Source organism: Zingiber officinale, chromosome 1A (genome assembly GCF_018446385.1).
Source record: "Zingiber officinale cultivar Zhangliang chromosome 1A, Zo_v1.1, whole genome shotgun sequence".
NCBI classification, from domain to species: Eukaryota; Viridiplantae; Streptophyta; class Magnoliopsida; order Zingiberales; family Zingiberaceae; genus Zingiber; species Zingiber officinale.
The window spans coordinates 191,336,446-191,407,226 of record NC_055987.1 but is presented as its reverse complement, the minus strand read 5'-3'; the positions used below and the strand labels follow the sequence as shown (position 1 = coordinate 191,407,226).

Sequence of the window (70,781 nt, the reverse complement as noted above, 5' to 3'; positions counted from 1 at the left end):
GCGTGCAGGTCGGGACGTACAAGCCATGGATAGCAGTAAACAGTAAAAAGGTCGGGACACATACCTGTCTTGCAGGTAGCGAAGTGCCAACCATGGATAACAGTAGCTAGAAGCAGGTCTGGACACAGACCTAGTTTGCAGATCGGGATGTATAGACCGGGGATAGCATATGACAAAGGCGGGTCGGGATACAAGCTTAACACAGAGCAGGACAAACAAGTCGGATAATAGTATATAAAAGCAGGGCGAGTACGGATCTCGGAAGGCAGACTCGTCGTTCAGACACTATAGGATAAACAAGCTAAGGAATCGTAATCGCTTGTCAGAGAATATCAGAGAACAATCAGGGTGTCAGGGAATATGCTAACAGTTGGATCGCGCCAGGCCTTCGGTTTTGGCGCAAGCCTATCAGGAAGAGCCATGTGTCAATCACCGCCAGACAAAGTCTGACAGCCGACATTCCCTAACACTTGTCAGGTCCCAGAGGCAACCGTTGCAGTATAAAAAGGGAGGCTTTGTCCCTTATGCAGGTACGCTCACTCGTCATTTCTCACTAGTCTTTACTTTTCGTCCTTTCTCTGCGATTTCTGGGGAAAAAGTACCTGACTTGAGCGTCGGAGGGCCTGACCCGGGGATTTTTTTTTCCCTAGTTTCTGGTCTCTAATGACTCGGGGACTCGTCTGAGTGTGCCCAGAGCAACATCGTCATTGACCTTATCATCTATCCTCGTCAGCCGCCCGTGCGAAGTTTTCCAGGGGGTACCCGGTAGATCCAACTCTTCAGCGACTTTCCATCAACTTTCAGTACAACATGTTGGACCCCGTGGTAGTTTTGATGTGATCAACCAAGTTGGTTAGATCTTGCTTTGTGTTTGATCCCTGTGTCTAAGTGTGCAGGAACTTAGGAGCGCAGGAAGTCGAGCGGAAGATGCAGCTAGCGAGAAGGACGGCACGGGAAGGGAGCCGACGGGCTCGGTGCGTCCGAAGGACGAGAGAACTGCGGAAGAGTACTCTGGTGGGCGTGAAGAACGTGTGCGGTGTTCGAGGGATGTTAAGCCAGGATGGAAGGCTACTCGAGGAGAAGGCCGGGAATTGGGTTCGGGTGAGCCCTATTCCGGTTGGCCGCAATCACCCAAAAGATCGGAGCGACGGAAGTCAAAGCAAAGTAAAGAAACAAGCTGGAATTTCGAGCTGCCAGCTTGGAGGCGCCTCCATCAGGTGAAGGCTGAAGGCGTCTTCATCTGCCTTTGAGGCGCCTTCAGTCTTGATGAAGGCGCCTCCGACTGGTCAAAAGTGACCGTTTGCGCTGCGGATAAAGTTTTATCCACCTACTTGATGGAGGCGCCTTGGACCCCTGTTGGAGGCGCCTTTGACCCTCGAGATCAAATTTCCAGAGGCTATTTAAAGGCCCCTGGAGCTAGGGATTCAAGAACAACTCAAGCAATTAATTGTGTAGTCATTCCTAGCAATAGTTCTAAGCTTCCAAAGTGTAAAAGGCTTCTCCGCCTTCAGTAAAGGAGATTCTTTTTAGTGCACTTCTCATTGCCCTGGATTAACAACCTCCTTGGTTGTAACCAGGTTAAATTCCTATTTCTTTTCTGTTTATTGCTTTATTACTTTACTGCTTTATTTACTATTGCACTAATTGAGTTGAAAGCACGAGGAGGGTATAGCTTATTTTTGTTTTCAACAATTCACCCCCCCTCTTGCCGGCCTCCGCTGCACCTATAATTGGTATCAGAGCCTGATCGTCTCAGAAAGACTAACCACCAACTGAAGCACTACGATCAAGACGATGGGCAGAGCGAACATCCATCCCCCGAAGTTCGACGGAGACTTCGCTACATGGAAAAGCAAAATGGAGGTATTTTTTAAAATTGAATTTGACATTCTTTTAATAAAGAAATATGGCTATGCAGTTCCGAAAGATAAGGAGGAAAACACCTAGACGAAAAAGGAGCAAGCAGATTTCGTCGCCAACGGAAAGGCTGAGTTCCACCTACTTAGCATTTTGCCGCCTCAGGAGGTAAATCGGATCGGAAGCTACGACTCCACGAAAGATCTCTGGGAAAAATTTCTGGAGCTTCACGAAGGTACCTCCGAAGCAAAGCTAGCGACGCGCAACATCCTCCAGACCCAGTTGACGAACCTCCGGATGAATCAAGGCGAGAAAGTAGCGCAACTCCAAGCGAGGATCAAAGAGCTGATAACTCAACTCAACAACCTTGGAGAAGAAGTAACGAACCGGGACTCGATCCGGTACGCGCTCAACGCTTTCCCAAGAACTCCCGATTGGACCCCCTTAGTAGATGTGTACTACATCTCTAAGGACTTCGAGGTAAGTACTTTAGAACAATTGTTTTCTACTTTTGAACTTCACGAATCTTGAGTTGCAGAGCCCAATGGAGTGGAGAAGACCAGTCAGAACATTGCCTTAAAGGCAAAAATAAACGGTTCTGACTCAGAAGCCTCAGTCGATGAATCAGAAGCGGCACTACTGGTAAGACGCTTCAATAAATTTTTTAATACTAATAAGTTTAGATCGCAGAGGCATCAACGAAAGAAAAGGACGATTCGTTGCTACAATTGCAACGAAGAAGGGCACATCAAGGAGGACTGCCCAAAATTGAAGAGCAAATAGAAGGATAAGGAAAGGAGTAAGAATCCAGCTCGATCCAAACACAACCTAAAGGCCACGTGGGATGATTCGTCGTCCTCCGAATCAGAAGTCGAAGAATTCTCGGGAATAGCACTGATGGCCAACTATCAGCTAGAAGAAACGTCTAGCTCAGAGATGAGCATCGATGAAGGGGGAGGAACATCAGAAGAAGAGAGCAGCAGTGAAGGGGGAGCGTCACCAGATCAGGTAAGTAAGGTACGCAATCTAACCCCGACTCAGTCTTTTAAATTTATCAAGTCTCTATCCAAAGAATTAGATCAATTAGAAAAAGAAAATACTAAATTGAAATTGATCCTTGCAAAAGCATGCCCAGTAGAAAAGTATGATAATTTAAAGTTAGAAAATGAAAAATTAAAAGTTGAAATTGAGAAATTGAAATATCATGTTGCATGCTTAAATAAATTTCCTAAATCAAAATTAAGAATTTATGGAAAATTAAATTGGTACATTAGAAAACACCAGGGTCAACTTAGAAAAGTGCCCAAAAATCATGTACCCCCTAAGTTCTTGACCAACCCTGTAGGAAGGAACCTTTATTGGGTTCCAAAATCTTTGCTAGTCTCCTTTAGTTAAAAAGCTTACAGTGAGAAAATTAAATATTGAAATTCTTTATGGAAATTTTGTCTAAGGAAGTGGTTGTTACTCCAATAATCAAGAAGGCCTAGTGCCTCGCCATGACCTGGAAGCTAAAATATTGAAAGAAAATGTTTTAATTAACTTTATGAAAAAGCATTAAATAAGAATTAAATAATGCTTTGAAAAGTTTTTCAAATATTTTTGAAATTTTTTTTTTTAAAAAAATCGATTTTGACTTAGAAATTATTGTGAAAAAGTCATAGATTTTTTTTTCTTAGAATTTTCTTAAAATCTCAGTTATTTTTACTAAGAATTATTTTTAAAAATTAATTTTTCCTTGGAAAATTTTTGGAAAATTCAAAAATTCATTTGACTTGAAATTTTTTTAAAAAATTCAAAAATTTATTTGACTTAGAAAATTTTTTCAAAAACCTCATTCTTACTTAGATATTTTTTTTTTTTGAAAAATTCAATTTTCTAAGATATCATTTTTATTAAATAGAAATTTTATCTAAAGTTAAAAATTTTTCTAAAATATTTTTTTAGTTATCACCCCGTTTTTGCTGTGATCAAAGGGGGAGAGAAAGGTTACAAGTCAAGGGGGAGTTAGAAAGTTTAAAATTTTAATATTTTTCTAAACTGTGTTGCAATTTTATTTATTGCAAAACTTATGCTTAACATGCTAGTTTAGTAATTTTTCTTTAAAATTACTTTTTGTATATGTTTTTACCCTAACTTGAACTTGGGTTGATGCATATAAAAAAGGGGGAGCTTGTTGGACCTCGTCGTAGTTTTGATGTGATCAACCAAGTTAGTTAGGTCCTGCTTTGTGTTTGATCTCTGTGTCTAAGTGTGCAGGAGCTTAGGAGCGCAGGAAGTCGAGCGGAAGACATGGCTAGCGAGAAGGACAACACGGGAAGGGAGCCGACGGGCTCGGTGCATCCGAAAGATGAGAGAGCTGCGGAAGAGTACTCTGGTGGGCGTGAAGAACGTGCACGGCATTCGAGGGACGTTAAGCCAGGACGGAAGGCTGCTCGAGGAGAAGGCCGGGAATTAGGTTCGGGTGAGCCCTATTCCGGTTGGCCGCAATCACCCAAAAGATCGGAGCGATGGAAGTCAAAGCGAAGCAAAGAAACAAGCTGGAATTTCGAGCTGCCAGCTTGGATGCGCCTCCATCAGGCTTAGAGGTGCCTCCAACTTGAAGGCGCCTTCAGCCTTGATGAAGGCGCCTCCAGCTTGAAGGCGCCTTCAGCCTTGATGAAGGCGCCTTCATCTGCCTTTGAGGCGCCTTCAGTCTTGATGAAGGCGCCTCCGACTGGTCAAAAGTGACCGTTTGCGTTGCGGATAAAGTTTTATTCGCCTACTCGATGGAGGCGCCTTGGACCCCTGTTAGAGGCGCCTTGGACCCTCGAGATCATATTTCCAGAGGCTATTTAAAGGCCCCTGGAGCTAGGAATTCAAGAACAATTCAAGCAATCAATTGTGTAGTCATTCCTAGCAATAGTTCTAAGCTTCCAAAGTGTAAAAGACTTCTCCGCCTTCAGTAAAGGAGATTCTTTTTAGTGCGCTTCTCATTACCCTGGATTAACAACCTCCTTGGTTGTAACCAGGTTAAATTCCTATTTCTTTTCTGTTTACTGCTTTATTTACTATTGCACTAATTGAGTTGAAAGCACGAGGAGGGTATAGTTTATTTTTATTTTCAGCAATTCACTCCCCTCTTGCCGGCCTCCGCTGCACCCACACAACAAGACCCGCCTTCATCCGACTCAGCTTCTGGATGGGATCAAATTTGGCGCCATCTGTGGGAACACAACAGCCTGTTCTGGAACGTGAAGATGGAGGAGTCTGGCCGCATCAATGTTACTATGACCGCCGGAGAGTATAAACTTTTCAAGGAGACCAAAAGGCGAGCGGCTTCCGAGAAGCAAGCGACCGTCTCGCGACCGCGACAAGTTCCTGCTGAAGCTTCCAAGGAGCCCCTCCCTGTCTCAAATCGGGGCTCTGAAAGAAAGCAGCCTGAGGTATTTCCTCAAATTCCTTATTGTGAGCCTGGTGTGGGGTATTATCAACCAGAGCCCCAGGGTCACAACCTCAAGAAAGAGCAGCCACAAGCCTCCATGGCTGAAAGCTCCTTGCCCAGAGACTCCAAGAAGGGGAAGGCTCTCATAATACCCGAAGTATTCCCGGAAGATCCAGACGAGAAAGTACCTTTCTCGGCCAGGATTTTAAATGAAAGACTGCCCAAGGGTTATAGAGCCCCGTCGATCGGAGAGTATGACGGAAGCAAAGACCCGGAAGAGCATTTACGAAAATTTAAAAATACAGCCCTGCTACATCAATACAGAATGCTATCAAGTGTAGAGTCTTCTTAAATACTCTAGCTGGCTCGGCGTTAAAGTGGTTTGATGGGCTACCTCAAGGGTCCATCACCTGTTTTCTGGACTTCAAGACGGTCTTTCTGCGTCAATTCGCTAGTAGTAAGAAATATCAGAAGACAGATCACTATCTCTTCGCTCTGAAGCAAGGGTCGACCGAGTCCTTAAGAAGTTATATCAATCGCTTCAATCAAGTGGCCCAGGATGTTCCCACCGCCACTTCGGAGATTTTGATGAGCGCATTTTCTCATGGATTTGGAGAAGGAGAATTCTTCAGAGATATCATTAAAAATCCCGCTCGGAATTTTGATGAGATGGTGGAAAAAGTCGCCTGTTACATTAAGGTAGAAGAGGCACAAGCGGCTCGAAGGAAAGCCGAAAGACCACATCCCTCTACCAACAAGCCGGAGAGAAGAGTGTCTCAACCACCTCCTCAACCTCTACCGCGCGCTCGAGAAGCCAGACCTACTTTCCAGCCTGGGCCGGAAATCAGACCCGCGCCTCGAGTTGCAGCTATGCATGCTCCCCGACCAGGACCATGGAACAATCGGTATTGCACTTATCATCGGTCTTACACTCATGATACTAATCACTGTTTTCAGTTTGCTCGGGACTCCAAACGGGCTGCCGAGATGGGCTTACCGTCGCCCGAGCTAGCCCCTCAGTTAATCAAGATGATGGAAGAGCAACGAGTTGCAACAGGACAAGCCGGGAAATCCCGTCCTGACCTAGCAGGGCCTAGTACTCATCAACTCGGTCAGGGGAAGGAGCCGGAAGGATCACGGGAGGCCGAGAACAGAGGTAATGTTGCCGTCAGGGAGATTGACATGATCTATGGTGGGCCAACTGATGGAGATTCAGGGAGAGCATGCAAGTCACATGTGCGTCGGTTGGAGGTGCATACTCTCGGATGCAGTCAAGAGCAGGCTGCTGGCCTTGTTATCAGCTTCAGGCCTGCAGACCTGGAAGGTCTGGAGTTACCTCATGATGATGCCCTCATCATCAAAGCCATCATTGCCAATAGCCGAGTGGCTCGGGTTTTTGTTGACACCGGGAGCTCGGTCAACATTATATTCAGGACCACATTCGAGGAGATGCAGATTGATGCTACTAAACTCCAGCCGGTGGCCACATCTCTATATGGATTTACAGGCAATGAGGTGAAGCCAATGGGTCAGATTAAGCTGGCCATATCTTTGGGCATCGAGCCTTTGGTGCGCACGAGGAGGAGCACTTTTATAGTGGTGGACTCTCCTTCTTCTTATAATGTTATTTTGGGAAGGCCTGCCCTGCATGAATTTAGGGCTGTTGTGTCAACTTTCCATCAAAAAATCAAATTCCCCGTGGGCGAGCAGGTCGGGGAAGTTAAAGAAGAACAAAGGATCTCTTGCCGATGTTATATCGATATGGTCCGGGTGGAGGCCCGGAAAAATCAAAGGATGCAAGACGGAGATGTCCATGTTGTTCAAGAAGAGCCTTCGCTTATGGCTGAAGAGCCTATCCCTTGGGAAGATGTACAACTACACGCCGAGCGACCCGAAAGTCTAACCCGTGTAGCAAGCGACCTTCCTTCTCCCCTCAAGGAAAAATTAATTCAATGCTTGATTCGTAACCGGGACGTCTTCGCCTGGTCTACAGAGGAGTTACCTGGGGTCAGGTCGGAGGTAGCCGAGCATAAATTACATCTACTACCATATTCTAGACCTGTCAAGCAAAAGAAAAGGAACTTCTCGGCTGACCAGAACAAAATAATCAGAGCCGAAGTAGACCAGCTCAGAAAGGCAGGCCATGTTTAAGAAGTGCAGTTCCCGTCCTGGCTCTCGAATGTGGTTTTAGTGAAGAAGCCCAACAATAAATGGAGGGTGTGTATAGATTTCCGAGTCCTCAACCGAGCTAGTCCCAAAGACTGCTATCCTCTGCCCTGGATTGATCAAATGGTGGACTCCATGGCCGGCTGCGAGAGGATATGCATGCTGGATGCATATCAAGGGTATCATCAGATACCTTTAGCGGTGGAGGACCAAGAAAAGGTTAGCTTCATTACGGCTGACGGTATTTTCTGTTATTCGGTCATGCCGTTTGGTCTCAGGAACGCCGGAGCCACATACCAAAGAATGATGGACAAAATCTTCCGGGAGCAGATCGGACATAATGTGGAGGTTTATGTAGATGATATACTTATCATGTCCCCTTTAGCCGCTGTAGCGACCCACCTTTCTACACTACTACTATTCTCTAAAGGTGGACGCTACTGACTACTAACTCTACTTAACCGGTATGATTAAAATCTTTAGGAAAACCCTACCGAAAAATTTCGACAGAGTCTCCCCCGTACCGGTGACCCCAAACTGGGATACATAACATGTATACTCAGCCACAGGCGGCTGGAACAGATATTTTCACAACCACGCAGTATAATAGCACAATAAAAATATGAAACTACTCTAGCAATGGCAAACAACCATATCACTCCAACAATAGGAGGTATCAAACTACAAATGCGGAAATAAACTCAATTACAATCTCAACTTCATCATAGCATTAAGGAGAAAAGAAAATGAAACATAACAAATCTTAAACTAAGTGAGTTCTTTAGCTAAGTCTCAAGGATCTCCATAGTCCACACATCACACACCGTCACAGCATCTCCTTGTCGCCTTCTTCCTTATATTTTAGCTTTTCCTTTATCTGCAGTAGGAGGAAATGCAGTCTATAAGCATAAAGCTTAGTGAGCGCTATCTACTCACAAAACTCGATATGCATGTATATAAATAAAAACATGCTAAAACTGAATACTAACATGTAAAGCTACTCATGCTCATAAATAGCAAAGAAATCAACTAACTGAAAAGCTAACATGTAGAGCTACTCATGCTCATATATAGCAAAGGAATCATGCTAACTGAAATACTAAACATGTATAACTAATTATGCTCATAAATCAATAAAGGAATCATACTAACTGAAATACTAAACATGTACAACTAATCATGCTCATAATAGCGAAGAAACTAACTGAAAAGCTAACATGTAAAGCTAATCATAGAACTATCATGTGTATCAATAAGAAACTGAATTGATACCTAAGCTAAACTAATTAATGCTAAACTGAGTCTAACTTGTATTCACATAACTAATTTGTGAAGTTTTGAAAACTATTTACATAATAGATTAAAATAATAATCATGCTGCTGATGGGCCCGGCAACTGTACTTGCTGTGCGCGCATCCCTAACTAAACCCGGGATTGCAAGTTCCGAGTCTAGTAGGGTTTACTAGGTTATCTAAACCTAGGGACGACTGTGGGAGCCCAACCCAATGGATATCTAATCCAGTACAGTGCCATTGCTGAAAATAAAATACTGATTTCATAGCTAATTTTCTTATCTTGCTTTAACTAGGTTATCTGAACCTAGAACTAGGTTATCTGAACCTAGAGGCGACTGTGGGAGCCCACCCATTGGACCGTAGTCCCATATAAGCTGAAGCAAGACTAAATAAGTGATTTTAAATGCTTCTACTGCATTAACTAAGCTATTAAAATGCCTACTGTAGCATTATATTGAGCTAAGCATTTTATCAAGCACTTGGTGTGCACTAGAACACACCCTACGTACTGGAAATTCTGTATACAAGCTTAAACTAAATGTAAAACTGTAAATAACTAAAGGCTGAAAACTAAATCTGCATGCTTAAAATAGAACTGCTCATGTTATTCCAATAGCAATTAGGAAACTAGAACAACTTAAGCATGCTGTGAGAGTAAAACAAATTCAACTACTAGGCATGCAATAGAATCTAGAAAATAAAGGAATCGTTGCTGCATGGAATTAACAGAATATCATGCTTCATCAGGAAATACTAAACAGCAATGAAAGGAACTCAAACTAAGTTCTGCATTTACTAATAAAAGCATGCTTATTCATATCCAGCAAATAGCACAAAACAAAACTAATACATGCTGGAATTAAAACCTTTATAATGCTTGTTTCAATGATATAAATGAAATATCAATCTGCACATGTACAAGACTAAATTCAGGACATGCATGCTATAACAGAACACAAGCATCAAGCAAATGAATACCTTTAAGCATGCTATAACAGAACATAAGCATCAAGCAAATAGGTCCCTAGCTACCCTATTCTGTAAAGCATGATCTGGAAGCCATAGGAAAAATCCGAATACAAAGGAAGGAATTAAAACTCAACCTTAAGCTTAAAACTGTTCATGCTCGAAACATTAGTTAGGGCATCCAAAAACTAAACTTAATCATGCATATTCTTCCTTTAAGACTCACGGCAGAAACTAAAAGAACCAACAGATTAAACTAACTCATAATACTCAATGTGCATATATATGTATATACATCAAAACTGAAGCTAAAATGCTTAATAAACACATGCTGGTCCAGTGAGCTATAAAGGAAATCAAATTGGCATGTCTAATTAAGCTACAAAAGAATAGGTCTACTAAGGAACATAAACAAATAAAACAATTTGTTCCAAAATCTGAAAGCATCACTAAGGAACATAAACAACCTTAAAGCTACCGGAAATCACAATACTAGGCTTACAGGAGCTAACTACAGATTTAACAAGAGCTAACTACAGAATTAACACAACCTTAAAGCTAAATTATGGATCCTACTGCTAAATCCTACTGAGGAATCCAATTTCTGCATCAGAAACCAAACCAGCTACTACCTAATACCCTCAAAACCGAATCCGAACTACAATGGAAGCAAAGAAAGCAAATCGAAGCTCGAAACTACTCCTACTGCAGGTGAGAAGCAACTCACCGCGTGTTCTTGGATTCAAACCGAGGAAAAGGGGTTCTAGGGTTCGGAGACGGTGAAGATCTCGGCAGCTTCTTGGTGTTTCCGAGCTCCCCTCGTCGAGGTGGTCATGCACGGGTGGAGACCGGCCGGAAAAACCCTTCGCCGGCACCGGAGATCGAGCCCTACCGCCTGTTTCTTCGTTTCCGCCGCGAGAGAAAAACGCCGTCGCGAGAGGAGGAGAGGAGAAGATTTTCTCACGGGGAAAACCTAAGTTCTCTTCTTATAACTTTAATATTCTGTTAACTAACTATTGCTTAAATACAACTTGATTCGGGTTTTATTAACAAACCCGCGGCTGGTCTGTTGGTGGGCTGCGTTCTGCTTAAAGCCCAACACGAGGGATCGAATCCCAGCTGCAACCATTTTATTTCCTATTATTTTACTGTTCCTAACTATTACTTAAATATATATCGCTCCATATATAATTAACAAAATGAGCGTAGCTCAGCTGGTTGGGCCGGTTTTGCTTGGGTCAGTCCGACCCGAGGTCGTGGGTTCGAATCTCACCTTCAACGTTTTTTATCAAAACTTTTTTCTTTTTGTAACCCTATTAAACGACCTCCAAAAATTACATAAAAATACTCTAAAAATTCCTAAAAATCTCTAGAATATTTTAAAAGTATTTCCAAATATTTTTATGGACATTTGGAACTTGAAATAAGGAAAATTGGGTCGTTACAGCCGCGAACCTGATTAAAGATGTAGAAGAAACATGCAGGACTCTCCGGCAATATGGGTTGATGCTGAACCCCTTGAAGTGCCTGTTTGGAGCTAAGGGAGAAAAATTCTTGGGTTACCTGGTGACTGAGCGAGGGATAGAAGCCAATCCAGAAAAAGTTCAAGCGCTAAGGGATATGCAGCCTCCTCATAATTTGAAGGAAACTCAGAAGCTAGTCTGCAGAATAATAGCCCTGTCGAGATTCATTTCCAGATCTGCAGACTGGGCTGCTCCTTTCTTTAAGGTGCTCAGGAAGGCCTCCAAATTCCAATGGGATGAAGACTGTACTCGAGCTTTTGAGGAACTGAAGAAGTACTTGGAGGCTTTGCCATCTTTATTTAAGCCAGTTGTTGGGGAACCCTTATGGGTCTACTTATCTGCCACCCCCGAGGTCGTAGGGGTTGTGCTTGTTAAGGAGCATAACAATGTATAACGGTCAGTGTATTTCTTCAGTCATCTATTAAAAGAGGCCAAGGCTCGGTACACGGCCCTATAGAAGTTGGTTTACGAATTGGTCCTTATGGCTCGGCGGTTAAGACCCTATTTCTTATCGCATCCTATCACGGTTCTGACCAATAGCACCATGGGAAGAGCGCTAACTAATGTAGAAGTTGCAGGTCGGCTTATCAAATGGGCAACGGAGTTGGGAGAATATGACATACAGTATCAACCGCGCACCACCATTAAGGCGCAGGCCTTAGCAGATTTCTTAACAGAAATTCATCAGACCAACTCTGAAGAAACCTGGAAGGTCTACGTGGATGGATCGGCTAATCACCAGGGAAGTGGGGTTGGGGTCTTGGTAATATCTCCCCAAGGAGATATACTCCAATTGGCGGTTCGATTGAATTTCCGAGCCACGAACAATGAGGCAGAATACGAGGCCTTGTTGGCAGGACTGCAAGTAGCCCGGCACGTAGGGGCGGCCCGGGTAATCATTTACTCAGATTCCCAGCTGGTGACTCAGCAAGTGACTAACAACTTTATGATAAATTGCGATAAATTACAAATATACCGGGAAGCTTATGTGAAGATGAAAGAGGAATTCGCAGAGGTCACGGTAACCAAGATTCTCAGGTCGGAAAATGAGAAGGCAGATGAACTAGCAAAGATAGCCAATTCCCTAACCACTTGGGTGTTGGATCGGTCAACGGCCCAATCTTTCCTTATAGCTCAGATAGATCTGTAAAATAATAGAGAAGCAACTATCGATTGGAGGGTGCCCATGATCAACTATCTCAGACAGGAGATCTTACCAACCAACCCAGAAGAATCACTATTGATAAGGAAGCAGGCCCCTGCTTATGTCATGATCGGAGATCATCTCTACAAGAGGTCCTTCTCTAGACACTTACTCAAATGCTTGGGTATGGAGGAGGCCGACTAGGCCTTGCGAGAAATACATCTGGGATGTTGTGGCAATCATGTAGGTGGTTGGACATTGTCTCGCAAGGTACTTCTGGCTGGGTATTTCTGGCCCACCTTACAGAGAGATGCTCACAAATTGGTAAATATCTGCTTGTCCTGCCAGAAACATCAAAACTTAACACATCGCCCTACGGCTCTGTTAAAAACGTCTATAGTCTCATGTCCTTTTGATCAATGGGTCATGGATATTGTGGGACCATTTCCAATGGCACCAGGTCAAAGACGTTTCTTATTGGTGGCGGTGGATTATTTTTCTAAGTGGGTGGAAGCAGAGGCCTTAGCCCGGATCATAGAAGATGTCGTCATTCAATTCCTATGGAGGAACATTCTTTGTAGATTTGGGGTTCCTCACAAACTGGTGTCAGACAATGGAAGGTAATTTCAAGGGCAAAAAATTCAGACCTGGTGCAAGGGGTTTGGCATAACGCAGGCATTCACTTCAGTAGCATATCCACAAAGCAATGGTCAGACCGAGGTGGTCAACAGAGAAATAGTATGAGGTCTGAAGATTAAGCTGGATCATGTGGGAGGCAATTGGGTGGAAGAACTGTCAAGCATTTTGTGGGCCTATCGTACAACACCTCGGGAAAGTACAGGTTTGACGCCCTTCCACCTGGTTTATGGCAATGAAGCAGTCGTACCCATAGAAATTGGAGTGCCCTCAGTCAGGAGGACATTATATGATGAAGGAAACGCAGAGCGGCGGTTGGCTGAGCTGGATCTTATTAGTGAAACCCGTGACATAACGGCAGCTCGGCTGGAGGCTTATCGACAAAAAATGAGACAAAATTATAACAAAAGAGTGATTCCTCGATTCTTTGGTGAAGGAGATCTGGTCTGGAAGCAAATCAAGCCCGTGGGGGACGTGACCAAGCTCGCACCTCAGTGGGACGGGCCTTACAAAGTCATCAAAAAATTATCGTCCGGAGCTTATTACTTGCAAGATGACCGGGGCAAGAAGTTAGATCGATCCTGGAGCACCAACTACTTGCGACCTTACAGAATATAAAGGAGCATACAAAGAAGAGCGGGTCAGGTGGTAAGCCGAGCTGTCCTCTACTTGGAAGATCGGGGAAGAAAGCAGATTAGATATAGCGGTGAGGGGATATAAAAGCGAAAATTGTATATCCTAATGTTTCCTTCGGCAAGTTAAGCGATTTTAGCAAAGTAAACCACAGTGTGCAAATAGGTGTGCATTAAGAAAAGAAATGAAGTATTTTACAGAAAGTCTCTAAGTTACAAGCAGTGAGTAAGAATCATTTGAAGGGAGCAAAAATTTCATCCGGGATCTCTTTAAGGATCCGGTCGTGATCCAAAAATTCAGGAGGAGGGGATGATTTCAAATTGTCCTGCTTATAAAGTTGTCATATGGCACCGGCCGCACCATAAATAACGGAAGTGGAGAAACGTTGCCCAGATTGTGTACAGAACTCTGGAGAACGCAGGTACAGAGCGCGGGTCTACTGACAGCGGGCATTCTCTCCTTCTTTATAAAGGACCAGGGCTGTCGATGCTCCTTCTACTGCAGTCCAAGCCTGGGCTAGTTCAGTTCGGGCGGCTAGTAGTTCTTCTGCTTGAGATGCTAGTTGGGCCGCCTGAGATTTTAGTTTATTGTCTTGTTCCTGCGATAAAGTTTCAGCAGCACGCAACTTCTGGGTCAATTGGTCAACAGTTCATTGATGCTCCAAAGTTTGTTGATCCATGCGCTGCTGGTGCATAACTTCAACTTGGCTTTTTTCTTCCTTGAGGTCCTTAAGCTTTTAGTCAGATATCGTCAAGGATACTTCAAGACTATTCTTTTTCTTGTTAGAGCTTTTACTTCAGCCCTCAGGGCATGACTAGCCTGTGTCGGGTTACTCCGTTGAAGTTCCAGCTCAGCTTCCTTGTCTTGCAGCATCTTATTTTGATGGTGAGCTGCGTAAAAGGATTGATTTATCGTCAAGGATTCTGCGCATGCCTGGGACATAGAAGAAACATCCGATAAGAATGGGGAAGATAATAGTTACAGTAAGCCATCATGGAAGCTGACCTTGATGTATAGCTCAGAAAATCTATCCATCTGGGCAAGGGGCGGCAAAAGTTCCATCTAACGCCTACTTTCTTTCCACACAGTGGCTATGTGACCTTTCATGGTCAAGGAGCTGGTGGGAACGTCACGCCTTGACTGTAGTCCAGCCTCTGAAGGAGCAGTGGTACGATAATAAAGAGGGACAGGTGGAGGCGGTTGTGAAGGCCCCGCGGCGGAGCCAGAAGGCCCAGCAGCTGACCCAGAAGGCCCAGCAGCTGACCCAGAAGGAGCTGATGGAGGCACAGGAGATAGCTCTGGAGGTGAGGTAGATGGCGGAGAGCGACGCGAGGGATCGGCCTCGGTGCTCTGGTGCTGCGGTGATGTAGAAGGTTGAGTAGGAGGTTGAGCTGGAGGAGAAGGTTGAGCAGTGGGAGGCTCAACTGGAATTGCGGAAGGGTCCGGCGGAACATCTGCCTGGCTCCGGACAGGAGGCGGAGTCACAATAGGAGGCGGAGGAGAGGCAGCTGCAACTGGAGGTGAAGGAGAAGGGATAGCAGAAGGGCCCGAGTCTAACACTGGATGAGGGGCTCGGCGGCGGAGTCTCTGAGACAACGGCTGATCATCCGAATCAGAATCATCAGAATGTAGCCGAGCCCTACGTCTAGAAGCAGAAGGGGCATCCTGGCTCAGACGATCATTAGCAGCACGGGCTTGACGAGCCGCCTGAGATGCCTCCCTAAAAGCAGGGTTGGCGTAGGGAACATTGCCTGATCTTCGACCGAGGCCTAGACTAGGTATATAAGTAGCTCAGGGAGGATTAACCGATTGAAGAGGTGTCAGGGTAATAGCCGGGTTGTACGTGGGGCCCGGGGGCAAATAGGGATAGCCGGCCGGGGTAGACGCGCAGTCCGGGGGTGAGTAGGGCGAGCCAAGGGGGCAGGTCGGACATCAGAAGACCCTCGGCGAGCAGGTCGAGGTTGAGGATTGGCCAGGGAAGCCCCACCGATTGAAGTCGAAGACAAGTAGAGAAGTGATCTTCTTTGTAAAATAACTCGACCACGCCTCATGATTTCCATGTCACTCAAGGGAAGAGGTTGAACCTCTGAGGCACGGGTCAAAACTTCAGCTGCACAGAATAAAGTAGGAGGTTAATTGCAATAGGAAAAACTAAATGTTTATAAAATGGTAACAGAACTAAAAGGGAAGTTTACCCAGGGAATGAGGAGTATCCGGAGTAAGATGGCTCAGGCGGAAGTAGGCAAGTAGCTCCTCGGACAATAAGCGGGTTAAGTTTAATTGTTAGCCCGCTAAGCGAGAGGAAGCCTCTATATAGGAGGTATCAAGATGAAAATCCTCCAGTGGCGGGCTCGGGGGAAGTGAAGATTGCCATCGCATGGGCCACTCCATCTCCTGTGGTAATTGGATGAAAAAGAATTTGTTTCTCCAGCTCGGTTCAGAAGGTGGCAGGGGCGAGAAAAATGCAGTCCGAAGGCAAGGCTGGAAGCGAAAGGTGCCTTCTTCCTGTTGCCGGAGGGTGAAAAAGCAATGGAACAAATGGGCGGACCAAGATAACTCACAAACGTTGCAATGCACCACGAAGTCGCAGAGGAGCCTTATCGAATTCGGCGTCAGTTGTCCTAGAGGAATCTTGAAGTGGCGGCATACGTCCGAAAAGAAGGGATAGAGAGGAAGACGAAGGTCGGCCACAAATTGCTCTTTAAAGAAAGTGCAATATCTATGGGGAGGATCAAAAAATCGGTGTATCCCTGTGGGGATGATCACATGAGCATTATCCCCGACTCCGTAGGTGTATCGCAGGTCATCCCGATCCAGTTCATCAAAAGTGGAAGAGACGGGTTAGTACACCGCCGCCAAAAAAGGAAGAAAAGAGGGGGATGCCATAAGAAAAGAGACAGAAGGAGAAGGGATCGAGCGGGAAGCTATCAACACAAAAGCAGAGATTCGGGAAGGATACTTGATTCCAACTGAAGGAAAAAGAGGATGTGCAAAGTTTGGAAACCAAGCCCAAGGAGATTATTTATATACGCGAGGAAGAGAGGCAATTTCGTCAGATACCATCCACCGGCTCATAATAATTGGCGGGAGCAAAAGAGAACTGAAGGATCTGTTGGAGCAATCTGGGTACCCTAAGTTTTGATGTTTGGGCAAAGGTTTAAGTTAGGTTTATTGTTGTATTTGATATGCATTGTGAGTGTGCAGGATACAGGTATAACAAGGAAAGTCTAAGTGTGATCTTGGCAAATGAGGAAAGTCCAAGGATGAGTCTTGGCGGTGTAAGTCCAAGTATGTAGTCTTGGCAACGTAAGTACAAGTGTGACTTGGCAATGGATGAAGTCCCGGAGGTGAGGAGCCTCTTGTCAAAGGAAGACCCGACAATAAGGACAAGGTCGAAGGAAACTCCAGAAGGCAAGATATGAAAGATGGGGAGACATCTGACGGATGCGAGGTTGATGGAGGAGGCTAGAAGGTTAGGTCTAGGTTGGTTGGGCGAGGACGAGTGCTGAGTGATTGTACTCGAGGTGAAATTTTATGGTTTTAGGGTTCACTGTAGCAGTACTGTAGCGACACTGTAGCAGCACTGTTGTGACACTATAGAAACACTGTAGCAGTCGACTAATACACTGTAGCAGTCGACTGGTACACTGTAGCAGTCGACTGGTACACTGTAGCAGTCGACTGGTAGTCGACCGTTGGGTAACGGTCTTCACTTAAAGGACCAGTCGACTGGTGCATACACCAGTCGACTGGTAGCTGGAAAACAGCTTAGTGTTATCCTCTCGAGCTCTATTTAATAGAGCTCGGGGTGCTTGGGCATGGTTGACGAAATAGAGGTGGTTAACCCCTATTAGTAGTCTACCAGTGCCCTAGCTTCTCAAGAGTCCGTGGTGAGAGTTTGTGGCAAGGTTTCTCCACCCACAAGGAGCTACACGAGCTAGCCGGAGGTTTTCTGGGGAGTCATCCACCGACGGATCGGGATCGTCCACCTTACGGACAGCCGTGGAGTAGGAGCTTCATCTCTGAACCACGTTAAACAACGTGTCATTGGGTTTGCTTCTTGTTTATTGTTTTCTAGGGTTAGCTTTGCTTTTGTTTATTAGTATTTTTGTTTCCGCTGTGCACTAACAAGCGTAGGAAGTAACGATTTGGGTGAGATGTTATTCACCCCCCTCTAGCGAACGTCAAGGTCCCAACAGGATCTTCTTTGAAAATAACGCCCAAGGGTATATTTGGAAATGTACCGGCGCGAAGTACAAGGAGACAAATCTTGAGAAAAGACACAACACTTGTCCTTGCTTTCCCGGTCAGGGTACCATTGCTTTCCCGGTCTGAGTTTAACTCTCAACTTCCTAGTCTGACCTGGTCTGTACCTGGTCTGAAATTAGCTTGACCTGGATTACGAGAGAAAGAACAGATCAGGGGACAGCGCCGAGCCAGGGGGTGTTGGTTAGTCCTAAGAAAATCGTACCGGTTCCACTGTACAAAAATTTTTTTGTACAAGTGTCGAACCTTTCCTTAAATAACCTATTGTGTTATTTAGAAGTTAAATTAGGAATCACAGACGGAACTTAACATCATTGATTCCAAATTTAACTTATTTGTTCTTAATGGTTTAGATTTGAATCGCAAGCGGAACCTAACACTATTGATTCAAATCTACCTAAGTTATTAATTCCATAAATATTAATTTTCAAAATTGGCTTCCAGGACTGCATTGCGAGGCACATGGCCTTCTTGGATATGGGAGCAACCAACACCGCCTAGGCAAAGCCTTTTAAGGAAAGCTAGTATTTATTTCCTTAAATAACTCTAGGTTAACCAAAAAGAACAATCGAATCACAAATTCGAAAAAGAAGAAAACACAAACTCGAAAAAACTATTTCAAAAAACTCTAGAATCATATGCCTCTTGTGTTTGGTATTTCCATAAATAACTATACAAAGAAAACTAGTATGATGCGAAAAACAATTACTAGTTATATCTTTCTTTGTAAGTAAAATAACCTCTTGATCTTCTACCGTATTCCTCTTCTTATCTCGGACGTTGTGTGGGCAACGATCTTCCGAGACGATAACCACCAAGCTCCTTCTTCTCCAAGCTAGATTCGACCACCATTAATTCTCCATGAGAAGTAAAGGTCCGGCCACCACCACCAAGCTCCAAGGGATGCTAGAAACGAAGCCTTCTTTCTCTCCTTCTTCTCCTAGCTAGAACCGGCCACCATGGACTTCCCTTAAGTTGATGCCGCCGGCCACAAAGGAGGAAGAGAAAAGAAAGAGAAGAGGAGACACTAGGTCCGGCCACACCAAGGAGGAAAAGAGAGGAAGAAAAGAATAGAGTCGTTCACCATTAAGGCACCTCTACCCCCTCTTTTATAATCCTTGGTCTTGGCAAATAAGGAAATTTTAATAAAAACTTCCTTAATTCTTTTGCCATGAAAAAGAAAAAATTAATTAATTAAAAAACAATTTTCTTTTTCCAATTACATGGTCGGCCACTTCTTTCCCCAAAACAAGGAGAGTTTTAATTAAAACAAAAATTAAAACTTCCTAATTTGTTTCCGGAAATTTATAAAAAATTTCTCCAATAATTTTTCCCTTCATGGTGGGTTATAAAAAGAAAATTTTATAAATTAAAATCTTTCTTTTAAACATGTGGATAATTTCCAAAAAGGAAAGTTATCTCTAAAAATTAAAATCTCTTTTCAATCTACAAATAAGGAAAGATATCAAATCTTTTCTTAATCTTTTATAGAAACTAATAAAAGAGAATATTTAATTTTTAAAACTCTCTTTTAAATTATTATCATGGTTAAAAAAGAAAGTTTTCTCAAAATTAAAATCTCCTTTCAATCTACAAATAAGGAAAGATTTCAAATCTTTTCTTAATCTTTTGTAGAAAGCTATAAAAGGAAAGATTTAAATTTTAAACTCTCTTTTAAAACCATGATATCTACATAAGAAATAATTTTAATAAAAATTCCTTTTAATTTTCTAGTGGCCGGCTACCTAAGCTTGGGACCCAAGCTTTGGCCGGCCACCAACTTGGCTCATCCACTTGGTCTTGGCCGACCCTAGCTTGGCTCCAAGCTAGCTTGGCCGGTCCCATTAGGATGGGTAAGAAGGTGGATATGTAGTGGGTATAAATTTCTATATATAAGAGTCTACGATAGGGACCGAGAGAAGGAATTGGTTTTGGTCTCTCGATGAAATTAAGCTTCCCGTGTTCGCCCCAAACACACAACTTAACTTCATCAATAATAATTCATACCACTAAAGAATTATTATTGAACTACCGCACCAATCCCAAATTACATTTTTGGGCTCCTTCTTATTATGAGTGTGTTAGTCTCTCTGTGTTTAAGATGTCGAATGTCTACTAATTAAGTGAGTTACTGACAACTCATTTAATTAATATCTTAGTCCAAGAGTAGTACCGCTCAACCTTATCGTCATGTCGGACTAAGTCCACCTGCAGGGTTTAACATGACAATCTTTATGAGCTCCTCTTGGGGACATTATCAACCTAGATTACTGGGACACAGTTTCCTTCTATAATCAACAAGTCACACTATAAGTAACATCATTTCCCAACTTATCAGGCATTTTGATTTATCGAGCTAAATCTCACCCTTTGATAAGTCAAAGAAATAAATATCAAATATATGTGCTTGTTATTATATTAGGATTAAGAGCACACACTTCCATAATAACTAAGGTCTAGTTCTTTTATTAAATCAGTATAAAAAGAACTTACCTTAAATGGTCCTACTCAATACACTTAGAGTGTACTAGTGTAATCTATTAGTCAAGATAAACTAATACTTAATTACACTACGACTATTCCAATGCTTTGTTCCTTTCCATCTTAGTCGTGAGCTACTGTTTATAATTTATAAAGAACCGATAACACGATCTTCTGTATGTGACACCACACACTATGTTATCTACAATATAAATTAATTGAATATCTACATTTGGTATATATAAATCTAGACACTTGACCAATGTGATTCTTATAAATGTTTATACAAAAGCTAGGCTTTTAGTATACACTCCAACAGGGGGGTCGGCAGAGAAAGACAAGCTGGGCAGTTCGGGATATATGTGCAGACTAGGACGATTTATTAGGCTAAGTTAAACGGTCAGCAGAAAAAGGTAAGGAAAACAGGTTAGGATAAAAAAGGGATTCTAGACCGGGGTCAGATAGGACTTAAACTAGAATGTCGAAACCCGCGTTTACAAGGTTATGGGTCATATCAGTCGGAAAAAATTCAAGATAACTGATGAGAAGAGGAACATATTATAAGAAAATTGATACACTATCAAAGAAAATCGAAGGCTAGCGGTCAAGTCATATCACCATATCATAAGAAGGGCCAATGGAACAGAGCAAATTCAAGTCTGAAATTACACAGCAAGCAGTTTGAGTGAAAGTTTTGAAAGTGTCATGTGTACATTAATAGTTCAGTATGCAAAGCCTCATCAAGGATCACTGTCAGCAGGAGGCGCAGGGGGGCCAGGCACCACGTCAGCCTGAGGCTCAGGGAGGAGAAACAAGTCGCCGTCGTCTTTAAAGGAAGGAAGTGACCCGTCCGAAATCTCTCTCATCAAGCGAGGGGTATCTAAGAAATCTTCTGAGGGAGCAGCGCAAAGCAGGTCCTGTTCAAACATTTGTCAAGCCCCGCCAGCCGCACCGCAACAAAGCATCAAATTCATCAAACCCCCTATCTTCCTCAAGAAGAAGGGGGAGGAGACGTATGCTCGCCTGTATGCCCGTAGACGACCCACTTCTCCCGCCTGGTAATCAGTCAACTCTGCCTGGACCTTCTCCATATCAGCTCGGGCCTTTTCTGCATCAGCTCGGGCCTTTTCTGCATCTGCTCGGGCCAAAGTCAAATTTTGTTGACCCTGAGAAACATTCTCTTGAGCTTTCAGAAGGTCGGCCTGCATTGATTTAATGGTCGCTTGGTTGGCCTCCCACTGGATGTGAAGGGTCTTCTCCCGGTCTGAACTAGAGGTCAATTGACCCTGGACCTCAGTTAAGGTCTTCTGAAGAGCCTCCCGAGTTTCCTGCAGACTCGCCAACCGGGCATCCTTTTCAGCCAGATCCGAAACCAGCGAGCGACGCCTCTCTGCCTCAGAAGCTAATTTAGACTCTCTTGTCCGCAAAGCCACTTCCAAAGTTTTAATCTTATCGAAAACCGCATGGGAAATGTTGCGAGCAGACTCTGCAGACTCCCCAATCAGTTGAAGATAACTCGCTAAATCCCCAGGGGTCGGGTTGAGAGGATCTCGAGGAGTTAGCGGCAGCTCCAACTCCTGAAAACGAGTCTTTAGCACTTCATTCTTATTTTTCAAACGAGAGGCATACTGAATGGCGCTCAGATTGGCGGAACAGGCTTGCGTTAGATAGATGAAAAATTATAAAAAATTCCAGCAGAGGAGCCTTGATACAAGAGAACTTACGGAAACTATCTGGCGAGCAGCTTGATCCAGCCCCTCCATCGGAAGATTCTTCCAAAACTTCCGATTGTCTGATCGCCAAGACGCTGCTAAGTCGCCCTCTAGTTCAACCAGGGTCACAGGGGGAGGAGCCTCTCCTGTAGTTTCTTCGGCAGCGCCGGACTCTGTGGAAGAGGGTAGGCGCCAAGAATCAGTAAAGACATACTTCTTGCGAATTTTCCTCCGAGATTGAGAAGTAAAGGTCGGAATAGTTAACGGGAGGGAGGTAGATTGAGTTGCAGAACTCCCGGACTGGTCCGTTAAAGGAAAGGGTAGCTGCCCGGGAGAGGAGGCCTGAGCGGGAAGAGAGGCCTAATTGGAAGTTACAGCCCTACTAGGGGTCGAGGCCGCTATTTAAGGCGACAGAGGGGGAACCTCAGACCCCAAAGTAGGCTCCCGATCGGGGGTAATGGTCTTGGCCTCTGAAGATTGAGAGGTGGTTGAGGGGTGACGGCCAGAAGAAAGTGGGGGAGGTGACGCTTGGGTCGCGGGAATGACCCTTTTTCTCTTGCGTTGGAGCCTTAGACGTTGGGCAGGAGGGGGAGACTCAACCCACTCTTCCTCGACCTGCTCTACAGTGGCCAGGTCCTCTACAGGAGCCACATCCAGAGGAAGGGCTGGGAAAGCTTCCTCCTAGGTCGGCGCAGATGGGGCGAGCTGAGAAGCAGAAGGGGCGGACTGCGGGGCAGAAGGGGCGGACTACGAGGCAGAAGGGGCAGACCGGGAAGAGGCTGCCAAGCCCTGCTTAAGCTCCGCACTTAAAACTTTTAGAATGGAGAAAGATTGGCGTTTTACATCGGAGGAATACGCCCGGAGCATGGCAGCCTCTGCAAAGGGAAAGAAGGATACCTCAGTTAGCGAAGAATAGCAAAGAGGAAAATGGAATCTTACCTAATGGAGCTCCTATCTCCGTCTGAACAGGGCTGAGCCCAAACAAATACAAAAAATCTTCCAACAGTAATACAGAAAAGCGAACGCTCACTCCTTGAAGTTTTTCTGAAGCGGCGTCGCAAGAAGGCTGATGGTGATGTACAGGGATGTTGGAAGGGATGTCAGAGCACCATTGGGTCGGCTCGACCAAGGGGCCAAGTGATCTAATAAAGAAGAAACGAGACTTCCATCCCTTGTTGGAAGAGGACATATCAGAAAAGAACTTGAAACCAGGCCTAGCCTGTACCATAAACACTCTCGGCTCCGAGCGTTTGAAAGAGTAAAAATGATGAAATAGTTGGACGGTCAGTGTAAGTTGGTATATGCGACATAGAATGACAGTGCCGCATACAGCTCTGAAGAAGTTGGGGGTAAATTGTGAGATGTAGATGTCGAAGTATTGGCTCAGGGATGCAATGAAAGGATAGATGGGAAAACGAAAACCTCCTAAAATCTGGTCTCTAAAAACGGTCATGAAGCCTTCTGGAGGGTTGGCAGGGTGTTCATGGGATGTAGGAACTCTGAGTTCATAAGCATCACTGAGTCGCAGGTCAGACCGAATCACAGATAGGTCATGATCATCTATATCAGAAATGAAGCACGAATACCAAAGGGTGGTCTTACCGTCAGCCATTATCAAGGTAAGGGAGGTTGGAAAAGAAGTCAGTCAAGAAGAAGAAGAACACCAAGTGTGAAGAGTCTAGAAAGGGAAGAGTGGATACGCCAAAGATAGTGAAGCAACAAGAAGAGGAAGGCAGTCAAAACGCTCAAGGCAACGACTGCGGAGTGCCTTTAGAGTTTATAAAGAGAGTTTTCCTAGGGATTATCGAAAAGGTGAGTATCTTTTTGGGTGAAGCGCCTAAAACCGTCCGATCGCAAAGGAGCATGCTCTTATAGGAAATCGTGTACAAAAAGGAGTGGCGTCGGCGGCGTCATATTGCATAAGCAATAAAGGCATGGGACATGTGTCGAACCCCTATGAAGCGTATTAATGATGGACGTGATAAGGAAATCATGAGATGAAATGGGAGTACGGTAACGTTTACCACGCGATTTTCTAGGGAAATGGCAAAGAAAAGTGGCGGAAAGAAATTTGAATGTGACTAGGCCACAAGACATCCTTTCCACTGGTTAAGTGAGATTTCAATGTTTCTACCTTCAAAATATATCTGATACTATGTATATTTTGCCTGCAGATGAAATAGAAGCGGTTCCTTCACACAGGCCCCGGTTGGGAATTTACCCCCGGGTCGGCAACATTTATCCGGGTCGGGGAATCACCCCCAGGGCGACAATATTTAGCCTGGTCGGAAAATTACCTACAGGTCAGCAACATCTATAGCCGAATGAGTTTTCATAAGTCTTCCAGGTCGGCTGTTCCAGACTCTCGTCCCAGTGCGAGTTATAAGTGAGCAAGGCTCTCACGCCCAAGACTCTCGCCCCAGTGCGAGTTATAAGTAAGCAAGGCTCTCACATCCAACGACCTTCCAGGTCGGCTGTTCCAGACTCTCGCCCCAGTGCGAGTTATAAGTGAGCAAGACTCTCACGCCCAACGACCTTCCAGGTCGGCTGTTCCAGACTCTCACCCCAGTGCGAGTTATAAGTGAGCAAGGCTCTCACGCCCAACAACTTTCCAGGTCGGCTGTTCCAGACTCTCGCCCAAGTGCGAGTTATAAGTGAGCAGGGCTCTCACGCCCAATGACCTTCCAGGTCGGCTGTTCAAGACTCTCGCCCCAGTGCGAGTTATAAGTGAGCAAGGCTCTCACGCCCAACGACCTTCCAGGTCGGCTATTCCAGACTCTCGCTCCAATGCGAGTTATAAGTGAGCAAGGCTCTCACGCCCAACGACCTTCCAAGTCGACTGTTCCAGACTCTCGCCCCAGTGCGAGTTATAAGTGAGTGCTCTCACGACCAACGACCTTCTTGGTCGGGACAATGATGTTCTCGGTCAGTATGTCTTATATTCGCCAACACACCATGCAGCTAGCTAAGTTATCTCGTCAGACTGGTCAATAAGTAGTATTCAAAGGTTCTTATTAAATATGAAATCTCACAGGCATATCCTCAAGTGTCTCATTGGCTTTGGCCAAAAGTTTATATGTTATAAGGTAAAATGAGGTAAGCAAGCTATTTTTATTACTGTTATTTTTGCTAGAAATATTAGACAAACGCAGGTGTTCTATAAAAACATGATGATACCCGAGACAAAGTGTGGAACTACAATAAGAGGGGAATGCAGAAAAACAGCTTTTACTCCGTTAAAGTCAGAGGTACATTCTTTAAGGGTTTACATGGCTACCAGAGCCAAAGACTTGATCCTTCCTAGTCAGATGATCTCGGACCTTAATTAGATCTTCTGTAATAAGGTCGATGGTACGCTTCAGCTGCCCAATAGTTTCATCTTTAATCCGTCCTTCCTCTTTCATAAGTACCACTTCATCTTCATGTTTCCTCTTCAAATAAACAATATACTGCCCCTGACACTAGAAGTCCGATTGAGCTTTATGTTTAAGAGTGATTTCGGCTCGAGTCCTGGATTCGGCGGCCAGCCAGAGGCTTTCCATCTCATGCGTAAGGGAAGCTTGAAGATCTCTGCTCGCGGTCATCTCCTGTAGGATGTCTTCCTTTTAAGCCAGCAACTCCGTCAGAGTGGCAATTTGTTGGAGCGAGGCTTCTTCTTTTTGAGCCGATAACTCCAACAGATGGGAAGTCTGTCGAAGCAAAGAAGTAAGTTTGCTAGGTTCTGTGGTGGGTTCCATGGAGACAAGGTACTGTATTAACAAGAGGATAGCTGGAAGCATTGGACGTTCGGATCTTTTATAAGGAAGGAGAAGGTGAAGGGATTTCCTCGAAACTTGAGGCGGCACTCGGAAAATAGTGTAACAGTTATAGGAAGAAAGTGCGCTCAGAAGTTGAGGAGTCATCATAAGTTCAGAAGGAGATCGTTCATCTCCCAGGATGGAGGGGAATTTTGCAGAATACAGATGAAAGACAGGTCAGCAAAGGAAGCGGGAACCAGGTCGGTTAACACAAGGATGGGGGTCTAGTCAGTCGGACCAGAGCCTCCTTCGACTAGACTTGAGGGGGAGGCTTGTGATACAGTGCATGTTTGTGAGGTCGGCAAGATGATGTGGTTATGAGTCAAGGTCACAAGAGGGTCAGAAGTCAAGCTGACCTGGAGGTCAAGAAGGTCAGAAGTCAAGCCTCCGTGGCTGGTCAGAAATCAGGCGGACGTGGAGGCCAAGGAAGTGAAGTCAAGCCTTCATGGCCGGTCAAAAATCAAGCTGATGTGGAGGTCAAGGAGGCCAAAAGTCAAGCTTACGTGGACAAGGTCGAAGTCTCAGCAGATGGGATGGTCAAAAGATGGGATTATATGTCGGACATGGACCAGCCCTGATAGCGGTCAAGGATCAGACCCATGGGACAGGTCGGGAAGTACTAGCCATGGATGGCAGCGGGATCACAGGTATACATGCAGGTCTGGACACAGACCTGGCGTACAGGTCGGGACGTACGAGCTATGAATAGCAGTAAACAGTAAACAGGTCTGGACATATACCTGGCGTGCAGGTCGGGACATCCAAGCCAAGGATAACAGGTATACATGCAGGTCTGAACACAGACCTGGTTTACAGGTCAGGACGTACAAGCCAGGGATAGCAGTAAACAGTAAACAGGTCTCGACATGGACCTAGCGTGCAGGTCAGGACGTACAAGCCATGGATAGCAGTAAACAGTAAACAGGTCGGGACACAGACCTATCTTGCAGGTAGAGAAGTGTCAATCATGGATAACAGTAGCTAGAAGCAGGTCTGGACATAGACCTAGCATGCAGGTCGGGACGTACAAGCCATGGATAGCAGTAAACAGTAAACAGGTCGGGACACAGACCTGTCTTGTAGGTAGAGAAGTGTCAATCATGGATAACAGTAGCTAGAAGCAGGTCTGGACATAGACCTAGCGTGCAGGTCGGGACGTACAAGTCATGGATAGCAGTAAACAGTAAAAAGGTCGGGACACAGACCTAGTTTGCAGATCGCGATGTATAGACCGGGGATAGCAGATGACAAAGGCGGGTCGGGATACAAGCTTAACACAGAGCAGGATATACAAGTCGGATAGTAGTATATATATAAAAGCAAGGAGAGTACGGATCTCGGAAGGCAGACTCGTCGTTCAGACGCTATAGGACAAACAAGCTAAGGAATCGTAGCCGCTTGTCAGAGAATGTTATAGAACAATCAGGGTGTCAGGGAATATACTAACAGTTGGGTCGCGCTAGGCCTTCGGTTTTGCCTCTAGTCTATCAGGAAGAGCTGTAAGATACCGTAAAATTAAATAATAAATGTTATTGGACGGAAAATCTTATTGGATTTTTCAGAAATTTTTAGAAATTTTTCGGGATTTAAACGGAGTCCGTATGACTGGTTTTGAGGGGATGAATTGGGGGAGCTAAGCGGAGTCTGTTTGGGATACCCATTTAAATGGGAGTTGATTAAGGATTTAACTTAAGGTTTAATTAACTTAAACCTAAGTTTTATTTTCTTTATTCTTCCTCCCTCCCGATTCATTTTCATCCCCCACTCGACAACCCCTCCGCCCGAAACCCTTCTCCGGCGATTCCTCCTCGCCCGATCATCGGCCGCCGCAAGTTCACTGTCGATGAATGTCTTCTCCTCTAGCGTGCCTCGGCCGAGTCTCCCTCCTCCCTCTCCTTCTCGAGGCGTGGGGGCTTCCTCCTCTTTCTTTCTTGCGGGCGATCGACGATGATCCGGCGGAGCTAGGGCACGACAAGGGGGAGTTGATTCACATCTCTCTCGGTGGACCGCGCCCCTCTCAGTTCTTCTCTTGGATTTGTTCACCGGAGGGGGGTTGCGGATCGCCATCGGCAGAGATGGATAGCGCGATACCGTTTGTGGGCGATGATTGAGGTAAGCGTCGGAAAAATCTTGTGGATTCAAAGGTTTTGGTTTATAGAGTTCCAATGTGATGTTTCTCTTGTTTTGGATTAGGGGAAGACATAGGAACAACTCGATGATTTTCCTTGACCGATCATTGTCCTCTGCGTTCTTGCGGCTGGGGGTCTTTGGTAGCTCTCGGATGAAGAGGTAAGGGATCAATTGGCGTGAGTGTGGTTCTGGTTGTAGGATTCATCAGATGCATTGTTGTACAATTGCTTCTTGGACAAATTTTTGGAAGGACTGATGTATGAATGCTTCTTTGGCAGCTATTGGCAGGGTTCTGGTGGGTGTTGAGTGTTGATCAGCTGCTACCTCCCAAGGTAAGGGACTGTTGAGGTGAGTTTTGTACTATAAATTAGGGTTTCAGCAAATCATTTGCTGTATGGTTGGATTATGGATTGATTCTTGGAAGGATAGGTGTGTGTGTGTGCTTGTAGCTTATGGACAGGGATCATGGTGATGGGAGCTCTTGATTTGGTGGCTGTGGGCAGAGGTTAGTAGGAGTTGTGAGCTCTTGATTGGTGGCTATGCCTCACGGTAAGTGTTTGCCACTAGGTTCTTATTAGGTTTGCTTTGTTTTGGGTGATCATGGAAGGTTGAAAGAAGGTTTAGGGTTTTACTTTTAGTTGTAAGTTGTTGTGTTTTGGTTGATTAGTTGTTGATGGATTATGTAGGGTGGATGAATATCATGATTTCATATTTGTCATTGGGATCATTAGATTGATTATTAGATGTAGGGTGTTTAGTTTATGATTTGAAGGATTTAGGATGAGTTTGGATTAGTGTTTGATTGATGATGAATTATGTGAGTTGGATTTAAGATGTGTTGATTAATGAGTTTTGGATTGATGTTAGATTATAGATTTTTGGATTGGATGAGTTATGGGTTGGATGATTGAAGCATGTTAACAAGAAGAGTTAACTAATTGAATTGGATTAATTCATGAGGAGTTTTGATTGGAGTAATTGATGGTTGTGGATTATGTTTGGTTTAGAAGGAGTTGGATTAAGGATGGATTTAATATCGTATTGGATTTTGGATCACTAGGTGGAGTTAAACATGATCATTATTGGTATGTGTTGGATTGATTGGGGTTTGTATCGGGTTGGAATTTGTGGATATGGTGATTGGTTGATATAGATTGTTATGTGATCATTCTTTGGATTATTGGATTGATTGTTGGTTGGGTTATCAGATATGGTGGTTAAGGATTATTTGGAGGATTAGTCAGGGAGCATATTTGATTGGAGTGATCCTATTGGGTTAGAGATTTTATTTAGCTATTTAATTCATATGAATTTAGCTAAATAAAATATAAATATATTGATTTCTGCAGGACTTGGATTCGGGACGAGCGTCTCGACGCGGGATTACTTGGCACGATCTATATTTAAGGCGGGTATTTCTTCCTTTGCCTCTATGTAGATTTTCTTTGAGCTTAGTGCATGGTTGTTATTTGACGGATTAGGTTACTTTACCCTATATCGTGTTCAGTTGCTGTTTTTCCTGCTTGTTTCTTTTGCTTGAGCTTAGAGATGATCTATTTAATTCATATATAGTCTCTACTCTTGATATCTACTCTGTTGTGATTACACGTGTAGAGTATACCTTGTAGGGATTGTCGGGTTGTTGGTATTACCATGCTGATTGGGTGTATGATGTGGACTGTACATAGATGGGTATGTGTCATAGGAGTTATCTTGTTGACCGTACATTTACATGTGGTGTGTACATATGTATTGGTCATGTACTTTTGGAGGAGTTGTGTTGATTGTATGTTTAGAGTGTATACACATGTCTGTTGTATTGTTATTGGAGGATACATGTTGATTGTACTTATCTTGTGTGTACATGTGTCTGGTGGGATTATTGGAGATTTTTGGTTGATTATACATGTGTAGTGTGTACATATGTTTGGTGGGATACGTGGAGGTATCATGACGATTGTACTCATGTTGGAGGTATTTATGAGGTTTGAGGTTGTTGCATGGATGATGATTATATATATATATATTATGTTCATCATTCATTGCATCTGATGACCACTGTCTCCCTTGTGGTGAGAGAGTCATCAGTTGGTTTGGTTTAGCGCCGCACACTCGGCCACTGATGGGTAGTGGTAGCTAGAGCAGTTGCCGCTCGTCCTGTCGTGCCACCCGGTCACGAGGTTTAGTGAGATCCGGCGTTGTGAGCAGTCAGGGACCCTGATGCTATGTAGTTAGATAGCTACTAGCGGACTGTCCGCCTCGACCACTATATAGTGGGCTGGAGGGTAGTACAGTCGTCACAGCCTCTCGGCCATACAGGGGTCGTGGTGTTCGGAGAGGTGGCGGGGGTGACCATGGAGCATGCATGCACTTTTGCATATGATGCACGGTGCATCTGGGGGTTATATTTGCATACATGCCTACTAGATACTAGTTGCATGTGTTTGTGGTATGTTGCATTTGTTTGCGATATGATTGTTGCATTTGGTTGCCATGCTGCATACATGTCATTTATTTTACATGTATATGCAGTCGTACTTATATTGCACAGGTGTCACGGGTATATCTGTTGCAGATCCGGTGAGTTTACTGATCATTGTACCATGTGTCGATTCCAGATTTGGGTATGTATCTGTCATTATGTTAGTTGTGGTTTGTACAGTTTATATGTTAGGTTATTATGTCAGATATGTTTAGGTGCATTGATTATGATAGTATGATCATGTTCTTTATTCCCTACTGAGACTGCATACTTTTGATCTCCATGTTTTGTTTATGGACCATGCACTATCTTTTCTATACCCGCTGAGTTACCTATACTCACCACCGCTTGTATACATTTATGGTTTCAGGTAGCTTGTAGATGGTTGGTGTCGCTCGGAGTATCCTGTCTGCCGGGTCCTACGTCACATCCGAGGACCGTGCTTATTTTCTTTTGTATATTCTTTTCTTATTTTTGGCATTGTATTTGTGTATAGCCATGTGGCTATCCTATGGTTTTGAGGTTGTATTTGTGTTTAAGCCGTGCCGGCATGCATTGTATTTATGTGTGTTGTGTGGGCTTTCCTTCGTTTTTCCGCTGCGTTTTGGTACAGCTGTGTGGGCTGTTTTATATATAACTGCGTGGTTGTGATTGTTTCATTCCAGCCGTGTGGGCTGTTATTATAACTGCGTGGTTGTGTATATAAATATTCCAGCCGCATGTGGCTGATGTATTTTGGCTTGTAGTGATGCTTCAGATTGTCACCGGTACAGGGGAGGTGTTGCCGGATTTTTGTCTGGCAGAGACTCCTTTGGGGGCGTGACAAGAGCCACATGTCAATCACCGCCAGACAAAGTCTGACAGCCGACATTCCCTGACACTTGTCAGGTCCCAGAGGCAGTCGTTGCAGTATAAAAAGGGAGGCTTTGTCCCTTATGCAGGTACGCTCACTCATCATTTCTCACTAGTCTTTATTTTTCGTCATTTCTCTGCGATTTCTGGGGAAAAAGTACCTGACTTGAGCGTCAGAGGACCTGACCCGGGGACTTTTTCCTTGGTTTCTGGTCTCTAACGACTCGGGGACTCATCTGAGTGTGCGCAGAGCAACAGCATCATTGTCCTAGTCATCTATCCTCGTCAGCCGCCCGTGCGAAGTTTTCCGGGAGGGTATCCGGTAGATCCAACTCTTCAATGACTTTCCGTCAACTTTTAGTATAACAAAGTCCGCCTTCATCCGACTCAACTTCCGAACGGGATCAGCAATGATTCTAATGCTTATTAACTATGAATTGGAAGATGACTTATTATAAGCCTTCTGATAACAAAAGTATACATGGAATATATCCTCCATATGTCATTTTTATTCCGACATTTGATCCACTAATATGTTGGTTCCCACACATCCATCTGAAAAAAAAATGTTTTGGTGGCAAACAACAAAGCAAATTATTTCAAAAAGTTGATTAGCTAGAACCCAACATTCTCTTCACGCTCTTCGTCTGTAATGAGAACTTTGGCACTAAATGATTATGTTCGTGCTCTGTAAAAGCAACAGATGCTTCACTGTCTCACTGTACATTTCCATTCCATGAGAGCATCTCTTGGGACCTTTGTCCATCAGTATTGGTAGGCAGCTGCAATATAAAAAACATAGTTTTTTTCTTAATAAATTCATCTTCTTGATAAACATCAGTCTTTTCTCTACTCCTTTACTGACTATTGTATGTCTCAAGTACTTTATAATATAGGGGATTTGGTAAGTCGTAGCTAGGTGGTTGAATAAAGACTTTGTGATCTCATCCTTAATGAAAAAACCACCACCAAATCACTAGTTTAACTTGTCTAAGGCTTTATTTATTAGCTAAAGACCACTATAAATGCCATCTCTTTGAAGTAATTAAACAGCATATAATGGAGGTCCAGGTGCAACGAAGTTTTACTCTGTTTCCCACCAGCGCCGGCGAGGCAACCCCCGGCGAGCCGTACGAGCTCCCGCTCACCATTTTCGACCGCTGCACCGTCGATATCCACATCGCCGTTGTCTACGCCTTTTCACCACCCACCCCATCCAATCCTGCGCTCTTGAATGCGCTCTCCCAGACGCTCTGCCTCTTCCCAACCCTCACCGGCGAGCTCTGCCATGACTCCCGGGGCCTCCCCTGCTTCCTTGTCGGCGGTCAGGGTGGTGGCGCTCTGGTGGTCGAAGCTACGGTGGCTTCGACGCTCTCTGACCATCTCCCCCTTGAGCCCTCTCCGGAGCTGCTGAAGCTCCACCCGCCGACGGCGGAGCCCGCTCACCTGCTCCAAGTCCAGCTCAACCGGTTTCGCTGTGGCGGCCTGGCGGTCGGCCTGTCGTGCCACCACAAGGTGGCCGACGGGGCGTCGATGGGCGCCTTCCTTGCCGCGTGGGGGCGCGCCGCGCGTGGGATTCCCGCCAGCGCGCCGCCGGCTACGCTCTTCGATCGGTCGTGGATCCGGCCGCGGAGCCCACCGCGGTGTGAGTTTGAGCACTGGGGAACCGACTTCATCCGCCTCGACGACGGCCGGCGACAACATTACTCATCCAACAACTCCGTCGACCCGAGCAGAATCACTAATTTTCTCCTCCACTACTCGGCCTACTTCATATCGAAAAAGCTAAAGCCGGCGACTAATTTCAAATACACCATCTTCGAGACATTGCTGGCTCATCTTTGGCGGAAGATTACGGCGGCCCGCGGCCTGGCCGGCGACTTGGAAACAACGGTCCGCGTCACCGTCAACGTGCGGCAGAGGATGAACCCCCCGGCGCCCGCCAACTACTTCGGCAATCTGGTGCTTAATGCATACGCGAAAGCCAAGGCGGCGACTCTGGCGGTCGCAGAGGACGGACTGGAGGCGGCGGCCAGGTAAGAAAATTGGCCGGATCACAATTTATTTTTCCAAAACCTTTTTGTCTCTACATTAAAGGTTGTCTAAGTTGTTAATCTTTTGGGGAAACATTCTCACTACAAAGGATGGTGCACGAGGCGATCGCGAAGGCGGACGGCGAGTACGCGCAGTCGATGGTGGACTTCGGGGCGCTGCACGAGGCGGAGGGGGATTCGTTGGTACCGGTGTACGGCGAGGAAGGGAACGTGCTGTCGCCGGTGGTGGACGCGGAGAGCTGGCTGAGGCTGAGGTTCGAGGAGATGGAGGTGGGCGGCGGAGGGAAGTTGTGCGGGTTTCTGCCGACATGGGTGCCGCTGGAGGGGCTGCTCATATTCCTGCCGGCGATGGGGGAGGTGACCGGAGGAGTGGACGTGATGGTGTCGATGCTTGAGGAGCAATCGGAGGCGATGAAACGAATGTCTCATTCGCTGGACTAATTATCAATTAAATATTTAAAATAAAATAAAATAATAGCCCTTGAGAAATTATTTTCCTATCAATTTTTTTTAAAAAAATGATGACAAAATTATTGAAATTGCAGGGTCGCATACAGTTGAAAGGTCGGCGACCAGTTGACTTTTCCACGTTAAAAAAAACCACTTGTCGGCCACTAAACCTTTTCAATATTTTTAAAAATCATAAACGCACTGTGTTACCTTTTTTTTTTTTAATATTTTCTAAAATATCTCTTCAGCCACCTGCTTCGTCACACCTGTTGCTGCCTGATTAGAAAGCGATTGAAAATTAGTTTAATTAACTAACAATCATTAACTATTTTATCAAAAAGTATTTAACAACCCTTGAGAAAAAAAACATGAAATATATTTATCGAGATTGTACTTAATAGGTGCATAAAGATTAATCGTTCATCTCAAACGGTCAAAATATAAATAAGAAACATTTTACCTCTGACGTAACAATTGTTTACATGGAATGTATCATACACACAACAACGATGCATCAGATTTATAAGGTCTAGTCTAATAAAATGGCACGTAATTAATTAGAATTACATTCAATACATGACTGCAAGATAATAAAAAAATGAATACGTTCGTCCCTAGTGTCCCCGTCAATTTGTCCTAGGATCAACGGAGAAAATAAATCATGGACGATTACTAACCTTTGGAATAATGACTAACACATAAGGAAAATATTTATTTTGACTTTATCAGAATTACATTCAATATATGGCAAGTGATCAAATGTTTGATCAAAATTATTTTATTTATATTTAGTGATGCAAATCTCGCCGTGTTGATATTGTTGCTCCTTTCCGTGTAGCTTCTGGAGTATACAAACTGATCGTCGAGGCTAGTGTTCGACACTATCTCCGTAAACGATATTGCTCCGCTACGGTGCTTAACGGATTGTTGCAATTCGTTCCCAAGATACAACGACGACGAACGTCTCGGAATCGTAGCACTCCGACTTCCGAGACCAGCGAACCTTTTAGTAGACTTCTTGGACTCTTGAATGCACAAGATGAGATGAATGCTTGAGGAAGAGAAGAGAAGATTGAGTGAATATTCCATCATCTGGAGGGTTCTATTTATACTGAACGAAGAGGTTGAGTGTCCTTTGGGTGAGTGGATGTGTTCCTTGGGCTGGATCGATCTAGATCATCTATTCTGAAGGGTTGTAACCCTTCACCAAACCCACTTCAATCTCATCCATCAGATCTGAGGAGTTGCGACCCTCAGATCCCGCCTATTGTCATCAGCCATCGGATCTGGATCCATTGATTCGATGCTTCAGATCAAGCCTCATCCCAGATCGTCAGATCGTTACTCTTTGCGATCCAACGCTCTAGATCGCATCACAAGCGATCCATCATATCTATTTGATCAACGTTGATCAACGGTAGCCATCCATTCCCTAAGTCAACTGTCCAGTCATCTCCCTTTGCCCACGAGGATGCCGCATAGGCACTGCCACGTCAGGTAAGAGCCTGACACGTCATCCGAGTGCCACGCAGGCACTGCAATGTCACCTGGAGCACGCGACGATGCGTAAGTGCAAAGTGCAAAGTGCGCCTACAAAGCGCCCATTGCGCACGTGCGCACGTGGCGGGTGGCGGGCTCACAGGTGCGAGCACCTGCTCGCCCTGGGCTAAGGGGTCACCTGTCCTTTTATTTTTTTTTGTGTTAACTCCATTAACACATCTTCATTAATAAGTAGAGAATACACATCGAGAATTTCCGATGTGAGACTATTCTCCTATGCACTTTATTAATGAATAATAAATGTTATTTTGGGTTGACTTTAAACATTAATTTCTCATTCACCCTTAATCGGTTTTGAGCAAATTAATAGTCTAAATCTATCTACGCGAATCGTAGATTTCAATTTTGAAGTCAATTACGACTTTCAACAATTGATGGCTTCCTTCCTCTAAATCGTTTTGGTCCATTTAAGACCCCAATATCCAACAGATATAGCAATAGAAATTCACCTCACATAGACGAGCAATGATATTAAAGTTTTCTCCTCACTTTTTTTACTTGCTAGGAGTTATCCCGATGACATCTCTTCAATGTCTAGGTTATTATGAAATCAAAAAAAGAATATAAAATGCTAGAAATTAAAATAAGACGATGATAGCTTAGGAAGAGGGTCCACTATCTTGGCGGGAGAGAAGGTCAGAGTACATAACTGATGGAGAGAAACTGAAAGCATGCACCTCTTAGAAGGGTTTCAATGTAAATGCTTATAACTGTCGTCGTGTCCCTTCGTGTATTATAAATTTATAATAACTATCGACTCAGGAGCGTAGTCAGAATCTAAATTTACATAGGGTTCACCATCAAAATATAATAAATTAATTAATTTAAAAATATAAACAAAAAATATATGATTATTAATTTTTCAAAACTATAGAATAAAAATATTTAATATTTAATATATTCAAAATTAAAGCATAGAGTGAAAAATATTATTGAAGTTGTGCTTTTCGATTTTTCTTAAAATCAAACTCATTAATTATTATATCATTATTACATTTTTTTCAACCAACTTCCGTTCAATATAAATGACTATAGAATCTGTTAAAAAAATTTCTTTCAATTTTCGAAAGAGAGTACTCTAACCGTATAAATTTTTTAACCCAATGACTTTCAAATCACATATTTTGACTTCCGAATTTTGTTAGTCATCCCTTTGATTAACAGGATATTTTCATATCAAAGTATGTAATGTCAGATCAGGCTCAAGAGAATTAACATCAACATGAAGAATTTGATATATCAATATTAGATGAAGAATTCTCGTGTAGATGTTTACTCTTTTGTTTTAAAAATGAGTTGATAATTTTTCTTTTCTTCCTTCCTTGAATTTTCTCTTTTAAAATCAATAAATACAAAAATTATGATTGTCCAATGTCTATATGATACTAAGCCATACTTGCAAATATCAAGAAAATAATAAAGAAAAGTAATCAATTATATAAATAAAACTAATCAAACTAATCAATAAATTTATTAATAAATTTAATCAATTTATCCAAAAAAATAGTAATTAACTAATACAGATAATATCACAAGAAAATAAACCTGTGACGATAGTCGCACAGATATAACATGCTATTTAAGAGAAGAGATGTCGCGATTGTATTTATCAAGTCATTGTCGGATGCCTATAGAAATCTATTGAATGATAATACAAAGATCTTCAAGAAATTTAAAGATTATATCATTAAAAATGGAGTCGAAGGAAATTCATTCTCGAAGGAAATTCATTCTAAAGATAAATAGATTTGTTCAAACCTAATGAAAAAAAAAAGACAAAAAATCAAAATCAAAATCTTTTACACCTATGTGGCAAAAAGCGAAATCGTTCGTCCCAGCGCCCCCACCGCACCCGACCCCAGATAATCACGAAGAAGGTAAATCATGACAGCCGAGAGAGTAAGCGGTGATGGGATGAGTTGCACAGGATCCGAAGATTTATGTCATGACAGTCCTACGATTCAATCCCACAACTTTATATGATAAGTATGTCACCCTTTATCATCTCTACAGTTGCAAGCAAGAATAAAAAAGCAGCAGCATTTGATCATGCGGTGTGTGACAGATAGAATACTATGCATGGGTGTGTGACAATGTATTAGAACTGTCAGACGGATCAATTCGTGGAAGGGTGGGTCGGCCCGTGACGGGTTAATCATTTGGTGGGGCGGGGCGGACCAACCCGTCAATTTGGCGGGTTAGAAAATTTCCAACTCAACCCATTCTAAGGCGGGTTACGGATTTGACGGGCCAAATCACAGACCCATCAAAAATTTTTAAAAAAATTTAAAAATATTTTATATCTTCAACATTTTACTTTAAAAAAGTTTTGTACAATTAAATATATACATAAACATGTATTTTAAATATAAATGAACACAAACGAGTACTTATATTGTATGAAAAGTATTATTTTTATTTCAAAATTATAACAAAGAAAGATAATAAATTGACCTAAAACTTAACTTACATGTATTTTTCGACCTACGGGTCAACCCAAGCCCGAGCGGGTCGACCCGCGCAGGTTGGCCCATGGTGGATTTAGATTAATAAAATTCTAACATAATCTACTTAAATTGTTTGACGAGACGGATCAACCCGACGGATCCAATTCAAATTGACGGTTCTAGAATGTACTCTGGAGCTTTAATTAAATCAAATCAAAATAAAAGTTTTTATTTAATAAAACTCATGCGACATGCAAGAGAAAAATTTTGATTTGATATAACGCATGTGAATAAGAAAATAAATGAGAATTAGAGGGCTGAATTTTGTTTTTTAGTTTTATCTTTTCTAAGATGGGTGGAGCCCACCCCAGTCCTAGGGTGGCTCTTTATCGACCTATTGCGTCCCTTAGTATGTCGGGAGGTCACACCAATGGTGAGTCAGGAGGTCGAACACAAATCAGAGGTCAAAAGGTCGGCATGTTAAAAAGTCGAACCAGGTCAGGTGGAACCACGTTGGTATCCTGCTGACTTGAAGCCAACTAGATACCAACACTATTAATTAGTATTTAATAAATGCAGAGATTTTAGATTCATATTAAATGAATATTAATGCAACTCTAGTTGTATGAATTATGATAAAAAAGAAAAACGAGTATGTAATACTGATTATTAGATCCGAATATATTTAAAAGTTGCTTTTAAATTATTTGGATTTAAAGCTTATGAAAATGACCTTCATATAAGATATCCTAAAAATCCTTTTCCTATTATAGACTATATAAAATACATCGTAATTGAAAATAAACTACCCATGAAAACTTGAATGCTTTTGGTTAAAAAAATAAAAATTAAAGGAGCATTTTGATAAATCTCGCTTGGAAAATTATTCATTTGTAAAGCAACAAGTGAAAGCCATCTTTAACTTACTCTACCTAACTTAGCTAATCAATCATATGCCGTATGATTGAGATATTTGCGATCTAACTCACCAAACTATCAACCATATCTTTTCATCTAGTCTAACAATCATAGACATTTAACTTGAAACAATCCATTGGCTCCGCCTTTGTTTGAATTTAATCGGGTCAAATTTAATCCATGCTAAAGATAAATCTTAATCTCGATCCTATCAATTAGTCAAGTATAAAATTATGTTGGTTGAGCTATAGCATTCCAACTCCAAATTTCATAATCAATGATCTAAACTTGCAAACTAACTTCCATAAACTTTTTATGTAAAGAGGGATATGAAAACTACGGGAGAAATTATACAAATCAATATTATAGTATTCTTCGGAGAAAAATAATACAGTTAAAATATGCAAAAGAATAAATAATTAGTCATGCCTCAAGAAAAATTAGACCATTAAATACAAAATAATATAAAAATCATCTCGACTTGGTCCTAGTCACCAATATCTATTATGAATAAATAAAAGTATTATTTGTTTTCAATTTAAATATGAATAAAATTGACACTAATTAACATGGAAGTCCAACGAGAAAAGGATTTTATACAATTAATAATTATTTATTTAATATTGGATCTTATCAGGGGCGTAGTTGCGAAATGGTGGTTCCTAAAATTTTATCGAATTCATTGAACAAATTTACATTTAAGTCCCTATAGTTTGAATAAGATTTTATGGGGCGAATAGAACTTTTACCGCACCTTCGTTAAGTCCTGCTCTCCCTCTGCTTCGCCTCTTCCAAACCCTTCTCCGCCCGTTTCGATTCCTCACCTTCCAGACCTGAATCGTGGGGGTCTTCGATCGATCGAGGCGTCTGTAGTGGGAGAGGGGCATCGCCGTCAACATCGTCACTAGGATGGGGCGCGAGGGCAGCATCGGAGGCGGCGCCGGCGCCGCGGTGACGGAAGGAGTCTTGAGGAAGATACTGCTCTCGTACGCCTACGTCGCCGTCTGGATCTTCCTCAGCTTCACTGTCATCGTCTACAACAAATACATCTTGGATCCGAAGATGTACGGCTGGCCCTTTCCCATCTCCCTCACCATGATCCACATGGCCTTCTGCTCCACCCTCGCCTTCCTCCTCGTCCGCGTGTTCCGCCTCGTGGATCTGCCGTCGGCCCCTCCCATGACCCGCGACCTCTACCTCTCCTCCGTCGTCCCGATTGGCGCCCTCTTTTCGGTCTCCCTGTGGTTCTCCAACTCCGCCTACATCTACCTCTCCGTCTCCTTCATCCAGATGCTCAAGGCCCTCATGCCGGTCGCTGTCTACTCCATTGGAATACTCTTCAAAAAAGAGATTTTTAAGAGCTCCTCCATGCTCAACATGCTCTCCATCTCCTTCGGCGTCGCGATCGCCGCGTACGGCGAGGCACGCTTCGACGGCACCGGCGTTGCCCTCCAGCTCGGCGCCGTGGCGTTCGAGGCTACCCGCCTCGTCCTCATCCAGATCCTGCTCACCTCCAAGGGTATCTCTCTCAACCCCATTACCTCTCTCTACTATGTCGCCCCTTGCTGCTTCGCTTTCCTCCTGGTCCCGTGGTCTGTCGTCGAGCTTCCTGTCCTCCGCGCCCGTTCCACCGCCTCTCTCCGTCCGGATCTGCTCGTCTTCGGCACCAACTCCTTTTGCGCCTTCGCTCTAAACCTCGCCGTCTTCCTGCTCGTCGGCAAGACCTCCGCACTTACCATGAACGTTGCCGGCGTAGTCAAGGACTGGCTCCTTATCGCCTTCTCCTGGTCCGTGATCCGGGACACTGTCACGCTAATCAACCTCTTTGGGTACGCCATTGCCTTCCTCGGGGTCGCCTACTACAACCACGTCAAGTTGCAGGCTCTCAAAGCCAAGGAGGCGCAGAAGAAGGCTGCACAAGCCGACGAGGAGGCCGGGAAGCTTCTTGAGCAAGTTGATGGTCCCGGAGACAACCGGAAGGGTGAAACCCAGGATTGATCCATGCTTCAACCTTACGCTCTGCCAGAGTTTGATCGGTTTGTCTTCAGTATTTCATATGGATCTCTTCATTCAATAGCGAATTCATCTCTATTAAAACACTCTGCTACGTCCATGGAGGAAGGTTAAGATCAGAGAAAACAAGGAAAAAGAACAGTAAAAATGCGACCTTTATTGTCTTCTTACATTGTTTATCCTGTTTTTCTTGTTATTACTCTTCGAAAAATTGGTTGTTGATCATTTGGGGCAGTTCTTGAACTGATTGTTATAGATCACTCGTCTCAATCTGGGAAAAACAAGTTAGATGGCTAGGGAACGATGGATGTGTTAAACTCGATTGGCTTGCAAGTTTTCAAGATCTATGTTTATCTGATTCTTGTTTTTGATGTGTCGGATTATGTAGTTATCTGCAATTTATTTACTTCAGGAACTCTTACCAAAAATGCCAAATATATATTATTGTGCTTAAAATTCAATCCATGCAACAATTACTTAATTAAGTACTAATCAGAAGCATAGTTGGTCCGTACTCCTCGTCCTTCACTTATTGGCGGCGGCTTTGGCCTTCTTGATCTTCTTCCTCCTACGGCGCTTGTTCCAATGATCCTTGATGCGCCGGCGCCATTAATTATCTCTGAGCCACCAATCATATCCTGGTCGATTTCGAACGCAAAACCATGCAAATTGTAATCAACGCAATGCTCAGAGACCGGAGGACAGAATTAGAGAAAGAGATCGAGATCGAGTACTACCACTGCGTCTGCGTGGGGATGGCTCTCCTCATCTTCTGCAGTGGAAGGAGGAGCCGAGGAACAGCCGAGGCAGTGAGCGCAGGCTCTGATGAGGTAGCAGCGCATGGTGCAGTGCAGAGAAGAAGAAGAGCAAGGGAACGATCGATGTCGCAGAGCAAACCGGCCGATCGAATTAATGGCGGTGCTCAAACAGCAGCAGCAGCTGCTGCTGCTATGAATGATTGTTAACCTTTTCATTATTCTTCTCGTTTCATTTTGGTCCTTTAAATTTTTAAAAAAATAATATTCCATTTCACCCTTGTTAGCATTTTAAAAACTATTAATTTTAAATTATTTATACTAGTATGCTTGTGATTTTAAAAAAGTCAAGGAGGCATATTGAAAAAGTTAATATCTAAGTATTGAAATGAAATTTTCCCAAAGAGGGATGCATGTGATGTTTACTTTGGGAGATGCATGGAATAATTATCGATGACCACGAGACAGAATAATTACTACAGCTGGAAACCTAACGAATCCGTCCGGTGCCACTTCCCATCGTGCCATTCTCTTTTTTAAAAAAACACACACACACATTTGTGCCACTTCACAAATTGAAGGCCGAGGGAGGGCGCCGCTCAGGAAGGCAGATTCGATAGCTTGATGACCGGATTGTGTTCCCACGAGATGCGGAAGAGGTGGATACTTGGTGACGATGTAGAAGTCACCATGATTCTTTATGACTTGGAGGGCGCTTGCTGGGAGAGCAAGGACTACGCATCTTCATTCTATCATCCTCCTCTTTGGTGTCCACTGGCACCACTGACGAGGTTTATGGTGCTCCTGCAGACGATGCTCGCACCTTGTCGTTTCCCTTCTCGGCATTCGGGCAACAGCTGGGACGGCGGTGCTACTCTTCTACCACAAGCGGCAACACGTCGTGTGGCTTCTGGCTGCAAACTACCCTTATCTACATGTTTTTGTGCCCTTCTCCTCCGGCTTCTGCTTTTAGCTATTTTCTATAGAGAAAGTTTGTCTAGACGATCTAGTACAGCACTGTTGTTGTTTTTTTGGGTTGGATACTTGTTTGAGGAGTAGTATGTTGTGTAAAGACGATCCATGCAGGTGCCACAGTTAGTGCCATCAATTAAGCAACAAGAAAAACTGATGGAGAATTGTAGTCTGTTTGCGTGGGATGCTTGTGTGTGGTGCAGAAAAATCGTATGTTGTGTAAGATGCAGGTGATACAATTAGTGCGAGCAAGCAATTTTATACCTGATTGATCGTCCTGATACGAGTGTTTAAAATAACGGCTAATTGGTAAAGCGTCATCTTGACGCAATGGAGTGCAAAATTACTTGGTGTCTTTGGCCAAGTTAAATGATATCTAGACTGGCTGGTGAAGTAGTAACACCACCCCTCGCCCCTGCGAGTATTATGCATATTGAACACTTGATTATTAAAACAAAACCACTAATTGCTCTGAAGTTTCTGGTTCAACAAGGCTAAAGACCAATTGAAGTGCAAGTCCCCAACCAATTGAAGAGTGATTTGACAATTTTAATGTAAATTTGATGAAAAATAAGAATGCAGTTCGACAGCCCAAGTGGAAACTAATCTTACATAAGCTACCAACGAATCTTGAGGGAATTTCAGTTTCAATCCCACTCGAGCAAAGACTTTGACAAAACCTCAAGGGATAACAAGAACAGAAATATAATCCAGACCAATTCAGCTATTCGATATGACAAATCAGAAAAATAGGAAAGCGAGATTTAGCAAATAACGAAATGCACATGAATCTATTATTCATCTCATTTCTATTGTATGGATTTGATACCGTGCACACCTACGGTGCAAGACACCCATAGGCAACTAAGTGCACTTTCAGACATCAGGATCACTTCTGAGCGCCCCACGCACTTAGTTGCCCATGAATGTGCAGAATGATAAAAGCATATATTATTACAGCACGTACAAGGCGCCCCAGACACCACTCTGGTTCTGCATTGTTCTAGAAGTGTATAAAAACTTCAAATTTAAATATTAGTAAAAAGCTAACAGCAGAAAATTATCGATAAGAGTTACAGCTAATCTAAGCTATCATTACAGATTCCTCATTCTAAACAAAACTTGGACCATATGCTGCATTTGTTGGTACCTGACCAGCAGAGTTGAGAAACTCGATTCACCACAACTTCACGTCTCCTTCATGTTGCCTAAGCCTCCCTTCTGGTGAGGCTTCCTTCTCTTGATCCTGTCAGTCAACAATCAACATAAACCTCCAGAATACCATTTGATATATTAACAAGTCTAGGCAATTACGTCAAGTTCATAAGAAAGTTACCTGGGGCCATTTTTTTCATTAGATGAAAACTTCCGTTTTTTCTTTGCCTGATCAACAGATGCAGGTGGCGTTTTCCAATGATTCTTTTTACCACCTGTGGGTTTGATTTTCTTACCTGCATATCTACCAGCATTCCTAATGGCTGTATTAGATTCTTTATTTTTCTTAACTGCTTGTGTAATCGTTGGCTCCTCTGGGTTTCCATTCAAGATCTCAGAATCATTATCATTGGTAATAGCTGCTGCCTCAGTTTTTCTTTCTGCCTCTTTCTTAGGTTGAGAGGTTGCTGGTTTGGAATTGCTTAGCTTTTTCAACTGCAGGCAGAATTAATGAAAGTGACAGAATCAGGAACATATATTTTAACAAGTATCACAAACCCTTTCATAAAATCAATAAAGAATAACAATAGTTTGATGTTTGGTATAACTGAACATCCAACCCCACAGAAGACATGGATAGTTAAACTCTTTTCTCAAAAAATGGTAACAGTTGATTAAACAGGATAAGATTCAAGTGTGCACATTAAAGGAAAATCATATCACAATTACATGCATAAAAAGATAGACCGGTTAAATAGATCTTGTATAGGACAAAACCAAGTCCTAGACTTCCCTAAATATCAAAGAAATGATAGATAAATTTTAATTAAGAAAATTAAAGGAATTCTACCATGCTAAGAATGACAACAATTTTATAGCATGAATACAAATCATGAACAACGTACAAACAGATATGCAGAGTAACAATGAGTAACAATTTTCCTAGTCGCAAAAAAAAAAAAGTAATTGTGACATTCTGAAATTTTATTTTATTTTATTCACTTAAAAAAAAAAGAAGAAAAAAGAATGACTTATTGCTTATCACTGAAATTGAAAGTGATTGCATTTCTGTATCAGGAGCTTCAATAACTAAAGAAAATTGCTTGTGAGTTGCAATGCATAAAGGAAAATTATACCTTAGCAACAAAAAATCCTTCCATGTTATTTACATGTGGATAAAATCTCCTTGTTTTCTCCAAAGATGGATGAAATCGGTGTTCCCTGAACCTTATGAATCTGTTGGGGAGATAAAAAGTCATCAGGGATAGTAAATGACTAGGAGACACTAGTCAAGTAAATATTTTTAGGTCATACCCTGGGCGACCAAAGTCCAAGCCACATGGCACAACTTTTACGTCCCTCTTTTTTAACGCATAGTCAATAATTGCTTCATTCTACAACATGAACAATAGACCCAAAAAAATCAACATATTGGATATTAGCATCAATTTCACTGATCACTTAATATTTTCCAAACCTCATGAACCAACATGGAGCAAGTTGAATATACTATGTATCCTCCTGTCTTTGACTTAGCATCTACTAGATCAATTGCTGCTAAAATGAGTTGCTGCAACAGAAGGCTAATTAGGCAATCATTGAAAGTGCACAATATGTAAAGCATATATAAACATGAGAATCTGAAAGATGCTCATATCAACCACAATTTGATTGAAATTTTATGCCGAAGAAGCAATGTTAAAACAAATAATTTCATAAATGGATGCAATGTTCCCTATCTGTCAGTTGCAAAGTTTAGATTGTTTGATACTTGAATATTCACCACTACGAAGCAGAAAACTTAATCTAGATTATAGTTATGCAACTCACTTCATCTTAGTTAAATTTATTTCATGTGTGAGTGTGTTAACCACAAAGAACAACTCATTCTGGTGCAAGGTAACTGAAAGTATATTTAGTCTAGGAAAAACAGGTCTTGATAAGTTCACCACTTGGTAAAAATTCACCTGCACAATTCAATTTTCCTTGTCTAATCCAGTATTTGGACCAAAATAGCATTTAGAGAATTGGTCCAATTAATATCTTGGTAATGCTCTATGCCAATACCTCTTGCATACCATGACATACCAATCATAATGATAACCATCAAGCTAGAAGTTTGCCCTTAAATGTAAGCTGTTGTCTATGCAGCATTTAACCAGCACAAAAACTATTGTATAATACCATATCCAAGACTAACTTGGACATAAAAAACACAGAGAGTAAAAATTAGAAAAACTAGATTGCATTAAATTAATGTAGATAATAATATGAGGAGAGTGCAGATCATTCGGTTGAACTCAAACTGAATCCATACAATTGGTTTAGGTTTTATATATTTTTTATGAGTGTTCAGGTTCGATTCAGTGTTTCATTCCTTTCATCTGAACCAAATGTGAAGCAATCTATTCAAACCTAACTAACAATTATATACCCATGCACAACTATCTAAAATAATATTATACACTTAACCATGTATTTTCATCTGCATGCTAAATACAGCATTACATGCAACAAACACAGAAAAGTATAGTTTTCACACAACAAAGGAAAACAGTATTATCTATTCTCACCACTGTAGTTGCTATAAGTGCCAAATAACCATTTCCACTAAATAACATTATATAGGAATGGCAACTACCTTTTGCAGGAAAACACGAGTCTGGACATCTTCAATCGTCTTTGATGTTTTAATAGATTGCTCTTTAGATATAACCTTCAAACAAAAAGGTCAGCTAGTTTCACATATAATTCGTCAAGCAAAGGAATTTACCACTGCCTTAATGTTAGACTAAAATAACTTTTCAACTTACCCCAGTACCAGTGCAGGGGGCATCCAACAATACTCTATCAACAGAATTGAGTCCAAGAACCTTTGGTATCTGAGTGGAAATTATACAAGATCAGAAAAAGATATCTTGAAGTCAGCAATTTAATTAGGCCATTCACTGACTATATTAATCGAATATTCTCATAACTAACCTCCTTCCCATCGTAGTTACAAATTATTGTATTAGTAACACCCATGCGATGTATATTAGCTGTAAGTGACTTCAGCCTGCTCTCTTTAAATTCATTTGCATAAATTATTCCTGGCAGAATTAAGATGAAGAAATTCAACGAAAATTTCAATAACTTCAGAAGCAATCAAATTACCCAAACCACCATAGTGAGCAGCGACTATATAATGCACATAAATCAAATAATATGTTGTGAACCACAGACAACATTCTATATGTTCCTAATCTGTAGTAAAGAAATCTCTTTGGCTTCCATAGTAAACAAACACCTACAGGAAATGTGATGCAACTTCCCGCCTATGTACTAGAGCATAGCTCCATAGCACATGTAAAGCATTAGCTCAATATCTTGGAATGTCGTCCTGCTAGTTTTCTTATGCTAGCATAGAAAATGTGGTGAAACTAAGAGTGATTGCTAATTTAAAATAGCATTCACATAAAATCATGCTTCTGAATCCTTTGAGTTTGGCTACTTTATCTTTCAAGCCATCTAACTATATTAATGAGAATACTAGTAAAACTAGATGTTATCTTATTCTGAAGTCTATAGTATAGATGGTATTCAATAATGTCTTTAATTTCCTTCAACCGTAATAAAAAATTGAAATGCCAAGCCAAACACGATTATGATTTCTTAGGAAATATTCACAGTAAGATCACTTAATTAATGAATTAAAAATTACTTCTCAATTGGGATAGTCACATATAGTCATAAAAAGAAGTACAAGTGAAAATGTTTGCTAAAACCATTATCACAACCAAACAATATTTGTCCAGAATATTCTGGGTGCTATATGAATTTGATCCCTCAATTGAGCTCCATGAAATATTATATCACTATCACAAGTAATATCCAAATTGATTAAAGCTTCAATCAAATGTTCAAAGCGACGAAAAGAGGCTTGGAAGTTTGGATAGTCTCATATGATCATAACCAGAAAAAAAGTAAAATTGTTTGATAAAAATTATTATCATTACCAAATCATATTTGTCCAGATATTTTTGGATGTCATACATATTTGATAACTCACAAACTTCTTTGATTCTCTGTCTTATATTTTCCACTCTAATCATTCAATTCTTCTACCTAAAGAAACTAATGATTCTCTTTAAACATATGGATATCATCTCAACCTATACACTTTTCATTCTATCATCTATAAGGTTCACACAAAATTTCTACTCAGTTACTAATATTTTTATTGTATTCTTTCTAGTAAACCCACTTATTAATGTTAGCATAATTTCCAATAAAATTGAAGCAATTAAACAACTAATCAAGTAAAGCACATTGTGTTTACCTGTATTCTTCATAAGGGCGGCAATATATGTAATTTTACCACCTGGAGCAGCACTACAGAACAAAAGGAACAATAATTAGAACATGAGCATTATGACTCACAATGAGACTTGTGTATTCAACAAAAAATAAAAAAGAGAGAGACAGACAAAAAAATCAATAAACTTAATTGCTAAAATAATTCAATAAGACTTATGTATTCTCTATTGCTAAAAAAAATTCAATAAGACTGACAAAAATAGTTGCTCTCCAATTTGTGTTGCGTGTACCAAATTTATCCTATTCGGTTTCCATTAGCAAGATCATCAATGAACTTAATTGCATTAGTTCATTAGTTTCAAATTGTGAATTCAAGAGCTAAGATCGAGGAGGATTGGCAATGCTAGAGAAGATAGTGAACTCTAGTACATAATGAATGATGCTAGGGTGAAAAAAAAACTCAAAATATATGGAATAAGCCAAAAATATCAAGTTGTAGTATCTTTTGCTTCATAGGAGATCGCATCCTATGAACCCTTATCATACTTAAGTAAAACATACTTCCTGACAAGCGTGTGGAATAACTCAAGATATTAAATCATCTACACTCTAGGGAAAGGCCAAATTGAGTATGTTCCATATAAACAAGCAATGTAATGTACCTTAATTTTGGATAGGGAGTTAAAAATTCTACATGTTGATGCTATTGATGAATGATACTCATGTAATGCATCCGCGAATCTAAAAAGAAAGAAATAGTAGAAGCTCTTGAAAAATATACTAAAAGCTACTTACGCCATGTCAACTATTCGCTCCTTTTCTTGTGGAGCAAGAGCCATAACTGGTAAAAATGAACTTGCAGCTTGTTTCTAAAAGGCAGAAAAGAAATATTAGATTGAAGTACCAAGAAAACAAATAAGACAAAGTAATTGATTGCCTAGGAAATTCAGTGCCACAAAATGCACACCATGTAGTGTCCTGCCAAATACTCGGGAGTTGCACCAATTGGCACTTGAGAATCATAAATAACTAAACCCACCTGCAATAGTATATCACACATCACTCTCCAAGTTTCTACAAGAGGGAATACATTGAGAACATCTAAGAACCATTACTGATGTTACCTTTGACCATTTGCCTATTGGATCCAAATTCACTCCTCTGTTTATTAGAACACCAGCAAGATCACGCCTACGAGTCTATCAACTAAAAAATTAGAAGCAGAAAGGAATGGGTAACACGACAAGAAAATCAGTTATAAAAGCATCATTTCAAGCAATTAACTCTCGTGAGATGCCAGATCTTTGAAAAAGAAACAAATAGCACTAGATTCTGGCTACCTTTAAAGTATTTGTGCGCAAGCATTCTGGTCGGCCCTTTTCAAAAGCCTCAAGTAGCTCAATGAGTTCAACAGCTGGAAATATCTACATTGAGAAAATCAGGCAAACAAAAGAGATGAGAAATCAATAATGTGGAACATAGTAAATGACAATAATACATGGAAACCATCATCAGCACCTCCATGAAAGTTTCAATTAGAAATTCATTGTATCCATAATAAGACATTATATCTATTTTAAGCTGATTAATATAGTCCTTCCTTGAAGCACCCTCTTGCCTCAGACTTTTGAAATTAGATAGCACGCGGACAACTGCCAAAAGCATCAAAGGAATTAATAGTACCAATTAAAAACCACAGAAGAAATTCAAATTGCATTTTAAATATATAACACCGTAAAATAAATTGAAAAAACTTCAGTTATAAGGGGATAGGCCTACTCACTTTCATTGATCCTCCGATGAATGTTCTGAAGATTGGGCGGTTGCTGAGCTTCGTCTTCGAGTTCCTGTATCACTCATATCTCAGTACCAAAAAGTGAACCTTTTGTGATAATGTTAAGGCAGAAGTTACAGAATGCCAAAAAAAAAGGTAAAACAGACCTCTTTCGTTGGCAATATGAACTCATCAGATTCCCCCTTTATATTAAGCTGCAACTCCTCTTGCGCTTCCTCTTCTGCCCTCGCTTTTGCCTCGTCTATGGCTCTTGATTTTGCCTCCAGATCAGATTCATCCGAATCTGACCCCAGTTCTTCCACTTCCTCTGAAACCAAATCATCGAAAACACCACATGACAAATATAACTGACAAAATCAACAAGCGTGAATCAGCCGCAATTACCACTATCGTCGCTGCCTCCGAGGAAATCGTCAGCGAGGGGTTCTCCGTCGGAAGAAGCACTCGAAGAGGATAATTCGTCTTCCGGGTCGGAGGACTGGCTGCGGTCATCCTCCTCCTCGGAGCCTGGATCGAATTCGAAAGATTCAATCTCTTTGGAGGACGCACGAACTTCCTCCTCTCTTGGAATCTTCTTGTTCAACTTCTTCTTCAGATTTGAGTTCTGCGACACTGGAGCCATTAGCGGAGATCCGCGAGGACCGGTGCAGATGCCGGCGTGGAAAGACCAGAGAAGAAGGGGTGGCTGAGAGACGGAGATGGGAATAAATAGCACCAAACTCTAGGTTAGGGTTTAAGAAAAAGCCGGGCCAGGTCTGGTCTGCCCCGTCCGGCTTGACCCTGCGTGATTTATCGGTTTGGGTCGTGTCTAGCTCGGCCTGAACCGAAGCCGGGCCCTATAAATAGGCCCATATCCCCATATCGGACGAGAAAATTACGACTTGTGAGCTCAGGAGTCAGGATGTGCCACAGCCCGAGCAATTTAATTCAGCATTTTAAACATATTTTATATTTATTATTTATGGTATTACTTCTGGTTCGCTCGGACCAGAAGTAAAGATGTGGTCTGAGATGTTAAAGATGGTAGGGCTGGCTGCTCTTTTAGCGCCGTTACTTTGACGTCCAAATTCAATCTGAATTGAGATTAAAAAAAAAAAACTAAGAAATAAGAAAGAAAGTGGAAAAATGGCTTGGGGAGAAAAATAATGTCTACACCTCTCAAGCATCCAAAGAATTAACAATGGAATTATAATTCCATCGCTAAACTAAACTAGTAGTCAAATATTATTTTGGTTGCTAGCTAATTAGTGATAGCAATATAATTTTATTATTAATTCATGATTGAAATAATATTCGGTCGCTAATTTAGTGATAAAATTATAATTCTATCGTAATATCGATGGTTATTAATAAAAAAAATCCTATTTAATTTATGTAAATCAGCAACAAAAAATTAATTCCATATCTAATTTAGCAAAAAATTAATTTTAACACAATATAGGTCATTATTACAAAAACATATTTAATCTATTTAAATTAGTGACAGGATTAATAATTCTGTCGCTATTTCAGTGACGATTATTTAATTATGTTGTTGAAATAATTCATAGATAATTTAGCAAAAAAAAATTAAATTTTTAGCTCTAATTCAAAATATTAGGGTTTCCCAGTCTAATTTTTTTTCCTATCTTATTGATCTCTCTTTGATTGCCGACATTGTCCACTCCAGCACGCGATCTCATCTCCAACACATAGGTAATCCTCTCCCCTCTCCCTCCTCTCCCATCTTCGTCAACTTACAAAAAAAATTGTATATTAGCTAATAATATTTTTTATATATAACGATACGACTGATCTAGTTACACATGCATCTCAACTTGCTATAGAGGGAGAGGAGTTACAGATTTTATCAGATGATAGTATAAATGATATATATTATAAGGTTGTTAGTAGAAGGAAAAAGAACTCCCTCTACGGTCTTGGCTACTAGACAAAAGTTGTATATGATTGTACGATGACGGAGTTGTCCCAGTTCTTCATCTATTCAAGTGAAAATGTTAATCCAAGAAAATAAGAATTGAGGGATCAGGTCATAACATTAGAGTAATTTTAGGTCAGTGAACAGTCAATTGAAGATCAGGTCAAGACAAATGCAAGAATTTATTTCTCAACGAAGTCTAAATTTTTAAACGTCATTTTAACTCATAGGATACTCAAGACCTGAACTCATAAATAGCTCATAATAACAATAGTTCTTTTAAGATGGGTTGACCTTCAACTTATTTATTTTTTTTTATCATTCATAAACATATAAAATGGTTCTATAAATTTTAATATTATATGTAGCTAGCTATAATTATATTATATCCTTTTAGAAACATTATAGATAAAAAGTCAAAAATTAGATTTGATATTATATTATATCATTAAGGTATGCATTCGGTTAAAGAATGTTAAACTTATGTTCATAGGTCTATGCATTCTTTTGTTAAGTAATTTTAACTTTAAATTCATATACAAGAAGGATTGTTTCAAAATAGAAAATGTAGTGTATTTTGAATCATGTGTTTTTTATTAACATATCATATTATACTTGTTATAAGATGAAACAATAAGATATGATGATGTTTTTGAAATTTGGGATGGGATATAATGAATTTGAACTTATGTGCTTGTTTTTGTGATGGAAGTGATAATTATATTATTTTTGAACAATATACAATGTTTTAAATATTGTTTTGTTGTCATCAGTGACAGATTCAGACATAAAAGGAAGAGGGTGCTCAAAGAAGAAAATTGGAGCTTGTTTTCCTTCTCGCTACCCCTCAGACTGTAGCATGTTGGTGGAATTTTCCGAGAGCAAAGGGGTGCTCAAGCACACCCCCGCTCCCCCTAGATTCGCCACTGGTTGTCATAAATATTACTTTGTTGATGAATGAATGTGTTTATGAATGTTGAATGTATCATGAATGTTTGTAATGTAAAAATGAATGTATCGTGTATGGTTTGAATGTATCGTGAATGTTGAAGGTTGAATGTGTATTATGAATTTGGATGTAAACATGTAACCAGGTTTAAATTGCGCAAACAAACAGGTGATGTTGAAATTTTAACTAAACTTAGCAAAGAAATTATGGGTTTCATCGCTAATTTAGCAACAGAAATAAAATTTTATCTCTAAATTAGCGATAGAAATCAAAATTTTCATCACTAAATTAGTAACAGATTTTATTTTTTTATCGCTAACTTCGACGATGAATATTAAAATTTGTTACTAAATTTAGCAATGAAAATTAAACTCCATTACCAAAGTTAGAGACGGATTTTAATTTCCATCTTTATACTTAGTGAAGGAAATTAAATTTCGTCTCTAGTTGAGCGACAAAACATAAAACCATCACTAAATGGATTGGCGACAGAACTATTTGTGATCGAACATTTTCATCGCTAATCAGTCGCTAAATGTGATTAGCGACCAATTAGCGACGGAAATGTTGGTCGCTCATCTATATATTTCTTGTAGTACTACTCACAAAAAGAAACAACCATCTCTTTCAGTTACCTCCATCCATCTTTATGTAGCCCTCTGAAAGGGAATCTTCGTGTAGCCCATAATTATCCGCTTGATGGATAGTTAGGGGACCAGATCTGACAATCGTTAAATGTTTCTTCACTCATAGTATGACACGTGTCTATCAACGGGCAATTAAGGAACAAAATCCGACCACCGTTAAATAGAATCTCCACGTAGGTTGTCGATAGCCGAAACCAAATACTTGATTGAGTTGATATCCGAGAATGCTAATCTATGAGCAAGAAACCACAATGCTTGGGAAGCCAACATCGAGTCTTGATGATAAGGGCAACCGATATTCGAGCACTAAGGTCGGTTGCTCGGGGAAAGCGATATCCGAGCACTAGGGTTAGGTGCTCGGAAAATAACTTTGGATACTATTAGATGTCCTCCTTTCAACTTGGACTGAGGAATATAATCAAATAAAGTTTGATTGAGTACTAGGTCTAAACTAACTAGTTCGGGGAATAACTTCGGATATCATCAGATGTATCTCCTTCGAGTCAGACTGAATAGTGTAATCAAATAAAGTTTAATTAAAAGTGCTGAGTTGAAGAGGATCAACTCAGCGATAACTTCAGATATCATCACAAAGTGATAAATAACATTAGAATGACACTGCTTCATCAATTAGAATAGCACAACTCAATCTGTCATGCTTAGAGAGTAAGGTTGTCCAATAAAAATCTGATAGCATCTCCTTTGTAGCAATGACAAATAAAACCTGTATACAAGGTCACAAGGCTACTCACAAGCTATCAACAATCTCTTTCCACGTTATTTTTCTCACTAGCTGCATCTTTCACTCGACTTTTTGTGCTCCTAAGTTCCTGCACACTTAGACACAAGGATTAAACATAATAGAACTTAACTTGACTTATTTGATTACACCAAAACTATCATGAGATACTTGTATTGGTGCAATTTCCCTAGGTCAAGGTTGACTAGATTGAATAAGTTTGAATTGGCTCAAGCTTGAGTCGTAATGTGTGAGTTTTGATGTTTGACAATATATGAAGATTGTTTTGACAATGTTTGAATATTGCAGGAGCAATCCTCCATTTAGGGAGATTGGTTAAAGTTGACCAGTTTAATATGAAGAAGAGTTAAGTAGGTCAAAGTTAACTGTACTTGATTGGAAAGTCCTAATTGGAGGTTAGGCAAGGGAGGTCCAACGGGAAGGTTGGCAGAAGATGAAAATTTAAGTGGGTCAGTGTTTGACTGGACACTTGGTTGGAAAGTCCTGGTGAGTAAAGTCAGGCAGAAGGAAAATCTTAATAAGTAAAGTTAGGTGATGTGAAATTCTTGTGAGTGAAGTTAGGCAATGTGAAAGACCTAGTAAGTGAAGCTAGGCAAATGGAAATCCTAGTGAGTAAAGTCGGGTGAAAGGTCTAGTGAGTGAAGCTAGGCAAATGAAAGACCTAATGAGTAATGCTAGGCAGATGAAAATTCTGGTAAGTGAAGCCAGGTAAAAGCCCTAGTGAGTGAGGCTAGGCAGTGAGGAAGTTCGGGTGAGTGAAGCCAAGGGCGAGGAAATCCAAGTGGGTCTAGGGTGATCGACCACATGGTGTTTGGAAATTCAAATGGGTCATGGAGGACTGGACACTTAGCACGAGATAGTAAGTTCAAGTGGGTCAAGGTTGACAAAATACTTGGCACATGGAGAAAAGTCTAAGTGGGTCAGAGGATTAACCTGACACTTGATGACGAAGTCCTAGTAGGTCAAGGTTGACTAGATGCTAGGCACGGGCAAGTTCCAACAGGTTACGGTTGGTCGAATATTCGGTATGGAAACCCTAGACTTGAGTTAGTTAAGTTAGGGTTGGTCAATCGATCATCCGATCAATTGAACCATAGCTCAATTGATCAGTCGATTGATTGGGGCTACACCAATCGATCAGTCGATCGATTTGAGGTTGCTCGCGCGAAGAGCACAGTGTGCTCCCCAATCAATCAGTCAATTGATTGGGATACTCCAATCGATCAGTCGATTGATTGGGGTTTATTTTCTCGCGAGATTGCGAGGCAACCTGAATCGATTGGTCAATCGATTCAGGGTTTATCTGCGAGAGCACAAAGGCGCTTTGAATCGATCAGTCGATTGATCAAAGCCTCTCCAATCGATTGCACAATCGATTGGGATATGACCGTTACGCAGGATGCAGATTTTGGATGGATGAGATCGCTGGGATCTGATGTGGCAATCAATTGAGAGGAGGCTCAATCGATTGGGAGCCCAAGATCTCGGAATATAAAGGTGGCAGCGAGTTCAAATGAAGTAGCGCTTACACAAGATCTTCACGACCAAGCTCACAATTCTTCCGCCAGTTCTTGAAGCATCTTGGGGACAAGTGTTGCTGCACTTTCAAGAGTCAAGAGGCATCTACAAGCTACAAGAGATCAAGGAAGAAGGTTTTTATTTGTATTATCATGTAATTATTTCTTGTTTTGAGTTGTATGCTTGTGTGAGTTTATGTAAGGTTTCTCCACCTCCACATTGTTCCGAGAATGAGTGTTTTTGTTAGTGGAGAGTGAGTGTGTAGACCCTTGGATTAGTCACCTCTTCTTGAGGTGGATACCAAGTAAATCTACTTGTTAGCATTAGAGAACTTGGCTTCAAATTTATTCCGCTGCACAAGCAAGCGAACGAGCGAGATGAGCTATTCACCCCCCCCCCCCCTTTTAGCTTCGAAGTAACCCAACAACTTACACTAGGGTACCCAACGGGCACCTCGTCACAGTGGATCACATTCGGGTTCACATCAGCAACGGTCCGGGTGCCCAGACATGGAAAATTTCATCTACCAGCTATTGCGTGGAGATAAAGGTTACCTCGCTGAGGGCGCCCGAAGAGGGTCCAGGAGCCCGGAGATGCCACGTCGGTAAATGACTAGTTTTGACCCGTAGGAGTAGGCTATAAATAGAGTCGGTCTTCTTCATTTATATGCAGTACACTCTATAATCTTTCTTGTTTCGAACATATGTATTCTTCAACGCTATAAGAGGCTTTTCCACCTTCAACAAAGGAGAACTTTTTATGCGAGCTTTAACTGTCTTGGATTAGTAACCCTCCCCTCCCCCCTCCTCTCTTAACGGTCTCATTGAGACCAACAACAATCAATCTAGATATGTACATAACGAGAATGAATGTGGAATGCCAATTTGAATCACGCTGCTGTAACATCTTCAATTGTGAATAAAATTATAAAATTAATAGATATTGTGAAAGATACGAGCTATGTTTGGTCCAAAGGTGTTTACAAAGACCATGAAGTATATTTTCTACATAATGTAGAAAATAACATTCTGACCCATAGAATAAGCTTGCTAGAAATTTATCATAAATGAAGTAATGAGGAGTTAGCTGAAACAAACACTTCCTTTAGTCTTTTGGTCTTTTGATCAATCTATGCCCAAGATATCTTTCTTCAACACATTCTTTCTTAATGAAGTTAAATAACTTTCTATGATTAGCTAAATGTTGAGAATTTCACACTTAGACCCGAGCTAATTAATAAAGTGAGAAAATCAATCCCATTGGGGATATTACTGAGCTGAATAATGAGACTAAAAATCATGTCCCATCGTGGGGATATTATTGAACTGAATAATGAGACCAAAAAATCTATCATACTAGGGGATATTGTTGAGTTGAATAATGAGACAAAAAATCCTATCCTACTGAGGGATATTACTGAGTGATGTAAATAAAAATAATACTGACTCTCATTTGGAGAGGTAATTGAAAATAATCTGAGAAGATCATGAAACTAATCATGTTCTGATATATGATTAAATGAGACAACCTCTACTAATAAAAAGAAAAAAAAACATCACATTTCACTTATCTCCATCCATCTTTTTATAACCTTTCATAAGGGAATCTTCATGTAGTCAGCCAACTATGCGCTTGAGGTGTTGGAGTTAGGAAGGTGAGAAGGCACCCCTTCCCTTTCCAATCCATTTACCTTCCTCCATCAATGAACGAAGGGGAAAAGACCTTCTACACCAATATAAGGTCTTCCAAAGCAATCTAAAGGAGTAGATCATAAGAAAAAAGGAGAAGAACATATCTTGGTTCGTCCATTCAAAGAGGGATTTGGTTTGTGAAATCTTATAAAGCTTTTTGATTCGTTCGTGATCATTCTTTCAACGACAAGCAAAGATCAAGATCTACTATGAGAGATCACTGTGAGTTTTATAGATTTCATATTTATGTATTTCATGAATTTAGATCAACATGAGGGGTGGTTAGGGGACTAGATTCGATAACCGTTAGATACTTCTCCACTTATGATAAGTCATGTGCCCATTAGCGGGCAATTAGGGAACCAGATCTGAACATCGTTAAATGGAACTTCCATGTAGGTGGTCATGAACTGATGTCGAGTACCATATTGAGTTGATGCTCGGGGATGTCAATCTTTGATCAAGAAACCACGGTGCTTGAGCAACCGATATCTGAACCCTAAATTCGGATTCTCGGAGGAGCCAATATCTTAGCATTAAGGTTAGGGATGACAATGGAGTGAATTTAAACCTGGCTCCATATTAAATATTAAATCCACGACATTTGGGGCGGGTTTAAATTCGGTCAAACAAGTTATGAGGTGGATCTAAACCTGTTAACCGGGTTTAGAAGTGGATTCGGAGTAGGTTATGAGTTTCAAACTTTCAATGAGCTCGCCTCGTGTGTGTGTGTGTGTGTGTGTGTATATATATATATATACACAGGGGCGGATGTACCAGGGGGGGGAGGGGGCGGCGTCGGCGGTCCTTGCCGGTGGAACAAAAAAAAAAATCGGGGCGCAGGCCATAGCAGCCGAAGAAAAAACGCAGCGTCGAGCGAAAAACGGAGAAAACGAAGAGTCAAAGCCAATTCATTTTTTTAATTGTGAATCACCTTGACACGTTTCCCTATATAAAGCATATATAAAGGTTTATTTTTATATTTTTATTTATCCCTCCCTTTTTTAATTGACACGTTTCCTCAGTTTACTTTTATATTTGGAAACGTTTATTTTTTATATTTTTATTTATCTCTCACAAAACCTTGAACCTTGTGATATTTCTTGCCCTTTATTTTTTCTCTCTGCAGTGCCGAGCGCCGACGACCGACCAAACAACAAAGCTGAAAGCCCTGCGCCCAGCGCCCAAATCTTTTTTCTCTCTGCCGATTGCCGATCAAAGGAGGAACCCTTCCTGATCCATCTTTTTGTGCCAAAGTCCAAAGGTGAAGCCTTCGGCCTTCATTCAGGTGTGGATTTTATTTTATTTTATTTTATTAATAATTGTTTGATTGTTCTTGATAATGTATGTTAAATTAATTTTATTTTTTTAAAAGAATTGTGTCGATGAATGATGTTAAATAATTAAATCGTGTTATTGTTAAATTGTTCACATTACTTTATGTTGATAATTTTTTCCCATACATTATAATTTGTAGAAAATGTTGAAATATTTTGCAAAGAGGTCTAGGAGTTCAATTGAATCGTCTAGTGTTCCGGATGAAGAGACTACTCCTGCACCACAACCACCACCACCTCCTCCTCCTCCGTAAATTTTATTTATAAATATTGAAAATCTGAGTAGTGAAGTCGAAATTGTTGATGATCCTGGTTTACAAAAATTGATTGAAGAGTATGATGTTGGTGCTAGAGATCGTATTCGAAAATAATATGTTGCTATGGGCCCTTGTCAACCTCGAGGCCATAATTTTCCAAGAAAAAAAATGGGTAAAGACAATAGATGTTTCAGAGAGGTTTGGTTTAAAGACCGTGATTGGTTGGAGTATAGTGTTTCAAAGGATGCAGCCTTTTGTTTCTGGTGTTATCTTTTTAGACCTAGTAATATAGATTTTGGAGGAGATAATGTGTTTACGAGATCTGGTTTGATAAATTGGAAAAAAGCAATTGAAAAATTCAATGAGCATGTAGGTGGAGTTGGTAGTGCGCATAATGAGGCAAGAATACAGTTTGAGGGTTTCAAGAATCAAAGACAAAGTGTGGAGTATTCATTTTCATCAGGGAAACATGAGCTTGAAGTTGTTGGTGCGGGTAGCACTAACGGTCTAACTTAGGTTTTGATGAATGACAAATAGGTTAAGTTAGTTTTGTTGTTGTCTGACACTTTGATCGAGTGTGCAGGATAAGTCCAGACAGGTCGATGGGCTGACCGGATGTCTGGCACGAAGTCCAGCTAGGTCGACGGGCTGACCGGATAGCTGGCGAGAAGTCCAAGCGGGTCGACGGGCTGACCGGACGCTTGGCGAGAAGTCCAGCTAGGTCGACGGGCTGACCAGATAGCTGGCGAGAAGTCCAAGCGGGTCGACGGGCTGACCGGACGCTTGGCAAGAAGTCCAGCTAGGTCGACGGGCTGACCGGATAGCTGGCAAGAAGTCCAGACGGGTCGAAGGGCTGACCGGACGTCTGACAGGTAAGTGAGGTAAGTCACTGGAGGGGAGTGACTGCGAGGACGCGTTCCCGGGAAGGGAACATTAGGCGTCGATCCGGCTTAGAACCATTTCGGATGTCTAAGTCGAGATCGTGACTAGATTCCGGTCTCGGAAAGACGGAATCTAAGTCATACTAACTTGTGCTAATTCCTACTATGATAAAATGTGCTAACAATCTGTTTTGCAGGATATATATTGCCTCGGACTAACTTTGTTTTGCAGGAAAAAGAAGATTTCTGGAACAAGGTGGTCCGGGCGCCCGGAGGGGATCCTGGCGCCCGGAGGTCCGGGCGCCCGGAAGGGATCCGGGCGCCCGGAAAGCAAATTCTATCCAGCCAAGTCATCGCCACGTGGAGCATCTCGGTTTGAGCAGCTACGTCACATTACAGGCGCCCGGAAGGAATCCAGGCGCCCGGAGCAGCATATAAAAGAAGCCCCAGGCAGGAGCTTCAGAATCAACAATTCATCTGAGAACTCTTCTACTGCTGGTCTTGCTGCTCGACGTTCAGTGCGACGCCAACAACGCTCCGACAAAGTGCTCCTTCAGTTTTTATTTAATTTCCTTGTCGGTATTGCTTTATTTTCACTAGCATTTCCTGTATTCATTCTGTAATCATATTTCGATTTGTTAGTGATTGCCCAACGAAAGTGGTCAAGGACCACGGGCCTTCGAGTAGGAGTCGTCACAGGCTCCGAATGAAGTAAAAAAACATTTGTGTATATTTTACTTTTCCGCTGCGTTTATACTCTAAGTTTTCGAATCGATATTCACCCCCCCCTCTATCGAATCTAACGGTCCTACAAGTGGTATCAGAGCAGGTACTGCTTTGATTTGGTGCAACCACCAATCAAGCAAAGGGGGGTCGTTTTAAAGAAAAAAAATTAGATATTGTTTGTCTTTTAAATAAAACCTTACGCTTTTCGTTTTTTCCCTCCAAAACGGTTTTTGAAAAATACATCGTCATCTTTTCACCATTGTTTAGTATTTAAAAAATATTACATTTTCAAAATTTTGAAATAATATTTTTTTCAAATATTTTATTAATATTTTAATAATATTTTATTATTTTTTCCGAAAATAGTGAAATATTATTTTTTTCAGCACTGTTAATCCAAGACCAAGTCTTGGGATTTTTTTTCTGTTTCTCTGTGTGCAAGAATAATGACTCTTCAAGAAGGACGGAACCCCCACGAACCACCACCATACGATCATGAAGACTTCAACTACTGGAAGCGATTAATGGAATGCTGCTTAGGAAGTGTAGACATCGATTATATGTTAATTTTGAGGAAACCTTCTCAAAACTCAGAACTGAACAAAAAGATAAGTAACATCATTTGTAATGTTTTACCTAACAATATTTTATGCAGATTAGAAAAGTACAAGAATGCACATGAGCTTTGGACCCAATTGATCAAACTTCACGAGGAGCTCGAGGATCAAGTAAAAATCGAATCCGAACTCTGGTTAGATCCAATCGAAAAACCTACTGAATTAGGGGTTGCGCTCAAGGTTAGTGATATTTACCAAAATACCCCTGCTAATAGTAGTTTAGAAAATATGAGCATTGATCTGGTTATTTCTGAAAATATATGTGAAAATAATGTAGTTGACAATAATTTCAAAAATACCCCTAGGATATTATCTGATAAAACAAATCCAATTAATTTAAAAAATTCAAACTTAAACCTAAACAAATCTGAAAACTCAAATGATAGAGATGACAAGGTGAATATTGATCTAGATAAAATTAATAAATTATTTAATAATCTAGACGATATTAATCTAGAAAATCCTATCCAAACCCAAGATAATTTAATTAATAAAAAATTAAATTTTAATGATAAGAATAGTCTAATAAATTCCACTAATTATATCAACTTAAACAATAAAGAAAATATATCAAACACTTTGATAAAATCAAAACTAAATTTAACAAAATTAAAATCAAATGTTAAAAATAACATATTAGATAAAGATAATCTGAAAAATTCAAAATTAACAATTAATAAAATGTTAAAAGATAAACCTTTAAGGAAATATAATTCAAACAATTTAATTAATTCAAATTTAAAAATGAATAAAAACTTAAACTTTAAACATAAGCTATTAAAGAAAGATAATTCAATTAACCTAATAAAAGTGAAATTGAAAGAAAATTTAAATATTAAATACATTCTCTTAAAGAAAGATAATTTGACTAATTTAATTAATTCAAAATTAAAAACTTGAATCTAAATTACAAATTAAACATTAAATTTTAACCAAAATTTAACTATAATAAACTCAGAACTAAAAACTAAATTAATGGCCAATAATTTAGGGGGAGGCTCCAGAATAGCTGGCACCTCCAAAACTAACCTATCCGAAAGGGTAACCCCAACCAACCTACCCGACAGGGTAATTAGGACTAGTTAAAGAGGGTTCAAGTCTAACTTGAATCATGGTACTGGTGAAGTTTTTTAATGATAGTACGTTGGGGAAGCTTGGGCATCGCATGTCTAGAAAGATATGGCTTCAATCTGGTGCATTTGGCCAAGTGGAACCGACCGAAGCTACCTTTAAATAGATCATAAGTAGTTAGACCAAGGTTTAGTACTAAGCTCCGTGGATAGGACTATTCGGAAAACCTCGAAGGCATGGTTACTCTAATGATATCTAAGTGACTCACCAAGCTTAGAATCTTATCCGAAGAATGCCTATTTGTTGAGACCAAAGCTAAACCTGAATCTAACACAAGTTAAACCAAACTCTGTAATAAAATCTAATTCATCTCACAAAATTATAGGTTTCCCTGATTGATAATCTAGATCGGGTGAGATGAATAAGAATTAAATTAATTAATTTTCAAACTAAATTAAAATTTTGAATTTCAAATTAAAATTAAATTTTGAATTTCAAATTAAAATAAAATTAATTAAAATTTAAATTTCAAATTAAAATTAAATTTTGAATTAAAATTAAATTTTGAATTTCAAATTAAAACTAAATTTCGAATTTCAAATTAAATTAAAATTAAATTAAATTAAATTAAATTAAAATTAAATTTTTTAAAAATTTATTTTAAAAATTAAAATTAATTTTTTTAACTTAAAAATTTATTTTAACCTAAAAATTATTTTAACTTAATTATTAAAAAAAAAATTCTTTTAAAAATTATTTTAAAAATTCTTTAAAAAACTAGTTTAAAAATTCTTTAAAAAACTCCTTTAAAAATTCTTTAAAAACTATTTTAAAAATTCTTTAAAAACTCTTTTAAAAATTCTTTAAAAAATTCTTTTAAAAAAAACTCTTTTAAAAATTCTTTAAAAACTATTTTAAAAATTCTTTAAAAACTCTTTTAAAAATTCTTTAAAAAAATTATTTTAAAAATTCTTTAAAAAACTAGTTTAAAAATTCTTTAAAAAACTCCTTTAATTCTTTAAAAACTATTTTAAAAATTCTTTAAAAACTCTTTTAAAAATTCTTTAAATTTTAAAATTCTTTAAAAAACTCTTTTAAAAATTCTTTAAAAACTATTTTAAAAATTCTTTAAAAAACTATTTTAAAAATTCTTTAAAAAATTATTTTAAAATTCTTTAAAAAAACTCTTTTAAAAATTCTTTAAAAACTATTTTAAAAATTCTTTAAAAACTCTTTTAAAAATTCTTTAAAAAATTATTTTAAAATTCTTTAAAAAACTCTTTTAAAAATTCTTTAAAAACTATTTTAAAAATTCTTTAAAAACTATTTTAAAAACTATAATAAAACTCTATTAACTTAAAAAAAAATAGTAATAATAATAAATTATTTCTATAAATTATTTTCACTTTAAAAATTATTATTTTGACTTTAAACTCATTTTTAATCTTAAACATCATTTTAACCGTAAAATTATTTTAATTTAACTTAACTGAAAATTAAATCTTAAAACTTAATATTGAAATTCCAATTAAAATTAAAAATTTTAACTTAAACTTAAATTTTAACTTAAACTTAAATTAACCACTAATATTAATTTAAATCTAAAATCAAAACTGAATCAAACGTATGTTAATTGACATAAAACATATTATAAAAATCATTTTAAATTCTTTTTAAATGCTGTTCTAGAAATCCCTTTAAAAAAAATAAAATAATAAATAAAAATAATAATAATAATAATTGTAACTAACATTGACCAACTCAATCAGGTAATATGAAATTTAAATTATTTCACTAAGTATTAAATTATTAAATCAAGTAAAAACTAATTAATAAATTATTGATAATGCTTAACTGTTATTGAATTAATAAAATCTTATCTTATTTAACCTTAAACTAAAGTTAAGCGTCTGAATCTAAAATTAATTAATAATTGATTAATCAAATTCAAATAAACAGTTATACCAAGGATACAGAGATAATAACATAAGTGTTACTAAATTAGACAAATATGTTAGGGCTTTGAAATTTAACACAACTAAACCTTAGTATTAACTTAAAGGGGAGATATTAAATTAAGGGGAGTAACAAATTCAGGGGGAGGTTCAATTTTTTCTTTTTATCAAACTTTCTATTTAAATCCCCTAGAAGAATTAACAAATTAAGGGAGAGTAATAAATTAAAGGAGTATCTAATTCAGGGGGAGGTTTATCTTATTTTTTTTCTCTGTAAAATATCTTTAGAAAATTCTATCCCAATTACTTTGAAAATCTTATATTAAATATTCTTAGCAAATATTTTCAAAAGCTTTATTTTAAATATCAGGTTTAGGGGGAGGATTAAATCGATACTTAGCACCTAAATTATTTTCTCCACCTTAAAATTGTTTTTGTTTTTTTAAATTAAATTGAATTTCGGTGTTGAAATTTAAAGGTTTTACAAACCTAGTCAGTATTGAAAAGTAGATTTTTTTTCAAACTTAGTTTTGAAATCCTTAATCTTGAGAACTTATCTTTATAAACCAATTCTTGAAAACTAGTTTCTCTAAAACTAAATTCTTCAATTTGACTTTATAAACTAAGGTTTTGAAAATTGAATCTTTTGCAAACTCAGTCTTGAAACTTTGATTTTGAAAACTCATGGTTGAAAAGTGTTTCAAAGTTGAAACTTACTTTGAAAATTTGATCTTAAAATTTGTAACTTATAACCCCATGTTTGGAAATTAGAATATCTAAACTTAGCGTTCCTAAACTTAAGCTTGAAAATTAGCTTTCAAAAATTTCTCTTAAGTTTACAAAGTCAATTAATTTTGCAGATATTATCTTTCAAAATTACTCAAAATGTACAAAATACTAAGTTATGTTGCTAAATTAGCCATTTTCAAACTTAGTTATTTTACAAAAGTTAAGAAACAAAAGCTAAATTACTATTTAAACTCCCCCAAGTCAACTTGACCATTATTTTTGGTTTTAAATTGTGCGTTTATCAGTATCTTTGAATTTTGAATCAGACTTAGATATTCTCCAAAATTAGCTGTTTCTTAAATTTTTACAGTAACTCTACACTATGCTTGTTTATCCTTGCCTATTTTTGATGAATGCAAAAGGGGGAGGGTTAGGTGGTTAAGTTAGCTAAACCACATTGAAAACACTAAAACTAACTACCATGTACCTGTTTTATTCATTTCACTAACTTAACCAGGTTGTCATTCCATCAAAAAGGGGGAGATTATTGGTGCGGGTAGCACTAACGGTCTAACTTAGGTTTTGATGAATGACAAATAGGTTAAGTTAGTTTTGTTGTTGTCTGACACTTTGATCGAGTGTGCAGGATAAGTCCAGACAGGTCGACGGGCTGACCGGATGTCTGGCACGAAGTCCAGCTAGGTCGACGGGCTAAGTCGACGGGCTGATCGGACGCTTGGCGAGAAGTCCAGCTAGGTCAACGGGCTGACCGGATAGCTGGCGAAAAGTCCAAGCGGGTCGACGGGCTGACTGGACGCTTGGCAAGAAGTCCAGCTAGGTCGACGGGCTGACCGGATAGCTGGCAAGAAGTCCAAACGGGTCGAAGGGCTGACCGGATGTCTGGCAGGTAAGTGAGGTAAGTCACTGGAGGGGAGTGACTATGAGGACGCGTTCCCGGGAAGGGAACATTAGGCGTCGATCCGGCTTAGAACCATTTCGGATGTCTAAGTCGAGATCGTGACTAGATTCCGGTCTCGGAAAGACGGAATCTAAGTCATACTAACTTGTGCTAATTCCTACTATGATAAAATGTGCTAACAATCTGTTTTGCAGGATATATATTGCCTCGGACTAACTTTGTTTTGCAGGAAAAAGGAGATTTCTGGAACAAGGTGGTCCGGGCGCCCGGAGGGGATCCGGGCGCCCGGAAGGCAAATTCTATCCAGCCAAGTCATCGCCACGTGGAGCATCTCGGTTTGAGCAGCTACGTCACATTCCAGGCGCCCGAAAGGAATCCAGGCGCCTGGAGCAGCATATAAAAGAAGCCCCAGGCAGGAGCTTCAGAATCAACAATTCATCTGAGAACTCTTCTACTGCTGGTCTTGCTGCTCGACGTTCAGTGCGACGCCAACAACGCTCCGACAAAGTGCTCCTTCAGTTTTTATTTAATTTCCTTGTCGGTATTGCTTTATTTTCACTAGCATTTCCTGTATTCATTCTGTAATCATATTTCGATTTGTTAGTGATTGCCCAACGAAAGTGGTCAAGGACCACGGGCCTTCGAGTAGGAGTCGTCACAGGCTCCGAACGAAGTAAAAAAATATTTGTGTCTATTTTGTTGGTGCAACCTTAGGTCAAGGTTGACCTGGTTGACCCGACTCGAGGTGACTTGACTCGAGTTGTATTTTGATGTTTGACTTGGGAAGATTGTCGGTGCAACCTTAGGTCAAGGTTGACCTAGTTGAGTTGCATGTTGATGTTTGACACTCGTGAGAGAGTTCTATTCTTGATATGGGACAAGAATAGATGTTTGGGAGATTATTGGTTCAACTGTAAGTCAAGGTTGACTTGGTTGACCTGATTCTGGAAAAGTCCAAGCAGGGAGCTTGGCACGCGAAAAGTCCAAGTATGGAGACTTGGCACTGGAAAAGTCCAAGTACGGAGACTTGGCACGGGGAAAGTCCAAACAGGGAGTTTGGCACGGGGAAAAGTCCTGGTGAGTGAAGCCAGGTAGTCGGGAAATCCTGGTGAGTGAATCCAGGTGAAAATCCTAGTGAGTGAAGCTAGGTGAAGGTGAAAGTCCTGGTGAGTGAAGCCAGGCATTCGGGAAAATCCTGGTGAGTGAAGCCAGGTGAAAATCCTAGTGAGTGAAGCTAGGTGAAAGAGAAAGTCCTAACTGAGATATTAGGCAGTTGGAAAGTCCTGGTGAGTGAAGCCAGGCAGTGAGAAAGTCCTAACTGGGATGTTAGGCAGTGTGGAAATCCTGGTGAGTGAAGCCAGGTGAAAGTCCTGGTAAGTGAAGCCAGGCAAGGGAAAATCCAGATGGATCGAGGGTGATCGGACATCTGGTGATGGGAAGTCCAAGTAGGTCATAGGAGTGACCCGATACTTGGTACGGAGAGAAAAGTCTAAGTGGGTCAAAGGGATTGACCGGACACTTAACGGGGAGTCCTAGCAGGTCAAGGGAGTGACCGGATGCTAGGCGCAATGTACCAACAGGTCAAGATTGACCGGATGTTGGTTTGGACTTGGTTTGGGCGAAAACCATGAGCTGGATCGATCTGGTAATCGATCCAGTGATACCGAGAATATTCGATCGGTGCGGTGACCGATAACATCGTAGCATATTGTGTGTTAACCGATCGGTCGGTGACCGATCGAGTCGATCGAGCCGAGCAGGATCGGGCGCAGAGGGGCTGATCGGTGCGGGACCGATCGGCCCTGATCGGTCCCGGACCGATCAGAGGAGGTTCCTGATCGGTCCATGGACCGATCAGAATGGAAAGCGAGCTTCTTTCCGATCGATCGTGGACCGATCGAACATCTGATCGGTGCGGCCGATCGAGTTCTAACGCAACGGCTAGTTTTTTCGCTGTCTTCTTCGCAGGTATAAAGGGGTCGAGGGCTGCTGCTGCACTTTAACTTCTTCTTCCTTCTTCCTGTTCTTGGTGCTGCTAAGCTTGCTGTTGAGCTTTGTTGAGCTGCTTTGAAGCTTCGCGTGAGCTTCCGGCTGGGTCACCTGCTGTTGTAGGCACTTGGAAGCGGCTGCTTCTTCCAGTCGAAGAGAAGGCAAGAAAGTTTACATTTGTATTGTACTTTATTTCTTGTTTTCCTTGTACTCTTTTCTTGCTGTTGCAAGAAGTTTCTGTGGCGAGGTTTCTCCACCCAGAAGGAGTGTTTTTATTAGCCGGTTTTCCGGGGACTCATCCACCGACGGATTGATTGGGTTCGTCCACCTTACGGACACGCCGAGGAGTAGGAGTTTCATCTCCGAACCTCGTTACATCCTTGCGTAGAGGTTTGATTTCTTCTCCTGTTTTCTTTCTGCATTTAGTTTCCGCTGCGCTAACCCTAGTTTGTAGAAAGAAACGCGAAAGATTGGGGTCGGCTATTCACACCCCCCTCTCTAGCCGAGTACGAAGGATCCTAACATATTTTACTTTTCCGCTGCGTTTATACTCTAAGTTTTCGAATCGATATTCACCCCCCCTCTATCGAATCTAACGGTCCTACAGAAGTTTCTTATCGCAAACGCTTGACTTCCATTTTAAAAGTAATTCGATTTTTGTTGTTACAAGGATTGCCTTTTCGGGGACATGATGAGTCTTCGACATCATCCAATAGAGGAAATTTTTTAGAATTGCTCAAATGGTATAGCTCAGAGTGTCCAGAAGTTGCGGCAGTTGTTGGAATGAATGCACCTGGAAATAATCAAATGATTGCCCCAAAAATTCAGAAGCAATTGGTGAATGCTTGTGCAGTTGAGACCACGAATGCTATTCTAGCTGATCTTGGAGATAGGTGGTTCACTTTACTACTTGATGAGGCTCGTGACTGTTCAGTGAAAGAGCAAATGGCAATTGTTATTAGATATGTGAACAAATATGGAGAGGTGATTGAATGATTTATGGCCGTAGTTCATGTTGCAACAACTACAGCTGCTTGTTTGAAGGAGGCAATCGACTCTTTATTTGCTAAGTATGGTTTTTCAGTGGCGAGATTGAGGGGTCAAGGATATGATGGTGCTTCAAATATGTCTGGAGAATTTAATGGCTTAAAGTCACTGATAATGAAAGAAAATCCGTATGGATTGTATGTTCATTGTTTTGCTCATCAACTCCAGCTAGTGGTTGTAGTTGTTGCTCAAGCAAATCAATATGTTTGTGATTTCATGTGGATTGTTGGTTCGATTGTGAACATATCTGCATCATCTTGCAAAAGGGTCGACAAACTTCGACAATTTGAACATGACAGAAAAGTTAAACTTCTTGAAAGAGGAGAGATTAGTTCTGGTAGAGGACTAAACCAAGAAACTAGTCTAGCTAGACCTGGAGATACACGATGGGGGTCTCATCATTCAACTTTATGTTGTATTGAACAAATGTGGTCATCTGTTATAGAGGTTCTTCAAAATTTGATTGATGATGGTGATCGTTCTTCTAAGGGTTTAAGTAGAACTTTGGTTGAAAGAATGGAGAGGTATGAATTTGTGTTTATTATACTATTGATGAAACGTATACTGGCAATCACAAATCATTTGTCAACCGTTCTATAAGAGAAATATCAAAATATTGTGAATGCAATGCGTTTGATCAATAATGTGAAATGCAAATTGCAAAAGTTGAGAGATTTTGGATGAGATATTTTACTTGAGGATGTGAAGAAATTTTGTAACACTCATTCCATTGAAATAATTAATATGACAGATAACATCAACAGCCGTAATCGTTTGAAGAGAGATGGGAAAAATATTAATTTTTATCACTACTACCATGTTGAAATCTTTTGTGAGGTAATTTCATAATTCTTTTTTTGTTTACCATCAATTAAATTCTTTTAAACAGTAACATATTTATTAATTTTTTACTTTTGTTGTTTGATTTTTTAAATTGTAGGTTATCGATATTATTCTACAGGAGATGGATAGTTGTTTCTCTGAAACAACTACAGATTTGTTGATTTATATGTCATGCCTTGATCCTAGGAACTCGTTCTCTAGATTTGATGTACAGAAGTTAGTGCGTCTGACTCATTTTTATGAGGATGATTTTTCTTGGAATGAGCGTATGTTGGTTGAACAAGATTTTGAAACATATATTGATGACGTCAGATCAGATGAACGGTTTGAAGGCATTTCAGATTTAGGAGCTCTTGCAAAGAAAATGATTGAAACAATGAAGAACCGTGTGTTTCCTTTGGTTTATTGGATGATTGAGCTAGCCTTACTTCTTCCAGTTGCTACTGCAACCGTTGAAAGAGTGTTTTCGGCAATGAATATTGTCAAAACAGATTTGTGAAACCGGATTGGAGATGAATGGATGAATGATAGTTTAGTAGTCTATATCGAGAAAGATGTTTTTAATACTGTCGACAATGAGCCAATTTTACAGTGTTTTCAGAACATGGAGTCTCAAAGAATGCAATTGTCACGTATTCGTTAGTAGACTGCTTTCATATTTTAATATTATTGTATGAGTTTTTTTCATAATATTGTACTTTTTCCTCCTGTATGCCTAATTATTTAAAAAATATTTTTTTAATTACATAGAATTATTAACTGTTCAAAAAAAATTCGTCGTACTCAAGATTGCGGTCGCCCCTCCATGATTGAATTCCTGGATCCGCCACTGTATATATATATATATATAAATATTATATAATCTAAAATATACAATTATAACTTATTATTGAATTGTATTTTTTTTAGTTGAGTGGGTTGGTGTCCAACCCGCTATGGACCCGTCGAGTTTCGGGGCAGGTTGAAAAACTAGGTGAGGTGGATCTAAGTTCGGGTCTATTTTTTCTGACGGAGCGAGTTCTGGGATTGGCCAAACCCAGTCCGAACCTGTCCCGTTGTCATCCCTAACTAAGGCTAGGTGCTTAAGGAAAGGACTCTGGTGACTCAAAGTATTCAAGAATAATTCCATATACCATCATAATTGATA

The 70,781-nt window shown here is 40.6% G+C and overlaps 6 protein-coding genes across 6 annotated transcripts; 3 read left to right on the top strand and 3 right to left on the bottom strand.

Moving 5' to 3' along the window:
- Window positions 1-14,704: 14,704 nt before the first annotated feature.
- LOC122008809 (proline-rich receptor-like protein kinase PERK8) lies at window positions 14,705-16,289 on the bottom strand. The gene is made up of 2 exons (XM_042564661.1): window positions 16,204-16,289; window positions 14,705-15,416 (listed from the first exon to the last, which is right to left on the bottom strand). Exons 1-2 carry the CDS (start codon window positions 16,287-16,289, stop codon window positions 14,705-14,707), a joined length of 798 nt encoding a protein of 265 aa, XP_042420595.1.
- A 16,109-nt stretch (window positions 16,290-32,398) lies between these two features.
- LOC122038885 (tryptamine hydroxycinnamoyltransferase 1-like) lies at window positions 32,399-33,916 on the top strand. The gene is made up of 2 exons (XM_042598846.1): window positions 32,399-33,398; window positions 33,506-33,916. The coding sequence occupies exons 1-2, from the start codon at window positions 32,422-32,424 to the stop codon at window positions 33,855-33,857; spliced, it is 1,329 nt and encodes a 442-aa protein (XP_042454780.1). The 5' UTR covers window positions 32,399-32,421; the 3' UTR covers window positions 33,858-33,916.
- A 5,650-nt stretch (window positions 33,917-39,566) lies between these two features.
- Window positions 39,567-41,175, top strand: LOC122038883 (probable sugar phosphate/phosphate translocator At5g25400). Its single transcript, XM_042598844.1, has one exon. The coding sequence runs from the start codon at window positions 39,701-39,703 to the stop codon at window positions 40,787-40,789; it is 1,089 nt and encodes a 362-aa protein (XP_042454778.1). The 5' UTR covers window positions 39,567-39,700; the 3' UTR covers window positions 40,790-41,175.
- Window positions 41,176-41,222: 47 nt separating this feature from the next.
- On the bottom strand, window positions 41,223-41,778 carry LOC122038884. Its single transcript, XM_042598845.1, has 2 exons — window positions 41,542-41,778; window positions 41,223-41,442 (listed from the first exon to the last, which is right to left on the bottom strand). Exons 1-2 carry the CDS (start codon window positions 41,776-41,778, stop codon window positions 41,293-41,295), a joined length of 387 nt encoding a protein of 128 aa, XP_042454779.1. The 3' UTR covers window positions 41,223-41,292.
- Window positions 41,779-43,303: 1,525 nt separating this feature from the next.
- LOC122038881 (26S rRNA (cytosine-C(5))-methyltransferase NOP2B-like) lies at window positions 43,304-50,479 on the bottom strand. The gene is made up of 17 exons (XM_042598843.1): window positions 50,165-50,479; window positions 49,927-50,087; window positions 49,769-49,832; window positions 49,504-49,637; window positions 49,326-49,409; window positions 49,110-49,184; window positions 48,953-49,024; window positions 48,781-48,854; window positions 48,008-48,060; window positions 46,669-46,778; window positions 46,500-46,568; window positions 46,328-46,402; window positions 45,164-45,256; window positions 45,001-45,080; window positions 44,823-44,922; window positions 43,868-44,181; window positions 43,304-43,777 (listed from the first exon to the last, which is right to left on the bottom strand). The coding sequence occupies exons 1-17, from the start codon at window positions 50,400-50,402 to the stop codon at window positions 43,720-43,722; spliced, it is 1,854 nt and encodes a 617-aa protein (XP_042454777.1). The 5' UTR covers window positions 50,403-50,479; the 3' UTR covers window positions 43,304-43,719.
- Window positions 50,480-68,527: 18,048 nt separating this feature from the next.
- Window positions 68,528-70,133, top strand: LOC122008800 (zinc finger MYM-type protein 1-like). The gene is made up of 3 exons (XM_042564650.1): window positions 68,528-68,728; window positions 68,789-69,315; window positions 69,821-70,133. The coding sequence occupies exons 1-3, from the start codon at window positions 68,528-68,530 to the stop codon at window positions 70,131-70,133; spliced, it is 1,041 nt and encodes a 346-aa protein (XP_042420584.1).
- Window positions 70,134-70,781: the final 648 nt, after the last annotated feature.

Excerpts from the sequence above, each read along its gene's own strand:
- LOC122038884 (XM_042598845.1), bottom strand. The coding sequence starts at position 41,778 with ATGAAAAGGTTAACAATCATTCATAGCAGCAGCAGCTGCTGCTGCTGT. Across the intron at positions 41,443-41,541 it reads ATCCCCACGCAGACGCAGTG|GATATGATTGGTGGCTCAGA; the intron begins GTAGTACTCGAT and ends GAAATCGACCAG.
- LOC122008809 (XM_042564661.1), bottom strand. The coding sequence starts at position 16,289 with ATGCCGCCACTTCAAGATTCCTCTAGGACAACTGACGCCGAATTCGAT. Across the intron at positions 15,417-16,203 it reads CGTGGTGCATTGCAACGTTT|TCTAGGCCTCGGTCGAAGAT; the intron begins GTGAGTTATCTT and ends TTATATACCTAG.
- LOC122038885 (XM_042598846.1), top strand. The coding sequence starts at position 32,422 with ATGGAGGTCCAGGTGCAACGAAGTTTTACTCTGTTTCCCACCAGCGCC. Across the intron at positions 33,399-33,505 it reads GGACTGGAGGCGGCGGCCAG|GATGGTGCACGAGGCGATCG; the intron begins GTAAGAAAATTG and ends CTCACTACAAAG.
- LOC122008800 (XM_042564650.1), top strand. The coding sequence starts at position 68,528 with ATGAATGCACCTGGAAATAATCAAATGATTGCCCCAAAAATTCAGAAG. Across the intron at positions 68,729-68,788 it reads ATGTGAACAAATATGGAGAG|GAGGCAATCGACTCTTTATT; the intron begins GTGATTGAATGA and ends GCTTGTTTGAAG. Across the intron at positions 69,316-69,820 it reads TTGGTTGAAAGAATGGAGAG|GAACTCGTTCTCTAGATTTG; the intron begins GTATGAATTTGT and ends CCTTGATCCTAG.
- LOC122038883 (XM_042598844.1), top strand. The coding sequence starts at position 39,701 with ATGGGGCGCGAGGGCAGCATCGGAGGCGGCGCCGGCGCCGCGGTGACG.
- LOC122038881 (XM_042598843.1), bottom strand. The coding sequence starts at position 50,402 with ATGGCTCCAGTGTCGCAGAACTCAAATCTGAAGAAGAAGTTGAACAAG. Across the intron at positions 48,855-48,952 it reads ATTTGGCAGGACACTACATG|AAACAAGCTGCAAGTTCATT; the intron begins GTGTGCATTTTG and ends TCTGCCTTTTAG. Across the intron at positions 46,779-48,007 it reads CGCCCTTATGAAGAATACAG|GAATAATTTATGCAAATGAA; the intron begins GTAAACACAATG and ends TAATTCTGCCAG.